A 69,811-nucleotide genomic window follows, 5' to 3' on the forward strand; every position below is an offset into this window, starting at 1 on the left:
CATTATAAATCTCAGGAAAGTCAAGATCATTACCATATAATTCCTTCACATATTTAAAACCTAACAATCTAGTATTCATGGTGTGTAAAAGAACATACCTGCGTAAAAGTGCATCAACTACGATGTTCTCCTTGCCTTGCTTATACTTGATTATGTAAGGAAAAGTTTCAATGAATTCAACCCATTTTGCATGCCTCCTATTCAACTTACCTTGTCCTTTCAGATGTTTCAAGGACTCATGATCCGAATGGATTATGAACTCTTTTGTCCATAAGTAATGCTGTCATGTCTCAAGTGCTCTTACCAATGCATAGAGTTATTTGTCATAAGTGGGATAGTTCAAGGTCGCTCCACTTAACTTCTCATTGAAATACACAATAGGTCTTCGATCCTGCATCAAAATAGCACCTATTCCAATTCCAAACGCATCACATTCTATTTCAAATGCTTTTGTAAAGTCAGGTAAAGCCAAAATAGGTACAGAACATAATTTCTCTTTCAAAATAACAAATGCCAATTCTTGTTCCTCCCCCCATTTAAACCTAACTGACTTTTTAACAACTTTATTCAAGGGCGCAGCTATTGTGCTGAAATCTTTCACAAAACGCCTGTAAAAACTAGCTAACCCATGAAAACTCCTTACCACACTTACCAATTTGGGTGTAGGCTAATCCCGGATGGCCTTAACTTTCTCCTCATCCATCTCGATACCCTGTGCAGTTACAACATAGCCAAGAAACACAATTTTCTCCATGTAAAAGGCACACTTTTTAATATTAGCATACAATTTCTCACTACGCAACACACTAAGTACATTATGCAAATGATAAAGATGCTCAGTTAAGTTCTTGCTATATATCAAAATGTCATCAAAATACACAACCACAAACTTACCTATGAATACATGCAACACATGATTCATTAAATGCATAAACGTACTAGGTGCATTTGTAAGTCCAAATGGCATTACTAATCATTCATACAAACCATGCTTAGTCTTAAATGTTGTTTTCCACTCATCACCTTCTTTCATCCTAATTTGATGGTAGCCACTTTTCAAGTCAATTTTAGAGAGAATACAGGATCCATGTAACTCATCTAACATGTCATCAAGCATAGGAATGAGATGTCTATACTTTACCAATTTTAGAGAAAATACAGGATCCATGTAACTTATCTAACATGTCATCAAACCTAGGAATGGGATGTCTATACTTTACCATTATGTTGTTGATGGCTCGACAATCAACACACATCCTCCATGTTCCATCCTTTTTTGGCACAAATAGCACGGGTACAGCACACGGGCTTATACTCTCACAGATGTAGCCCTTTTTCCATCAACTCATCAACTTGCCTATGAAGCTCCTTCGTCTCCTCGGGATTGCTTCTATAGGCTAGTCGGTTAGGAATTGAAGCTCTGGGTATGAAATCAATCTAATTATCTATCCCCCTCAATGGTGGTAATCCGCTAGGAGTATCGTTAGGGAACACATCATCAAACTCCTATAACAAAGAAATTGCAACACTAGGCACAATATGATCAAGATCATTAGTATTAAAGTAAGCCTCTTTGTACACAAGTAAAATAACTGGCTTGTTAGTAAAAAATACAGATCTGACCTCACCCTCTCTAGCATAAAAATTGGGTTGTTTCTTTAGTTTTTCTATACAATTCTCATCACCCTCGCTAACTTTTTTCACTCCTCTTGTCTTACCTCCACTCTCGGCCAGATTTGGGTGTTTTTGAGTTGTGGTCGAATGGTTTGATTTGTTTGGAGTGTTGGCCGAATATTTGCTTTTGTTTGGAGTGTTGGTCGAATATTTGCTTGTGTTTGGATGGGTGGCCAAATGGGTTGTAGTGATTTGAGTTCTAAACGAATATGATGGTCTTCTCTCCCCTTATTCCTCACCTTGATTTTCTCTCCCCATCATCTCATGCTCACTTTTTAGCTTTATTTGATCATCATACACCTGTTTAGGTGTAAGAGGTACAAAAGTGATGGTTTTACCATCTTTTACAATGGTATACCTATTTTTAACCCCATCATGAATTGCCTTCCTATCATATTGCTATGGTCTCCCCAACAAGATGTGACTTACTCGCATTGGTACCACGTTGCACAGAACTTCATTAACATATTTCTCAATCGAAAATGGAACCACAACCTGTTTAGTCACTTTCACTTCACCACTATCATTCAGCCATTGCAATCTATATGGTTTAGCATGCTTAGCAATACACAAATTTAGTTTGCTAACAAGGGTGGCACTACAAATATTAACACAGCTTCCACTATCTATAATAAAACCACACACCTTGCTTTGTAGATAACAACGCGTATGGAAGATGTTCTCCCTTTGTTCATTAGTTTCATCTTCCTTGACATGAACCTGAAGTGTTTGCTTTATAACCAAGGACTCCTCAACCGGTAATGCTAACTCATCCACATCACTATCCTCCAATGGTGGTATGCCTTCACAATCAGATTTGTCACTTTCAGATTCCACATCACCATTATCTCTAATCATCATGATTCTCTTGTTTGGACACTCTAAAGCATAATGTTCATGTCCCTAACACCTGAAACATTTAACATCACGAGTACGTTTAGGTTGAGTTTCAGATTTACCTTTTGCATCAGTAGGGACATCAACTTTAGCCTTTGGAGGTTCAGTTCTAGAAGGAATAAAGGATCTTGGCCAGGCAGTACCTTCTCTCTTTAGATTCGGCTTCCAAGATGATGATGAACCTGAATTAAATGCTGGCCAAGCATGCCCCTACCTAAGTTGTCTCTCCACCTTCGTCGCTATGTGAACTGTGTCCTCTAGCTCCACATAGTGCTATAGCTCAACCACATTAGCAATGTCCTGATTTAACCCATTAAGAAATCTAGCCATGGTGGCTTCTCTATCCTCAACAACATTAGCCCAAATCATTGAATTCGAAATGACCTCAAATTCAATATTTAGTATTACAATACTATGAAAACACCAAAAATCAATTTATAGGTCATTCTCTTATGTCTAGGTACCCAAACCCCTTGTATGATCAGTTTGCGGCAGAATTGAACCTACAATTAAATCCTCTAGAAGCCGATATCAAAATAAGCCCAAATTTAATATATGATGCAATCTCATCCCCAATACACAGAATATAAAGTTTCAATCAATTCAAAGCTGGTTTGCTTATGGTTCACTAATAGTAGTGTTTCTGCAGCAGAATTGAACCTCGAATTAAAACCTCAAGCAAATAATATCAGAATAAGTCCAAATTTGACATATGATGCGATCTCACCCCTAATATACTGAATATGAAGTTAAATTGATTCTGAGGTGGTTTGGTTATGGTTCACCAAGAGTTGTGTTTCTACGGAAAAAATTGAATGATCCTTCAAATTTCAATTAATCCCTCTTTAAATCTCTTTTTTATTTTTGTTTTTTTTATATACTGATATGATTAGAGACAGTAACAAGATGAAATATAAAATTTTTGCTTTTGCTTAGATGACGCGGACACGATGAATAAGAAGATGGATGCAAACACTAAAAAACTTAAGGGAACACAAAAAAAAAATGAAAATAACATAATGATATGACCTTGTTTTGGAGCCTAGCTCTGATACCAACTGATGTGAACCTCGCGATCACGTGGTCACGCAACCCACAATCAAGATTGAGATCTGATCTTAGAAAGTTGAAATAGGTCTGATAGGAGTGTGACACAATGAAAACCTGCCCCAAGGGACCAAACACTATTGGAATGAGTAGAATGACGCCACGAAGCCAATTAATCTTGGATAAGTTAGATTCAGTTCGTTCAAGAACTGAAGAATGCAAAAATCATTCTCACACGTTAAAACTGAAAAATTCAGAAGTAATAATCATCAAAGCTACCGAAATTTTGGCTTACATGAGTTTAAATAGTTCTTGAAAAAATAACCCTAATGGACCCCTTATGTAAACTTATATGAGATCCACTCAAAACTAACCCAAAACCCTAAACTGAAAAGCCCATAACTTAATCCAAACAAGCCTTGGATCCTAGCAGGAAACAAAGTATTAATTAAGCCCAAAAAAGCCTTAACTAAATCATGGCCTAAATAAGGTTGTATTGGTGATTAGTACTTAAAAGTGCATTTTTATCAAGGCTTTATATCATCATTTTGCACTTGAAGTATCAATAACTCCTTAACTAAAGCATGTTTTATAATAACATACCTAATAATATAAGATACCTTTAATTTATGGTAAATGTTCATCTTAAATGCAGGCCTATCACATAAATGAAAGGATTGATTGATGAGTTTATGTATTGAAATTGAAAGGACAAAGAGAGGGCCAAACTTAGAAAAGAGATGTTGGTGCAATCCAAACTAAAACACTGTTCGGTAATTTGGTCATATCTCGAGTTCTGGATGTCCAAACGATATCAATTTTTTACACAGATTCGATAAGACATAGGCCTACAACTTTCATGTGGAGTCCAAGATTTAAAAAGGCTATTTTCAAGTCCAAATTATAGCAACAACAAAGAAGTCCGAATATGTCCTGTAGCCCAAACATTGATCAGTGTTCAGCCTATATCTCGAGTTCTAGAAGTCCAAATGACCTTAATTTTTTTTTTCCTGGAAAGCTAAGACAATTTCCTATAACTTTCATAAGTACAAGTGGATCCAGTTCTGATGCTAGCAATGATATTTTATTCAGACAAAAAGATAAGGATTTTCACCAAGTCAAGAGTTAGCCACCCACTCAACAATTAGTCATCAAATCAATTGTTCCAAATTTTGGCCTATAAAAGGAGGAATTTGCCATGCATTTAGGGGCTTGGTTGTTCAGATCAAGAACTTGCTCTTCCTCTCTCTCTTTATATTTTTGTTGTAATTCTTAAGTTTTGCTTTCATTAATATCTTGTTTATGCTTTTCATTTCCTTTCCTCTACTTAGTTAACTTGTATCTTATTTATGTTCTTGTTTTGTTTATTTATGTTTCTCTTCTTCATTATGTTTAGTTAAGTTTATTATGTCAAGGTGAAAAGGTTACACTAATGGTGTAAGAATAAGTATGGTGTAAAACTCAACATGGACCTTAATGTTTAGTAAAAACATGTCTTATCTTTTTATCTTACTAATTCTTAATACCTTGCTTGTTAAATGGTTAATCTAGATTTGTGTTGTATAACACTTGGTACAACAAATGCTTGGCACTCTCATAGCCCAACCGTATGGTATTACCTACACCTGTGCTATGAAAGGAACTTGATTTGTTGTTAACATAAGTTAGCATCATGAATTCCTAACAATATTTAAAAGTTTGGTGTTACTTAAATAAGATAATTAATATGAACATGTTAATAATTTATAATGAGTTATTAATGATAAATCATCCGATTGGAATCTCCTTTGTGTGTGGTTTCCAATTGAATAATAAGAGTTTATACTATATTTGTTTGAAATACCATTAGTGGATCCTCTAACCTTGATATTTTTTTTTATCATTGTTTAATCCTTACATTAATCTTCCATCTCAAAGTTCTCATAAACTTCTTCTTCATCTTCTTTTTTATTATTATTGTTGTTGTTGTTGTTCTTGTATTATTGTTGTCTATAATTTATACAATTAACCTCCCTGTGGTTCGACCCTGGTCTTGCCGAGTTATTTATTACTTCGACACTCTTACACTTGGGAGAAGACATCAATCTTTTGGTGGTGTCAATTGGACCCCTCTTGCACATGGATAATATATACTAGGGTCTCCTCTTGATACTCCAATGGACCTTTCAATTCTGACTTAGTGGAAACCTTCAAAACCAATGCATTCAATGCCTCTTTCAATGTCTTTGTCTTGGACCGAGTTATTAGACCATTTGGAACATATAATCGGTCCTTACTGGTATTCTTGGGCAAGTCCACATCATCAGTTGCAATGTATGAATTCATAAGTAAATAGGTGACTATGGAGCTCAGAGTACGAAAGAGGGTCAGCTTTGGTTGACAGACTCGTAACCAAATCATGAAATTCACCGCAAAGTCCCCGAAACACATATAAGTTGAAATCGGTGAGAGAAATAGGTATGCTAGCTGCAACTAATTCATCAAACAAACCTTTAGCGCATTGTAAGTAGAGAGTGACAGTATCATCACCTTGTCGAAGATCTTGAAGAGAGCCATGCAATTGCATGATCCGAGAGTTGGATGGGGAGGCAAGAGCAAGTTCAAGGGTGCTCCAAATACTGGCAAAAGTCTGACAATCAACCACAAGATGAAGAACTTCAACCGAAAGAGAGGACAGCAGAGCACTCAGGATGAGCTAGTCTTGTTGTTTCCAAGTCAAAAATGTTTGGCAAGGTCCATAATTGGAGGTAGCAGCGATAGCAGAAGTTGTACTAGACAGATTGTGCGAAAAAGGGAATGGAGTGAAGCTGTCAAGGGAGAAAACTCCTTGACCAATTAGATTCGGCTTCATCTGTATACGCCAAAACAAATAATTGTTGGTGGTAAGTTTGAAAATTAATAACCTGCTGGGTGTTGGAGAGGGGAATAAGCACTGTTGTCGCAGCAGTGGGAAGCATGACATTGATGTTGGGAGAAGAAGAACTGCCAGTGGTGCCGGCTGTAGCAAAAACCGAAGGATCCATATTGGAGAAAATGAGTGGAAAATAGAAGCTGATAGTAGATAATTACAGGGAAGCCGAAACAGTAGCAAAGAAAACAGCAGAAAACGTTGACTTTGGAGCAGAAACAGTAATCAGAAATCAGCAATAACACGATGATGGTTGAAGCAGAGAAGCAGTAGCAATCAAAAATCAACAGAAGAAGCAGAATCAACGTTGCAGTTCGTGAGGCTAATTAATAGCAGCACAATGCAGTAATTAACAGCAGAAATATCAGCACAATGAAGCAAGCAATTAACACACTGATCGTGAGGCAGAAAGTCAGCGTTGTAGAGAACAGTATCGTTGCTGATGGATTTTGTTTGAAGCAGTAGTAATAGAAAATATTAAAGGGGCTTTCGTTTGAAGAATAATTAGCTGATAGAGGAGTAGCAACATACAGAGGAGACGATTTAGTTACAAAGTAGTAGAGAGGCTATTGTTTGAAGAATAAATTTGTTAAGATAAATCAGCTTTGATACCAAATTAAAGTAAAGATATGTAATAATTTGATTAGTATCTTAGGAATGGCAGCTCTTCTACTATTTATATAAATAGAGCATTGTACATATGTTATTGTGTAACTATTATACATGATAAAATTGTTAGAGTATGTTGTTTTAGATTGTGACACTTGTCATAATCATAATATAGTAGTCAGTCAGTTAGTTAGTTGAAGGTTGTTAGTTTGTTAAAACTACAACTATATAAACAATTATATTGTGTGACGGAGGTTAAGCTGAATAAAAGAAAAAAGGAATTCATTTAGTCTCTTTACTACTTTCTATTTTCTCTCTATTTGATTCTTATAGTCTCTATTTATAAAGATTAACATGGTATCAGAGTACATTGTTGCTCATGAATGAAATTCCTAATCCTCTATTGCTTCCGCATTCTCTGTTACCTTTATATCAAGTATGTTCTTGCTTTGCAATTCTGCTTACAATTGAAGTTTCTAGTTCTTCATGTTAATCTTCGTTTCTTGACTGGTAATTTTTTTGAATTGTGCACAACAATTGTTTGTTGTATTGTCTCACTCACAGATTGATCCAAGACTTATGATGGTGACTGCTTCACAACTTCAACTACTTCAATCTCCAATTACAGCCCTTATTCCCTCTATTTCTACATCAGTTAATGTCAAACTTGATGATTCGAACTACCTCAATTGGAACTTTCAACTGCAACTGTTGCTTGAAAGCAATGGAATTATGGGGTATGTTGATGGTTTGCTCCCTTGCCTACCTCAACATGATTCAAACTCTGATTAATTTGGTATTACTTCTTTTTTCCCTATTGATGAGTATATAATATGGAAAATGCATGACCGAGCTATTATGCAATTGATCACTGCCACATTATCACCTATTGTTATGTCATGTGCAATTGGTAGTATCAGTTTTAAGGATTTGTGGACTAGGTTGAAGGAACAATTCTCCACTGTATCTAGGACTAGCATTTTTCTGATGAAATCCAATCTACAAACAATTAAAAAGGAGTCAGATTCAATTTCACAGTACCTTCATCGAATTAAAGAGGCTAGGGACTACCTTTCTACGGCTGGGGTCTTTTTTGTAGATGAAGATATTGTTATTCTTGCTTTTAATGGTCTACTTGTTGAATATAACACCTTCAAATGTGTTATTAGAGGGCGTGAAAGTGTAATCTCATTGAAAGACTTTATATCACAGTTACTTGCAGAAGAAGTGATTGTTGACACTTTAGTTCATAATCCTCTCATGACAGCTATGGTTACCAATATAAGTTCCACACGAGGGGCTCCTTTTCAGTCACCAAGTTTCTCTTTAAATCATGGTCAATCTCAGGTGAATAATAGAGGCTTTCAGTCCTATAATGGGAATAAAAACAGGGGTAGAGGCCGCTTCACTCAAGGATCTATATTTTATTCTTCTATACCAGCATTTTCTCCCCTGCCACATGTGTTTCCCAACTCTAATCCTGGAGTTATTGGTTCATCTCCTGGTAGCCAATTTTGAACTCCTGCATCAATGCTTCTAATTTGTCAATTTGCAACTCTGAGGGACACACTACCCCATTTTGTGAAAATTCATCTCCTCAACATACCACATGTCACATTTGTAGAAGAAATAATCATACCACCTGGTATTGCTTTTATAATGATAAGGGTCCTAACTATATTGGGGTGCACACCAATGCTTTTTATTCTCCACAGCTTTCTTATCATCTGCCACCACAGAACTTGCAGTATAATTAGTCTTCAGCTCCTTCTCGGCATGTATCAGTCACATCTGCACAACACAAAGCCGCCCAACAGCCTCTTATGCAAGCCATGCACACATGGCTTAACTCTGCCTCTCCATCCTCATGTTCTTCAGGTCCTTCACAAGTATGGCTGACCAATTTTGGTGCCACCAACCATATGACAGTTGATTTAGGCAATTTGTCATTGGCCTCTCCATATCCAACAAATGAAACGATTCACACTGCCAATGATGAAGGTTTGATAGTGTCTCATATTGGTCATTCTACCATTACTTCATCACTTTCCCCAATTAAATTGAATTATGTGCTTTGTGTTCCTCAACTCACTCAAAATCTCTTGTCAGTCCATCAACTTTGTCTTGACAATAATTGCTGGCTTATATTTGATGCCTTCTATTTTTAGATACAGGATAAACCACAGGGAAGATCATTTACAGGGGATTGTGCAGTAATGGATTATATCCTATCCACTCCTTCTCACCTTTAAATTCCTAGCAACCATATCCAGCTCAGGTTTTTCTTGGTCAACTTGTTCAATCCAATCTATGGCATCATAGGTTAAGTCATCCTATAAATACCATTGTCTCTTTGATGTTACATAAAGCAAATGTGCATGTTCCCAAAACTACCTCACCTTTAATGTGTCATCCATGTCTTGAAGGAAAATTTAACAAACTATCTTTTCCACAGCATGTCAATAAGTCTGTAATTCCTTTCGAAACTATACATACTGATTTGTGGGGTCCTGCACCTTATATATTGGTCGATGGTTATCGATACTACACCATCTTTATTGATGAATGTACCAGATATTGCTGGATTTTTCCTTTAGTAAACAAGTCTGATTTGTTCTCTATATTTGTTCTTTTTTATTCCTTTGTTGTTAATCAATTTACATCCACCATTAAAACTCTTCAAACTGATGGAGGGGGAGAATATACCAGCACTAGATTGAAGAGTTTTCTCCTTGACAAGGGCATTTCTCATCACCTCTCATGTCCACATACTCCTGAACAAAATGGGGTAGCTAAGAGAAACATAGGCATATCATTGAAACCACTATCACCTTATTACAAACAACCAAATTGCCATCTCAATTTTGGTCCTATGCTTGTCAAACACCCACATATTTAATCAATCGTATGCCTATTATTGTTCTTCATCATAGATCCCCTTTTGAGATGTTATTCAGCTCATCTCCAAGTCTTACTCGTCTACAAATCTTTGGATGTGCTTGTTTTCCTCTCCTCAAACCTTATAATAGCACTAAATTGCAGGCTAAAACTACAAAATGTGTGTTTCTTGGATATGCATAAAATATAAAGGCTATTTGTGTTATCATGTACATACAATGAGATTGTTTATCTCTAGGCATGTTATCTTTGATGAACAACAGTTTCCATAACCAGATTTAGTGTCAACACATTCCAACACACTAACTTCACCATCACCTTGTCAGCCTTTCACTTGTCATGTGCCTATAGTAACTCCAGAAAATGTCATTGTCCCAGCCATCCCAGCTTCTCCATCTCTTCCTCCTCATACCCATACACATGTTCCTTCTGTCATCTCTGCTCATTCCTAGTCCATTGTTGCTCCACTCCAAGCCTCTTCTCTGTTTCCTGTGGCACCTGATATCAGCATTACTTCTGGTTCAGAATCTCATGGTTTTATTCCTGATAATTTGCAAGTGGTCTTGTCTATTCCTCCCCTCAATTTACATCCAATGTAGACTAAAAGCAAGAGTGGGATTATTAGAAAGAAGGCTTTCTTAGCTTGTATTCAGGACTTGGGAGGTGCTGATATGTCATTAGTTGAACCAGCTAGTTACAAGTTTGTTGTTAAAATTCCCGTGTGGTGACAAGCCATAAAAGAAGAAGTGAATGCTCTACGTGATCTAAGCACTTGGAGTCTAGTTTCATTGCCAGCAAACAAGAATCTGGTGGGCTGTAAATGGATTTTTAAGATCAAGAGACACTTCGATGGCTCTATTGCTAGACATAAAGCAAGGTTGGTTGCTAAAGGTTTCAGTCAAGAACCTGGATTGGACTATGGGGAGATATTTAGTCCTGTTGTGAAACCCACAACCGTCAGGTTATGAAACAACAACAATAATAGTAATAGTAATAGTAATCTTGAGAGTAATAATAATAATACTCAGTACGTGGTGTTGTTATACCTGAGAATGATCTAAAAGATCGGGTCACAAGTTTCCAGCCTATATACTAAGTTTATGAAAAGATCAAAGAAATATATTATATAATATAAACAGATTTCTGATGCGAATGAACAAGGCAAGACCAACAATGTCAGGATCCTTGATCAAACACAGAGCATACTTAACGTACATATAATATAACTAGAATGTAAATAATAATAGTAGTAGTAGTAGTAATAAAGAGAGCTTTGAGAGGTAAGGTTGATGTAAGGATTAAACAATAATAAAAACAAATGTCAAGGTTAGAGGATTCACTAATGGTATTTCAAATAAATATAATATAAACTCTTTTTATTACTCAACTGGAAACCACACACAAAGGAGGTTCCAATCGGATGATTTATCGTTATTAGCTCATTATAAATTGTTAACATGGTCAAAACATCATTGCTAACATCAGAATTAGAGCCCTTTGTTCCATGAAAGCTGTGGGCAATTGTCTTAGCTTTCCAACAAAAAAAACCAGAGCTCATTTGGACTTCTAGAACTCAAGATATGAGCTGAAAACCGAACAGTGTCTGAGCTGCAGGACAGGTTCCGACTTCTCCGTTGTTCCTAAGATTTGAACTTGAAAACGGCAGATTTGAGTCTTGGACTCTTCATGAAAGTTTTAGGTCTATGTCTTATCTTTTCCATTCATATAAAGTAGACCTAAATACGAGTTCTACAACTCCAATTATGATCCAATAAGCGAATGGTGTTCTAGTTTGGAATTAAACCAACATCTCTTCTCTTAGCTTAGTCCTCTTTTTGTCTCTTCACTTTCAATAGTTAATCACATCAATAAATCCTTTGAATTGTGAGATATACCTGCATTCAAAATAAGCATTTATCATAAATTAAAGATATATTATATTATCATACTTGTTATTATAAAACATGATGTAGTTAGGGAATTTAATGATACTTTAGTGCAATACGATGATATAAAACCTTAATGAGAATGCACTTTTAAGTACTAATCATACCCCCCAACCAGCTTATTACTAGTCCCTAGTAATCAAAGCGTTAAAATAGAAAAACAATTTGCAAGTTCCACAAAGCAAGGTATTCATCATTTAACTTCCATTAATCTATCCAAATAAACAAACTCTCATTAAATTTATATATCTGCTTTATACTTCTTAAACAAGATATTAATAAACCTTCTTTTATGTGCTCAATGTATGAAAACATAAATGATGGGGCTTTTATTGGAAGAAAACAATATTTTGTTCTAATGTTTTTCTAAGGTTAACTTCCTTGGGTTGGGATTATTATCTTTTTTTTTTTTTTGGTATATATACATATAACTTAAAACACAATGCATCATTAACCCATATAGCGAGCTTTAGGCTAATGACTCACAGACCAGTTGGTCATAGGGCATCAGGTGTTGAGACACCCCTACAAGCTTAGTAACTCGGGTTGCAGATACTGATATGTAGATAGTGCAATGTTTGATTCCCTTAAGCTTTCTCCTCAACCCATATAACAAGCACTGGGCCAATAGCTCCCAAGTCAGTTGACTTTAGGGTACTAGGTGTTAAAACACCCCTTCGGGCTTAATTGCTTAAATCAAGGAGGCTACGAAACCAAACTTATCTACTTTTTTTTTATTCAATTTATTTTTTTTTTTTTTTTTTTTTTTTTTTTGCAAATTATATATTATCCCTTTCCCTTAGTTGTTACCTTTAACAAAAGAACATGAATAATGTAACAATCCAATATGCAACCCACAATCATATGTTAAAGTGTGTGTGTGAAAATGAAGGTTTAAGAATACTTATTAAATGAGTATATAAGCAGAATTAAGTGATAACAATGTGAGAGTTTGTAAACCTGAATATTTCAAGAAGTATTATGATAGACCTTGGTAATGATACTTACTAAGATGCGTCTCTAGAGTCAATAAAATTTCCTCCTTACTCTGCCATCCTAATAAAGATACTTACTAAGATGCGTCTCAAAAGTTAATAAAACTGACTTCATACTCTGCTATCCTAATAAAAATGTTGTCAAATGGTTTTAATAATAGAAAACACAGTTAGTTAATAAATTATTTTTTTTTTAAATATCAATTACCCTCTCCCCCCAACCAAAACGAGACATTGTCCTCAATGTGCTAAGGCAGAAAGAAAGAGTATAGAAGACATCACCTGAAACAACAAGTACTGACAAACCTGAAATATACTTAAAACAAATATAAGAAAGAACAAAACACAATTATGATATTAATAAAACCAAAAGACACAAGTTGTCATAAACTAAGGCTCAAATCCAATCTAAGCTTTTCACGGCGTTCCGTGATTGACCAATTGAGTTGACTCATAGAGGAATCAACTATAGGGATGAAAGATTGTAGTTCATCAATCAATTGCTCAGTAGTAGCAGCAGAGATGAGGATTTGTTGCGCTTAAAATGTTAGAAATTCCTGTTCCACAGCTTGATCAAGGAAACACAGTAACTTATCATAAAAACCATTGACATTTAACAAACCTATAGGTTTATGGTGAATGTGCAGTTGGGCTCAAGAGGAAATATGAAAGATCTCTTTCAATGTGCCTAAACCACCTGGTAAGGCAATGAAAGCATCAACATGGCTAAACATGGCGTTTAGTCGATCAGACATTGTAGGGACTTGTATTTCCTCTCCAATTATTTTTCCAATGATGTCCCCAGTTGCTAAAGCTTTGGGGACAACCCCCAAAACTTGACTGCCTCCCAAAAATGCAGCCATTGACACACCTCCCATTAACCCAAGGCTACCTCCCCCATAAACTAAATGAATCTTTCTCTCAGCTAGTACCCGACCAAGATGATTTGCTGATTCTAAAAACTCTTTTTCTTTCCCAGGACTGGATCCACCGAAAACACAAATATTTCTGATGTGATGACTTGAGGAACCTGCCATTTCTACACACTTCTATATTTGATGAATGTATGGGTTGAGTAGAAATGAAGGGTAGGAAAAGAAGAATTTATAGATGAGAATTTGAAAATGCAATCATACCACCTATATGTAGGCCAACTGTTGTCTCACACACTCTCTCTCTCTTTATTTATTTATTTTGACAAATCATGTATGTACAGGTAGTTGTGATTGTGGCTCACATCTTCCCTTGGTTTTACGTTCAAGAACGGCTTAAACGCCCTCTATGGGTCGGGGATAGGCTTCCCATCCAGTTTTCTTAAAATCTGGCAAACAAGGTCTTTTTTAGTCAGATTCCCAAGACTAAGTCGATCATGTTCTTTATGGAATTGTGGCCATAAATCATGAATTACACGATGCACATCTCCACTAGGATGCGTCTCAAGGGTCAACAAAAGATTATATAAAGACCCCTTACTCAGGCCATCCTTAATGAATTGTATCTTATCTTCACGGTTTACAGATACCATTCCTAAAGAACAACATGTTGCATTGCAAGTCCATCTGGCACATCTGTGACAAACTTTCAGTCATTTTGCACGACGTTTCTTTGCAAAAGTGCTTGTACCTGTTCCAGGCATGTGTGAAATGAAAGAATTGGAGGACTCACCTGATGATCGGACCTTTGCTTCAATTAGCCAGCGAATATCTTCAGGAATTCCATGATTCATTAACAACCTCAATCTTGCACACCTAGCACGGTAAATTTTTGTAATTGCATTTAGAGGCAGAGCGGGAAAATACATTTTCAACTTTTCAAGAGTGGTGTCCATTTTCAAATGAGAATTGGGGAAAAGATTCAAAGAAGGGAGAAAGAGCAGAGAATTGTACAAATATATACAAATATCAGTTATTTAGGAAACTGAAAGAACCGACTTAAGTCACGGAGTACCGTTATCCGCCATTTGACTGGGGTGAAAGAGAGACTAGCAAAACAAAAGTTACACCAAAACACAAAACAATGTGAGAAAAAGAATCAATCTTTATATACAGGATCACTCAATTCAATGAGTCATTTTCAACTGAAAAATTATAAAAATAAACTTTCAAACGATGCCCATTTACCTTGAAAACATTGCCATTCTTTGGATTCTCAATATCACAGGCCCCATATGGATACACATGTTTCACAATGAAAGGACCGCTCCATCTTGATCTTAGTTTTCCAGGAAATAAATGGAGTCGAGAATTATAAAGCAAGACTTTTTGACCAACATTAAAAGTTTTTCTCAGTATTTTCTTGTCATGAAAGTCTTTGATTCTTGCTTTATGAATTTTTGAATTGTCATATGCATCATTTCTTATTTCCTCAAGCTCATTTATTTGCAATTTTCGCAGCTGACTAGCATCATCAAGGTTTGAATTGAAAGCTTTAATAGCCCAATAAGCTTTATGTTCAATTTCCACAGGCAAGTGACAAGGTTTCCCATAAACTAGTCTATAAGGTGACATACCTAATGATGTTTTATAAGCAGTTCGATAAGCCCAAAGTGCATCATTAAGTCTTAAAGACCAGTCTTTCCTATTAGGGTTAACTGTTTTCTCCAAGATTTGTTTGATCTCCCTATTAGCAAGTTCTACTTGTCCATTTGTCTATGGGTGATAAGGGGTGGTAACTTTGTGTGTAATTCCATATTTCTTCATTAAAGACTCAAATGGCTTGTTACAGAAATATGTTCCACCATCACTTATCATGGCCCGAGGGATTCCAAATCGACTCAAAATATTTTCTTTTAAAAACTTGATCACTGTTTTATGATCACTATTACGACTTGGAATTGCCTCTATCCATTTTGAAACATAGTCTATTGCGACTAATATGTAAAAAAAACCAAATGATGGAGGAAATGGACCCATAAAATCTATACCCCAACAGTCAAAGATTTCAATGACAAGAATAGTATTTAAAGGCATCATGTGACGTTTTGAAATAGATCCTAACTTTTGACAGTTTTCACAAGTTTTGCAGAATGCATGCATATCTTTAAACATGGTGGGCCAATAAAATCCACATTGTAAGATTTTTGCAATTGTCTTTCTTGATGAGAAATGACCCCCACGGGCCTTAGAATGACAAAATTTAATAACACTACTTACCTCATTGTCGGGAATGCATCTTCGAAATATTTGATCAGGACAATATTTGAATAAGTAAGGGTCATCCCAATAAAAGTTCTTCACTTCGTTCAAGAACTTTCTTTTGTCTTGAGTACTCCAATGAGCTGGCAAATGTCCTGAAACAAGAAAATTAACAATATTAGCAAACCAAGGCATTGTAGAGACAGAAAGTAAAGATTCATCAGGAAAGTAGTCATTAATTGGTGTGATGTCAGATCTTGAATCAGTTGTCAATCTTGACAAATGATCCACGACAACATTTTCGGTGCCTTTCTTATCCTTGATTGTGATATCGAATTCTTGAAGTAACAAAATCCACCGCACCAATCTAGCCTTAGAATCCTTCTTAGAAAGAAGATATTTCAACGCTGCATGATCGCTAAAAACAATAACAGGTGAGCCAACAAGATAAGATCTGAATTTTTCACATGCAAATACTACTGCAAGTAATTCCTTTTCAGTGGTAGTGTAATTCATTTGAGCGTTATTTAAAGTTTTACTTGCATAGTAAATCACATAGGGTTTCTTGTCTTTTCTTTGTCCTAAAACAACACCCACGACATAATCACTAGCATCACACATTATTTCAAAAGGTAATGACCAATCAGGAGGTTGAATGACAGGAGCAGAAGTAAGCAAGCTTTTAAGTTTAACAAATGCTTCTTCATAATGTTCAGTCCATTCAAAAACATTATCCTTTGTTAGAAGGTTACATAATGGCTTAGATATTACACTAAAATCTTTGATGAACCTTCTATAAAAACCAGCATGTCCTAAGAATGATCTAACATTTTTAATAGATTTTGGTGCTAGTAAGTTGGCAATTAACTCGATTTTAGATTTTCAACCTCAATTCCTATTGATGAAACAATGTGACCAAGAACAATACCATTTGTTACCATAAAATGACATTTTTCCCAATTCAGCACAAGATTCTTCTCTTCACACCTGTTCAAAACCTTTTCCAAGTTATTTAAACAATCATCAAATGAATCACCAAAAACAGAAAAGTCATCCATAAAAATTTCAAGAAAACGTTCAACCATATCACTGAATATGCTAAGCATGCATCTTTGAAACGTGGCTGGTGCATTACATAATCCAAAAGGCATCCTTCGATATGCAAACATACCAAATGGACATGTGAAAGTAGTTTTCTCTTGATCTTCAAATGCAATTTCAATTTGGTTGTAACCTGAATAACCATCCAGAAAACAATAAAATTCATGACCTGCAACTCTTTCTAGAATTTGATCTATGAAAGGTAAAGGAAAATGATCTTTTCTAGTCATTGAATTAAGTTTCCTATAGTCAATGCACATGCGCCAACTAGTAATAGTCCTAGTTGGAATTAACTCATTCTTCTCATTTGTTATCACAGTAACTCCAGACTTTTTGGGTACAACTTGGGTAGGACTTACCCATTTGCTGTCAGAAATAGGATAAATGATTCCATTATCTAGAAGCTTAATGACTTCATTTTTCACTACTTCTTTCATATTATGATTAAGCCTTCGTTCCATTTCTCTAGAAGGTTTAGCATTTTCCTCCAAATAAATCTTGTGTGTGCAAATCAAAGGGCTAATTCCTTTTATGTCAGCTATGGTCCATCCTAATGCATTTTTATGCATTTTCAGAGTTTGTAATAACTTACTTTCTTGATGAACATTAAGTTTGGAAGAAATTATTACTGGAAAAGTTTCATTTTCTCCCAAAAATGAGTATTTGAGATTAAATGGTAATGGCTTCAAATCGGGTTTTGGTGGTTGAACACTTGAAGGTATGGACTCAATTGATCGTGGTGGCAATTCCTTAATTTTTGGTCTCCAACTATTTGCCTTTGACTCTTCCTGAAAAAAAAAAACCATTTGCAAATCTTCAGATTCATTAAACTCAGTTTCACTGGAAGAATTTTCAAATTGATCATAAATTAGTTTTTCAATAAAATCTACTTCCTATAAATCATTATCATCTCCAGGTTGCGTGTAAATGTTAAAAACATTCATCTCCAATGTCATGTTTCCAAAAGATAACTTCATCACTCCATTCCTACAATTAATTAATGCATTAGAAGTTGCAAGAAATGGACGTCCTAAAATAACAGGAATTGAATTGCATGCTTCAACAGGTTGTGTATCCAACACAATAAAATCCACTGGAAAGATGAATTTATCAACTTGTATTAACACATCTTCAACTATTCATCTAGGCACTTTTACAGATCTATCAGCAAGTAAAAGAGTTACAAAAGTAGGTTCTAACTCACCTAGATTGAGACTTTGAAAAACTGATTATGGAAGTAAATTCACACTAGCTCCAAATCAAGTAAAGCTCTGTCAATTTTATGTTTTTCCAATAAAACAAGAAATTGTAGGACAACCAGGGTCTTTATATTTCAAAGCATTATCATTCTGAAGAATGGAACTTACTTGTTCGGCTAAAAAGGCTTTCTTTCTCACATTCAGTTTTCTTTTCACAGTACACAGATCTTTCAAAAATTTAGCATAAGACGGTACCTGTTTAATAGCATCTAACAAAGGTATATTGATCCTTACCTGTTTGAAAGTTTCAAAGATTTTAGAATTGTGATTGACTTTCCTTTGTTTGGTCATGGCATGAGGAAATGGAAGTGCTGGCGATGAATCAGCCTTTTCTTTGCAATGTTCAGGTTCAACCCCTTCCTTACCCTCAGAGATAGACTCTTCATCTTTCTCACAAGGTTCAAGAGTGGGTTTTTCAATAACCTTACCACTACGGAGAGTAGTGACTGATTTGACTTGATCCATATGTTGGTTTCCGGAACCACTTGCACTTGAATTGTATTGCCCTTTGGGATTTTGTTGTGGTTGAGATGGAAACTTACCTTTCTCTTGAAAACTAAGAGCATATGTGAACTTTGCAAGAGTATCTTTTAGATCTGCCATGGTTTGAGCATTTTGAGTGTTGATTGTCTCTTGCTTTTCAATGAATGTATGTAGTGTTTCCTCAAGATTTCTTCTAGGAAGGGGAACATAAGGACATGCATATCCATGAGAATTTTGAAAATTATGGTGTGCTTGAAATGGTGGCTGTGAAGTTTGTGCATTATTGTTACCACTCTTCCAACTGAAATTTGGGTGATTTCTCCAACCAGGGTTGTACGTTTGCGAGTATGGGTTATGAATTGGCCTTTGAAAACTATTTAAAGCATTGGCTTGTTCATGGAGACATTCCTTAAAAGAAGGCAAAGTTGGACAATCATTGGTTGAGTGTTCATTAGTTTCACAAATTTGACACACAATTTCTTGAATAGATTTTAACTGACCACTCTTTTTTAATTCTAGTGCCTCAATTTTTTTAGCTAAAGATGCAAATTTGGCTTAGAGGTCATGATCTTCCCTAAGGTTGTACATGCCTCCATTAGATGTATGAGGTTGATTTTTACCTGGTGCCTCACACGTACCTGTGGTGTCCTAATTTTGAGCATTTTCAGCTAGCAAGTCTAGGTACTCCATTGCTTCATCAGGGTCTTTATCTTCAAAAGTTCCATTGCACATCAATTCCACCATTTGCCTATCTTTAGGTGTTAACCCTTCATAAAATTATGAAACCAATCTCCATGTTTCAAAACCATGATGAGGACAGGTATTAAGCAAGTCTTCATATCTATCCCAACACTTGTAAAATGTTTCTCCTGGTTTTTTAGTGAAAGTGGTGATTTGTCTTTTGAAAGAGTTTGTTCTATGAGAAGGGAAAAACTTCTTTAAAAACTGTTGTTGCATTTCATCCCAAGCACGAATGGATCCTGACCTAATATTTTTTAGCGATGTTTTAGCTTTATCTTTTAATGAAAAAGGAAAAAGCTTTAATCTGATGGTGTTCATGCTACAATTTAAGTCATTATAGGTGTTACAAACTTCTTCAAATTCTCTTAAATGCAAGTATGGATTTTCTAATTCTAAGCCATCAAAAGTGAGTAAAAGTTGAATAATACCTGGCTTAAAATTAAAATGAGATGCATCATGAGGAAAAACAATACATGATGGTGCACTTGTTCTTATTGGATTCATGTGATCTTTAAGTGTTCTCACACGATTATTCTCATTATTCTCATTATGAATTGACTGGTTATCTTCTTCGGCCATGTTTTCTGAAGAAAATGAGGATTTCCTAGAAAGTCTACCACTTAATGTACGTGTCCAAACTCTCATGCAAGTGCAAAAGAAAAGAAAAGAAAAAGAAAACGAACAAAAATTAGAAAAAAAAATAAAAGTAAAAACAAAAGAAAATAAAAGAAATATATAATTTATAAAATACTTACCTTCCCCAGCAACGGCGCCAAAAACTTGACACGACCAAAAAATTGATGTCTTCTCCCAAGTGCAGGAGTGTCGAAGTAATAAATAACTCGGCAAGACCGGGGTCGAACCACATAGAGGTTAATTGTATAAATTATAAATAACAATACGATAACAACAATAATAATAGTAATAGTAATAGTAATCTTGAGAGTAATAATAATAATACTCAGTACGTGGCGTTGTTATACCTGAAAATGATCTAGAAGATCGGGTCACAGGTTTCCAGCCTATATACTAAGTTTATGAAAAGATCAAAGAAATATATTATATAATATAAACAGATTTCTGATGCGAATGAACAAGGCAAGACCAACAATGTCAGGATCCTTGATCAAACACAGAGCATACTTAACGTACATATAATATAACAAGAATGTAAATAATAATAGTAGTAGTAGTAATAATAAAGAGAGCTTTGAGAGGTAAGGTTGATGTAAGGATTAAACAATAATAAAAACAAATGTCAAGGTTAGAGGATTCACTAATGGTATTTCAAATAAATATAATATAAACTCTTTTTATTACTCAACTGGAAACCACACACAAAGGAGGTTCAAATCGGATGATTTATCGTTATTAGCTCATTATAAATTATTAACATGATCATATTAATTATTTTATCTAAGTAACACCATACTTATAAATATCATCAGGCATTCATGTTGCTAGCTTATGTTAACAACAAATCAAGTTCCTATCATAATAATGATGTCGGCCGAAAATTATGAAGGATCAAGCATTTGATGTACCAAGTGTTATACAACACAAATCTAGATTAACCATTAAGCAAGGTATTAAGAATTAGTAAGACAAAAAGATAAAACATGTTAATAACAATCTTTCTTGAATATAAACATTAAAGTCCATGTTGAGTTTATATTATATCTATTCTAACACCGCTAGTGAAACCTTTTCACCTTGACACAATTAACTTAGCTAAACATAATGAAGAAGGAAAACATAAATAAACAATATAAGAACATAAACATGATATAAGTTAACTAAGTATAGGAAAGGAAATGAAAAAAAGCATAAACAAGAGATTAATATAGCATGAAAGAAAACTTGAACATTACAAAGAGAGAAAGCAAGAAGATGATTTTGATCTGAAAAATAATATATGTAAATACATGGCAAATGCCTCCTTTTATATGCTAGAAATTAGAACTATTGATTGGTTGACAAACTATTTAGGGTGTTTGGGAGTGTGGTAGCGGTTGCTTTTCAAATAGCTTTTCGTGCCGAAAAGCATGTCAATAATGTTTTTTTTATTTTTTAAAAATCATTTTTGACATCAGCACATCAAAACGATCCAGAAAGTACAAACCGCACTCAATTTTAGCAAAAAAAAAAAAAATTTTGAATTTTGGTGAAAAGCCGGTTTGGCCACAATGCCAAACAGGCACTTAGTTGGTGGTCATCCATTGATTTGGTGGTTGGTTCTTGACATTGTTGGCTGCTGGTTCTTGACATTGTTTGCTGGTTATTGATATTGTTGGCTGGTCAAAACGTCATTGCTAACATCAGAATTAGAGCCCTTTGTTCCATGAAAGTTGTGGGCAATTGTCTTAGCTTTCCAACAATAAAAACCAGAGCTCATTTGGACTTCTAGAACTCAAGATATGAGCTGAAAACCGAACAGTGTCTGAGCTGCAGGACAGGTTCCGACTTCTCCGTTGTTCCTAAGATTTGAACTTGAAAACGGCAGATTTGAGTCTTGGACTCTTCATGAAAGTTTTAGGTCTATGTCTTAGCTTTTCCATTCATATAAAGTAGACCTAAATCCGAGTTCTACAACTCCAATTATGATCCAATAACCGAATGGTGTTCTAGTTTGGAATTAAACCAGCATCTCTTCTCTTAGCTTAGTTCTCTTTTTGTCTCTTCACTTTCAATAGTTAATCACATCAATAAATCCTTTGAATTGTGAGATATACCTGCATTCAAAATAAGCATTTACCATAAATTAAAGATATATTATATTATCAGACTTGTTATTATAAAACATGATGTAGTTAGGGAATTTAATGATACTTTAGTGCAATACGATAATATAAAACCTTAATGAGAATGCACTTTTAAGTACTAATTAGTTGTTAATTTGTTAAAACTACAACTATATAAACAATTATATCATGTGACAGAGGTTAAGCTGAATAAAAGAAAAGGGAATTCATTTAGTCTCTTTACTATTTTCTCTTTATCTGATTCTTGTAGTCTCTATTTTTATAAAGATTAAGAAAACTTATATATAAAAAAAAAAAAAAAAAAACATAATATTTTTTTATTTTACAACACATCCCATAATATGTATTAAAGATCTAACATAACATTTTTCTCGTGGTTGGGATTTCATTGGTAGCGTAGACTCTTGTCTTACTAGCTAATGATAATCTTGTCGGTTTATGTTGTTATTTATATATTTGCTTTTAAGATGCCACTATCATGTAATCTGCGTAGCTTCTTTGAATCAATAGCTAAAAATGTTACATTTTCATTATATTTTTCATGTATGTGAATGTGATTCTGGCCGATACTGAAAATAAGAAAGTGATTGAAAAAACCGGGTGCTTTAGTGGCCCATAAATTACCTATCTTTTTCTGTAGCCGAAGATGGTATAATCTCAAGGTTTACAGGCATAATAGAATACAACAGTAGTAACAGTGTCAAAAACAAGCACCGTGGAATACATAGATACCAGCATGGGCCCTTCCCAAAAACTGATGCCCTTGCTCATCTTAAACTCAAACAAACACTCAACTAGTCCAAGTCCCATATTACTCAACAAAGCCATAACTAGAGCTGTTTGTTGTCTCCCGGCCATCATATTACTGGCCTTAACTAACGATTTAAATCCACAGCACTCACTCTCCAAAACTGCCAAAACCTTTGCTAAATTTGCTACAACCACAAGATGCGCAAATGCCAGACAGAAGGGTGCTCCTAGAAACCCTAGAATTACCCGTAATCCTAGCATTCTAGAACATATTCCATAAGCAAACAGTGTACCAGGAACTGACACCAAAGTAGCAACAAAAATCACCCAAAGAGCAAGCAGGATAAGTAACTCCCAAAAACAAGTTCGGAGAAGCTTAATCCAAGCTGCCCCGCTTCTCACAAGTAACCGTCTTCCGTTGAGGTTTATTCCATTGTAGCTGTCTGAAACTAGTTGAACAGTAGCGGCTTGTCCAAGGAGCCCGAATGTTATGGAGGAGGGGAAGCAAATGATGATGTGTATTAAGGTTTTGGAGGCCAGTTGAGGGAGAACTCCATAGTGTTCAAGTAGATGATCTGTTATGCTGGTTGTTGAGAATGGTAACTGGGGAGAACTGCGCGTGAGAAAATGGGAGATGAAGAGTGAGATTGGGAGAGGAGAGAAGAGAAAAATAGAGATTGAATGGAAATGAGTTGGATGTAGAAGCATAACTCTAATGGATTCTTTGAAGATATGAAGCGTGTTTATCAGATAAAATGAGTTAGGCACTTGTGCTGTCCTTCTGGGCATTGTGTTCAGAGGTCCGAGAATGGCTGTAGGTATTTATGTATATATAATAATTAAGAGGCATGTGAAAGTTTGCTGGTTAATCAACTAAAGAATTTGGTTGCTTCTATGCTAATTTATCATCATTGAAGAGGTTATAATTGTTTCATTGCTTCTTTGCCTTTGATTTTATTTTTAAGGCATTCAATATTTGCCACGCTTGCAAGGCACTGATTTTTCTTCGTTTTTAAACTGTGTCATCACGGATGGTCCCCTTTATTATTATTATTATTTTAACCCATGATGATGATTGTCACCAAAAGGCAAAACATTAATTGAATTACTTGGGTTGTTTGTGCATCGAATTTATACTTTTCAGATATTTCCATGTTTCAGAACAGCAAGTGGCTATTATTTACCTAATTCATACCCCCCCCCCCCTAAAAAAAAAATGCAGAGATCAACTAAGAAATGATTGTTCCATGAGGGTATTTAAGGTTGAATACACATGTATAAATAATGATTGCCTTAATGGGATGACATGGTTTTGTGCAACCAAGAAATACGATTGTGCAACTAAGAGTTTTTTCCTGGGCTCATTACATTTATGCTATGGATATATGATGGTGTTGGGTCTATTGAAATGCATATAAGCAATGAAAATAATAAATTTAAAGTTTTTCAGGAGTTTTAAGAATCGTATTATATAAATGTAAAGTTTTTTAGAGTTTATTTAAAGATTGCATGAAAATTAAATTTTTTTTCAACTTTAAATATTTGCTTCAAAGATGAGTTATCGCAGATTACAAGTCATTCAAATGTTCAGCCTCTAACAATAATCTACACGAACCACCAGTAAAAAATCTTCTAAACTCTTTTAAAAGAGATCAAGAGATTGTTATAACTTAAAGTGTTATCTCTTTTATTTTATGTTTTAGTTGTTTTTGTATTGTACTCTTATCACCTTAAGAAATAAGAGACATAACATTTTATTTATAAGGAAACCTAAAAATTTTATAAATAGCAAAATATCAATTTGCCCCTTAAATAATATCACATATATTATTTTAAGATAATTTTAAAAATTTTATTTAATCAAGTCCCTACTTGATTATTTTTTCTATGTCTACAATTGTAATCTCATGTATTAATTATATTATAGTCCTTAATTTCTAAAATTTATTTACAATCAAGTCACAATTAATTAATCATTCCATTTTAATTTCTGACCAATTATTCTTATATATGTGACCCATTAGGTTCCCTAAAGAGAACCAGATTTGACACAAAAAGAAAATAAAACCAAATAATAAGGGATGAAATTGAAAAACAATTTCAATTAAAAAATGATAAAAACAACTAAAAATAACAATAAAAAAATTAAGAACCATATCTAATATAAAAATCAAATGTAAAATGATGAAATTAAAAGGGATGACCAAATCTAATTCAATAAATGATTCAAGACCAAAAACATCACAATTAAAAGGATGAGGATCAAATCTAATATAAAAATCAAGTGTAAAGAGATGAAATTGAAGAGAAAATTAACTCAATAAATGATTAAAGACTAAATACATTGCAATTAAAAGTATGAGGATCAAACTGACACACAAATCAAGTGTCAAATGATGAAATTAAAAAAAACAAAATTAACTTAATAAATGATTCGAGATCAAATATATTACAATCAAAATAATGAAGACCTAATTTAACATAACAAACAAATAGCCAAACTTTTTTTGTTTTTTTGCAATAGTCAACATGTTTTTCCAGGAGGGAAAAGCGGAAAGAGAGAGGGAGGGAAAAACTTATGGTCGGAGCTCTACTGCAAGCCAGATGCGAACATGCGCCTCACCACCGTGATGGAGGCGATAAGGCTCATCGAACAACCTACTAAAAAGTTGTGTTCATTGTTGTTTCAATGCCGCACGCGCCACCTGAATGGCATAGATGACATCTACTTGCTAACAAGCGCTTAGCAAGCACCAACCATGAATTAAAATAATAATTTATATATAATAAAAGACACAATTACCCCTGAACCCACATGAAAATTATAAAAAGTAATATTTTTTAGGAAGATTATTTTTTAAAGGCATTTAAGTGATTGAGTTGTACAAAAAAAGATGAAAAACCTGAAAAGCCCATGAAACCAAGGAAAAAAAATTTTCTAAAGGTCATTTAATAGTTACACTATGGAAAAAAATGTCAAAATACCGATTAACTCCCTTCTTTAATGTAATTACTAATAGGTCCCATTAAAAAGACCTTCATACCTCTAAACCTAAGATTACCCACTAAGGGTAAAATGAAACATTCATTAATTGTGCAAATCTATCTCTTTTAGTATAGAATATAATAGCATGGAGTATGTCTGTTTTGTTAAATCATGTTAGTTCTAAACATTATAGTCATTAATTATTTAAATAAGATTGAGAGAATCTTCTCAAAACTTTTTCCATCTTGGCCAAAGATTTCATAATCAACATTATTTGAAAACAAATTAAAAAATAATAATTCTAATTCACCTAAGATGATGAATCATCTCTTGATTACTTAATCAAAGTAACAAAAATGGCAGATATTGGGTATAACATGAACTATATGAAGATACTTGAGTGATCAAGAGATGATTCATTACCCTAAGTGAATTAGGAAAAATATTCTATTTTTTCTCAAATAGTATTGATTAAGAAATCCTTGACTAATATGGAATGAGATTCAAAAAGAGTTTTGAATCTCATTCAAACGATCAATGATTATTATGTAAAGAATAAAAAAGATTTAGCATAACAGACATACTCCATGCTTTAATGTTAAATCGGAATATTATTGATGAAAGAATATTAATTACACTGAGAAACTAGTCACTAAAAGATTAAGTCAAACCACTATTGACTTTTCTAATATTTGAAGGATCATGATTAGATGATACACCTGAACTTCAAATATAAATTAATCAATTGTTGAATTGAGAATGAATTAAATTTTTTTAATTTATTTAATTCTATTTAATTATAATTATAAGTTATATTTGAGCCACTATATTAGGAACCTTATGGGTCACATACATTAAGAACCATTAGTTAGAGAAATTAAACTGTGATGATTTAATTAAGTATGACTTGATTAAAAATATATTTTAAAAATTAAGGACTATAATATAATTAATACAAGGATTATATTTCTAAGCCTACAAAAATCAATTAAGGACTTAATTGAGTTAATTTTTAAAATTATCCTGAATAAATATACGTATATTATTCAAAGGGCAAATTGATATTTTATAAATTTATAAGGTTTTCAGATTTTTTTTATAAATAGTAAGCTATGCACTCTAAAAAAACTATATAAGTCACAGAATAGAGAGCTAGCACTCTAAGTATAGCAATATTTCTCTCCTAAACAAGGTTGTCAATTCTATTTCAGTAGGTGTTTTATTTTTTCAATTGAAATGGAATGTTTGAGTTTTGGATTATTTCATCATGCCATTTCAGGGTTATACTGTTCATATATATATATTCAACAAACATAATTCAATTTCAAGATAAATTAATTATAAATTATGCAATACAAATAAAATGTCAAACAAATATAATTTTAAAATTTAAAATATTTCTAAATAGTCAAGATTAAATAGATCTTTAACTTAAAGTAATTCAACTTGAACAAAATATCAAAATATTATGAAATTAAAATGTTTTAACACAAATATTTTAAATATAAAGGTAGGTCAATGTTATCAAGGCTAATGGGATCTAAAGCATCCATTGTTTTGCTCAAATTCCTACAAAGTATAAATTTGAAAAAAAACAACATGAAATATAAACCATATATATCAGTAATAAATCTAATTTTAAAAAATTAATATCATTGTTAATGAAAATAGTAATAATAGTTTTTAATATTATTATTAATATCATTGTTATTGAAAATAATAATTTAAAAGAGCTTTTTATACTTTGATGGGTTAATTAATTAAATTGAACCATGTTCAATTTAATTCAATAGCTTTTCAAAACCGGAACGGAACATGTGGAATGAAACCTGAACATTCCGGACGGAATTTAGCTGAAAAATCCGGAACGGACTAAGATTTGAAATGAGATGAAAATTGTTCTGTTTTTTGAGTTGATATGAAATGTTTCGGCCATTCCGGACGAAACGAAACGGAATTGACAACCTTGCCCCTAAATAGGTATTTAGGATATTTCTCATAAATGGTTCTTGTGGATTAACGTTGGTAGCTGTACAATTAGACGATTTTGTGATTTGCAACAAACTCAGCCTTTAAAATAATTATTCAGAATCGAATAATATCAGATCTTTAGGTAATAAATCATTAGTCAACTTTAGATTTGTCTAACGAAATTCTAGGGACTCCCGAATAATTTTGTTTTATTGTTTTTGCTGCGTGTATAACATTTGAAAACCTATCAAATAGGTGATCTTGCTAAATATAATTCTCTTGCAGGTTAGTTCAATGTACATATCATTTGATAATCACTACATATTAATTCTAATTATTTCTCATACCTCAATTTATGTTAGCAGTTGTTTCCTTTCATAAAAGAATGAACATAATATGTTTTTGTATCAACACCTTTAATTAATATCTAGTTCTAATAGAATATTGACCATCAACATTTAAAAATAATATTTTGATGCAATAAGAATCTCATAACTATAACAACTTTATAATTTTTTTTGCAAAGATTTTTGTTCATGAACTTTATCTTTACTCTAAATTCATTAATTAAATATTAAATTCATTAATCAAATATAAATAAATATTAAAAATAAAATAAGTATTTATCGACAATAAATATGTTTTACATAATTGCTGCGACATTGAATATTCACTTAAAGATGGAACACAAGGAGGCATGTAGCCTGTGTACTTACATATTTCTTCATTAGGAAACAGGTCCTCCTTGAGCGATAGAGGAATCCACTGTATTTGAATGCAGGTAATATCCCAAAGATCATGTCACCTTTTTTTTGCAATAAAATTTCTTTTTCTTTCATTTTCGTGATCATCTTCCTCGATAAGTCTGGTACCGCCTGTTGCAATTTTGTCTCTCCAAATACTCCCAAATCAGCCTTCATACATGTATCCATTCTTCTCATAACTCCCAGCCACAAAGTTCTGAACCCAGGACTGGCTGCTATCTGCTTATGTAAACATATGTAAGGAGCTCCATTGCAAGTCTTAAGAGTCCCTTCCATATTCTCACGCCTTGAATATTCCCCCATCTTTTCATGCAACTCATCTACCATTGCAAATATCACCAAGTTAAAACAATTGATACAGCTGATTGGTGGGAAATCAAGCTCCTCAGACAAAGTAAAACTTTTCTGAAGAGACAAAGTTATGTGGTTTCTCATCTCTTGTTTTCCTAAATGCTTCACCAAGTTTGACAAATAGATTCATCTCTAAAGAGGAATTGCTCTCATTGCTTACCATGCGCTATGATTAGTTCCTGGATCAGAGTAATCTATATACCATGGATAAGTAAAATCACAGAATCTGTTAGAAGGTCTAGAATCTTCAGGTTCTTCTCCAGCGGACTGCTCTAGAGTGCAACAAATCCAAATTCACAATCAATACAGTAGACATAATTTATACGTTAAACATGTTTAGGGTCAGACATCATGGTGATCAATGTCTCAACACCTTGCTCGTAAGCTTCGGAGTGTCGGCCAGAAACAGGTAACAAATGAAGTGCTGATGATATCCAGCCAAGATGGGTTTGTAAATTTTGTCGGTATCCAACAAGAAACTTGCTTATTGTATTTGTTATGGACTCACAAAATGTATCAAGAATTTCTCTATCGGGCTTCCACATCAAATTTATGCCTCTGAGATTTTATCAGCTCTGGATGAAGAAAGGAGCTTCAGACATACCTCGAAAAGACCTAAGATTGCCTTTTCAGCAAATGGGATAGGAGAAAAAAGAGGAGCAACTACTAGCAAATAATCGTGGAAGGAAGGCCAAAATGTCAGGAATTTGTGAATGTTGGCCGAATCAATGGCAATTACCAAACCCCAACAGAACCCCGCTGTCTCTACCCCTTCTACCGGGGTGTTGAAGATCTCAGTAGCGTATTAATGATTAATAATTAACAAAAAATAATAATTAAAAGATCTGGAGCGTATATATCGCTCATTATTCATTGCGTTGTTTATTGGGTGTGCTTTTTTACACTTTGATATCTTGTAGTTCTCAAATTTTAGGTTTCGGTCATGCAACTTCATTTGTATGTGTCATGATGTTATTGCGTTCGTCTTGAAAAATTGTGTTCAATTAAGATGTTTAATTCTCAAAATTATTCTAGGAAAAATATATATATTAGAATCCAAATAATGTATTTTGATTTTAAATTTTTAGACTAATTAGAATATATTTTGGGATTGAAAATGGATTTATAGAGTTTTCTTAGATGTGTTTTTGATATTTTTAAATGAAAAATAAATTAAAAATTAAATTTTTTTGCGATAAAAATATTAATCTCCGACACATTGATTACACAAATGAATGCCATGTCATCCATATATTTTTTTTTTAAAAAAAAAAAAAAAAAAAAAAAAAAAAAAAAAGCTAGCCGTGCGGTGTCTTCCAAGACAAGGCATGTCTTAAAAAAAAAAATTGGCTTCCAAGTCTCAACTTATATCTTTTGTTACACTTCTAATCCCTTATCAATAGGAATGTGACTAATATGTTTATTCAACAAATAAAATAATAGTTTTTATTTATCAATATAAATTGTCTTTAATTATCTACCATGATTATTTTTTTATTAGAGTTCAGGTACTTGATTAATATACTCACTTTTAGCTTGTTAATTATTAATTACTATGGTTGGAATTTTAATTCTTGTTTACAGTGACAGCTATATAGATGATGATTAATGCTATATGAGATTTTTTATTATATAAGTTTTTTCAATACTTCAATGATGGATTAGTTACCGGTTTGAATTTAATACAAATTGATATCTTTTGAGAATTGGCTGGAAAGTGCTCTTACCTACTAGTAGGTTTTTGGTTCCCATGATCTATGTCCAATGCTTGTCAAAAAGCATTCGTAATTGGCTCTTCTTGGCTCTTTCCTCAATTTTAATTTTTATTTCACTGGTTATATTGTTTATATTCTAAAATATATTTTTTAAAAATAAAATAATTAAAATGATATTTTAAAAAATCAAATGATTATTTAATACTTTTCATATAAAAATTATGGCTTTTTACAATAATGTTAGCAATTCTTTATGGATAATTATATAGAAATTTAATAAGGATATTTTTTAAACAAAGAAAATCTCATGAATAATATTCAATGAAAATAAAATATATTTTTTTAATTGTGAATTCTTTTATAGAAATTTGCTTAAATTAATTTATTCCTTTGTTTTTTCAAACAATCACATAAAAAACTATTCAGATGTAATTGTTTTAATTATCAAAACTTGCTTTTCAAATCATTGTGAGCTTTTATTAAAAAAAAATGTTATGAATGAAAAAGATATGTTTTTGTGAAGAAAAAGAAAAGGAAATGCACAAACAAGGAAAATGAGTTTTAGCCAAGGACAATTTTGACAAAAATTCATAAGAAATATATGTTGAGTCAGTATCCATCAAGTTTAAATTATTTCATGAGCCCACCCAAAAAAAATAACTCGGGCATTTAGAATAGCATCTCCTAGTTCTTTTGAGCTTAGTTTAGAGAAGATGCCTAAAGTAACCGAATCAGTGGGCTAGCACTCATGCTATCATCGTAGATTAGCTCTAATCATGTTGAAATTGTTGAAAGGATTTTAAATAGATATCCGAACATTCACCACGACAACAGGAACTATCCCAACCTTTGCTCAAGGAAGCCTGCATGCGTGCAACATCAATCAATGTGTTGAAGAGAACTGAGAACCTATTCAAGCATCAAGGTAACGGTTCATAGCTTGATAAGCTCGCCAGACTTCCTATAGACCAACTTTTGAAGGTCAAATTCAAGATAAAATCAATGGCGAGAATATATAACAGGAGGGAAACTGGAAACAAAAGCAACCGATGAACACCAAATACAAGGTATACTGCTCTTCCTTGTCATTTCAGAAAATGATAACTATTATGGGAAAAAAAAAAAATCATCTTCAGATTAGGATTTCTACAATACATTATGCAGATTCTATCTACTCTTCGAGCTACAAGATTCATACGAGCTCTTCAACTCATGCCACAAGCAAAACAATGTGTCATAAACATCATCATCATCAAAATTACAATCTCTGATTCGTGAGACATTTACCAGGGTCTTCAACCACTCTTCATGGAGAGTTGAGAACTCAGACCTCCGCTCGCTTGACTTGAAACTTTCTCCAGTTGAATTTTTCATCAGCTGACCAGCATGTGAAGCAGCTTCAACAACATGCTCTGGAATGCCAGCCATAGTTGCCACTTGCAATCCGTAGCTCCCTGGGCATGCTCCAGATGCAAGCCGGTACAAGAAGACAAGGTCCCGGTCACTTTTAGAATAGCTTTCAGGTTTTGACTTGAATGCACAAGCCATGTATTGTAATGAAACATGTGGATGAGAAGCAAATTCTTTTGTGAGCGGGTGATAGTGTGTTGCAAAAAGCAATCGACAGTTTATCTTCTCAACAAGATGGCGGAATACCTGCATGAATGATCAGAAGCAGTATAATTGCTAACGAAACCACTTCAATTATAATAGGCGAATAAAGTTTTGAAACACAACAGATATATGAAGCTTGATATTATTACAGGTAATAGTGTTGTAAAACAGAAGATTTTATATTCGGCTGTTTATAAATTAAAAAATAGATTTGTTACTAAACAACTCTAATGAATTAGGGGTCACTCCTAGATATATGATTTGATTTGTTCCTAAAATTTTATGCCTTATATTCACCTTTTAAATAGGACCCTTGCAGTCATAACTGATTTTCAGATAATGTTGCCTTTATGGTATCAGAGCAGTGATTTAATCACCAACTCTTTAAAAACTCTAGAACTTTTTCCATCCCTTCATCGTTTTTGTTCACCATGTCTGAAACAAAACCCATTGCTACCCAAGCCTCCAATAACAAGCCACACTTAGTCCAGATCACCACCATCTTTCTTAATGGTGACAACTTGCATTGGTCTCAATATGTGCGCATGTATATTTAGAGGCAAGGGGAAATAGGTTATTTGACCAGTGAAAAGAAGGAACCAACAAGGGAGGATCCAATATATGCTACCTATGCAAAAAACTCCATGTTATGAACTCCATGGATGAAGATATCAACTCCAACTATGTGTTATTCAACAACAAAGAAACTTCGGGATAATGTTTACCACATGTATTCTGATCTGTGTAATCAATCCTAAGTATATGACTTGACTTTGAAACTTGGTGATATCCGGCAAGGAGAAAACAATGTCACTAAATACTTCAACACACTAAAACAACTGTGGAAAGACCTTAATTTTTTCAATGATTATAAATGGAAATTTACATATGACTACAACCACTGCAAGAAAACGAAGGACTTTCAAATTTATGAATTCCTAGCTGGACTCGATATTGAGTTTGATACTTCAACACACTAAAACAATTGTGGAAAGACCATAACTTTTTCAATGATTATAAATGGAAATTTACATATGACTACAACCACTGCAAGAAAACGAAGGACTTTCAAATTTATGAATTCCTAGCTGGACTCGATATTGAGTTTGATAAAGTAAGAGGGAGAATAATAGGTAACAAACTCATAACTCCAATTAGCAATGTATTCTCAAAAGTTAAAAAAGAGAAGAGTCGTAATGGTTCATGCTTGGAAAACAAGCAACTGGAAGTCCTATTGAGAACTCTACATTGGCTATGCTAATGCAAATGCGAGTAGTATGTTGCAAATCACTGTTAGGTGGATGAAAAATCTCACATGTGTGACTATTGTTACAAGCGACGTCATACACAACAAAACTTGTTGGAAGCTCCATGGAAAGCCATCTATTTGGAAAAGTAGCAGACCTGGTGGTGAACCCAACGTGCGGTTCCTCCATAAATAAAGTTGAGAAAAGCCTTTTTAGTAGAGTAGATATACCAAATTCTACAATTGTTACATTCCAATCATCATCTAGTATTCCTAGTGTTTCCTGTGCTAAAATAAATAGCCATCTTGTGCCTAAAATCTTGTTCAGATTCTGCTTCTTGGATTATTGATTCAGCCAATCATATGACTAGTCATTCTCATCCATTTACAATTCATTATATCATGATAATGAGAAAATCAAAATTACAGATGATAATTTCTCACCTATTACAAAAAAAGGGTTAATAATAATTTTTTAGAGTATAATTCTTAAATTTGTCCTCCATGTTCCTAAACTAACCAAGGATTGTAATTTTCATGTTATTTTTTATGATTCTATCTGTATATTTCAAGACCAGAACTCGAGGAATGTGATTGGTAGTGCTAGGATGATAGAAGGTTTTTACTACCTTGATAACAACTTCAATAATAAAAAAAATAAATAAATAAAATAAATAAAAATCTTAAGGCTTTAATAGTATAGAATTCAATGTTTGTTCGTGAACAAATAATGCTTTGACATTATTTATTGCTAAGAGAAACTATGGGATCCTAGTTTTTTCTCTATCTTAAACATTTAGTTCTTGAGTAGTTTAAACATTTGGATTGTTTATCTTTTCAATGTGAAAGTTCTCATTTATCAAAAAATCATTGTGTTACTTATATTTCAAAACCCTACATGCTTCATAATCTTTTTATTTAATTTATAGTAATGTATGAGATCCTTCAAAAATCACTATTGTATCTGGAAAAAAAATAGTTTGTTACATTCATAGATTATCACACAAGATTATATTAGGTTTATTTGATGAGTGAAAAATTTGAGGTAGTAACATTGTTTAAAGATTTAATTCAAATGATAGAAAACCAATATCAAACAAGAATTATCATATTTTAATTATTTGAGAAATTTTTTTTGAAAGCAAAAAGGATTCACATCAGGTCTACATGTTGTGACACTCTTAAGCAAAATGAAATTGTTGAGAGAAAAAACAAACATTTACTTGAAGTAGCTTGTGAATATTCCAAAATACTTATAGGGTAAAGTTGGTTTGATGACATCTTATTTGATTAATAAAAGTTTCTAATTGCAGTCTTTGTCACATACTAAGCAAATTCCAATCTAAACTTGATCCTAAAGCTGAAAAATATGTTTTCATCTGATATGCCTCAAACAAAAATGAATGCCAATATTATAATCCTTAAACTAGGAAAATTCATGTAGGTGTGGATGTTTCTTTTATAGAAAATCAACCTTATTTTACCAAAAATCATCTTCGGGGGAGAAAAAAAGAAAAGGTGATTGTTTTTTAGACATATATGTTCAATTAACTATTATAATTATGAACAATACGATTTTCTCAACATCACAATCTCAGGAAAAGGATGTTCATGATATTGAAATAAATGGAAAAACTAGTCCATCATTGTTATGTGCAAGTGTATTGCAAACAGGGGAAGTATTACAAAAGGATCAAACTTATCCATATACCGAGCTTCAAGTTTATACTATAAGAACTCATTCGAAAGGTAAAGACTTGCATATCATCCCAACACAAGATCAACCAAATTCTCAAAGAGATGGTCCTGAGAATATTTCATGTATTCTTACTTCTATTGTTCCTTTTAATAATGAGCTCATGGACCTAGACATTCCTATAGCTATTAGAAAAGGGGTCTAATCATGTACCAGTTATCCTATTACTAAATATTTTTCTTACCAAAAACTTTCTAATAATCAAAAAGTTTTACCTCTAGGATATCTCAATTGTTTATTCTAAAAACTTCTTAGAGGTAGTTGACTTGCCAATGAATGCTCTAGACAATCCAAATTGAAAGTTAGTGGTTATGGAAGAAATGAATGCTCTGAACAAAAATAGCACTTGAGTAGTTAATGCCAAGGCAAATGAAGAAAGTAGGGTGCAATTTAGTGTTTACAATTAAATGCAAAACTGATGGGAGCATAGAAAGGTACAAGGTAAGGCTAGTGGAAAAACACTTCATACAAACATGTTAAAGAATAATATAAATCATATCCTGAGACCTAACCTAACAGCTTAAGCTACTGAGTTGAGATGGTTCTTTGACATGGTATCATAACCAAGTAGTCACAAGTTTGAATCTCATTATCCCTATTTATTTGATAAAAATTAAGTACAAGGTAATGTGGGCCTATGCAAGTTTCAAGCCCAAAAGACTTTCACTTGAGGGTGTGTTAGAGAATAATGTAAATCATATCCTGAGACCTAACCTAATAGTTTAACCTACTGGGTTGAGATGGTTTTTTTTTTTGACAAAACATACATTGACTATCAAGATACATTTGTTCCACTAGCCAAAATAAACTCAATTCAGGTGTTATCTTTACCGATGAATTTTTGCTGCCCCTTACATCAATTGAATGTTAAAATTATTTTTCTAAATAAAGACTTGGAAGAGAAAGTCTTTATAGGCATACCATTTAGGTATGGAGAGAGAATTGACTAACATAAAGCCTTCAGTCTAAAAAATTCTTTATATAGCCTCAAACAAACTCCTACAGCATGGTTTGAACACTTTGGAAAGGTTGTAAGACATCATAGTTAATGTCTACGTCAAGCAGATCGTACCACGTTCTATAAAAATTCAAAGGTAAAATTGCTATCTTGATTATTTATGTAGATGACATAATCTTGATAAGTGATAACAATTTTGAGATGGAAAGACTTAAGAAGAAACTTGTTGAAGATTTTAAGATCAAAGATTTGAAGCTCTAACCTGCTAAAACTAAAGTGGTGAATCGAGAGCAATTACACATGGGATTTGTGAAGTTGTGTGGATTAAAAGGCTTTTACAAGACTAGAAGATTCTTAACTCCTCACCCATAAAGGTATATAATGACAATAAAACAACTATCTCAATTGCTCATAATCCAGTTCTTCATGATAAAACAAACCATGTGAAAGTTGATAAACACTTTATCAAAGAAATGATTGATAGTGGAATGATCTGTATACTATATGTTCCAACCACCAAGCAAGTTGCTAATATACTTATAAAGGAACTTCACAAAAATTTAACTATTTGATCAACAAGCTAGTAATGGAAAATATCTTTAAGCTAGCTTCAGGAGGAATGTCGTAAAATATAAGATTCTATATTTGGTAGTTTATAAATTAGAAAATAAATTTGGTATTTAATCAACTCCTATAAATTAGAGATCACTTCTAATTAGAATATATGATTTGATTTGGTTCCTGATTTAATGTCTTGTATTCTCTTTTAAATAGAAACCTTGTGAATTAAATCAATAAATTGATGCCTTCTGTCGCACCCCCCAAAAAAAAAATCATATATTTCAATTTGCGGGTTCGACTGGCGAATTTTTATTTATTTTAGTTCTTTGGAGTCGCCACCTAGTATTTCGGTCACTAGGAACCCTAACTGGTCTCAGAGATTGGGTACGGAGACTGGTTGCGTAAAGGGAAGGTATTAGCACCCCAAATACGCCCTACCTAAGGTAAGCTGCATTGTTTTATTGTCTGATAAAAACTAAGGTGTTATTGTACTTCTAGTCGTTGGTCTGTCTATGGTTCAAGAAAAATCCTCCTCAGTAAGAAGGTATTTTATCTTATCGGGTAAAATCCTAACCGTTCTAACGTCTTTACCAAAAACTTTATTAATAATATGTAGGAATACGTTTTACGTATAAATTCGTAATCCCACAAACTAAAAGAAAAAAATAGATTTTTTTTAGAATTTTTGAAATATTGGCCTAGTTCTCATGGCTTGAATAAACTGGTTATTAAAGCTAAAATGCATGTTAATACATATATTGTTTTGAAAATTTCTTTGTTGTCTGAAAATATGATGTTATAATATTTTATATATATATATTGGAGAGACTAGGCCGTATTTTAAACAAAAACAATTTTTTTGGAAAATATTATTTTTTATGCTTTTTGACAAAAATCGGGTATTTTAATACTGAACTTGTATCCTTACGGTATAAAATACAACCCAATATTAATCCGCTTTGATAAAAATATGCAGAAAAATCAGCAACATTTTTTAGGGACTTTTTAGAAATTTTTTTTGAAAGCAAAAACATTTTTTTATTTTGAAAATCTTTGATGTTTTGACGAAAACCGTGGGTATTTATAACACTGGTTTTGTATCTTTACAGTATAAAATACAAAACCACTATTAAACCACTTTGATAAAATATGGCGGAACAATCAATTAGATTTTTTTTTGAAATATTTTTTTTTATATATAAATATTTTTTATATATATAACATATATACACATATATAATAATAATAATAATAATAATATATAATAATAATAATAAATATAATATAATTATAATATATTTATATATTAAAAGGGGCTGGGCCGGCCAAAACTAAACTGGGCCGGACCCAGCCCAACAGTCGTTGGGCCGATCTCGGCCCAACGGGTACTGGGCCGATCTCGGCCCAACAAACTAATTAAACTCTATCTGGCGGACCACTCTGGCCCGGCCCACATAGTTCTGGGCCAGACACCATCTGGCCCAGAAGAATTAAAAACAACACAGGGGGGGAATCTTACCTGGCACGGCGGAGACGACGGCTTGCTGGTGGTGCTGCTGCGGAGGCGGTGGCAGCTTGGCTTACGGACGGCGGGTCAGGCGGTTTTCTCTCTCTCTCCTCCTTCGGGTCTCTCTCTCTCTATTCCTCTCGGGGTCTCCTCTTTCTTTCTTTTCGGTTTTCTTCCTATTTATAGGGGCAGAACCGTGGGGGACCATCGTTAGTGCGGTGGCAACGGCTGGTCGGCCAATGCTAAAGGTGGTGGGGGCGAGGAGAGAGAGAGGCGCGGGAAGATTTTTCGAATTTTTTCGTCTTCTGTTCTGTTAAAACGGGGGGAAGGAGGAAGATGAATAGTGTTTCAAAACGGCGTCGTTTTCGATTTTTTTTTTTTTTTTTTTTTTATGAAACGGCGTCGTTTTGGGTAAAAACGCGCCGTTTCATTTAAATGGCTAAACTTCAAATCAGTCCCCCAAATTCGGTCCCCGCCCCTCTTGTTGGCCGCCTTTTTTCACTTTGGTCCTTGGCCTCTGATTTATGCATTGAGCCCCTAATTGATCAATAAACTTTCAATTTCTTCAATTAAGCCCCTGAACCGAAAAATTGCAGCCCCTAATTTACGCGCCTCTTCCAATTTGGTCCCTGGTTTCGGATTTTCTTAATTAAATCCCTAATTGGCCCTTAAACTTCAATATTTATGCAATTGAGCCCCTGATTTGACCCAATAAATTCCTAAAAAATATATTTTGGCCCAGAACTTAAATTTCTTCAAATTAAAGCCCAAATTGACTTAAAAATTAATTTTTCTTGGAATCAAATCTTCTATAAATTCAAATAAAAATCCAATTAAATCCATAAAAATCCAATTAAGTCCATAAAAATCCAAATTCGGGCTTTTTTCTCCTCAAAATTCAAAATTTTCCTTCTCAATAGGGCTTTCATCCTTCAAGAATATACTGTCAAAAATTTAATCCTTGTATTTTTGAATTCCTTGACCAATTTTCTGACTGTTTCCTGAGCGTTTCTGCCTTCTGTTATTTTTTTCTAAACTCTTTTGGCTATTTATTTTATTTTTCATGGGGACCCAAAATGGGTTACAACAGATGCCCTCTTTATAATACTTACGGAGCATGGATTTTGCGCAGTAAGTGTTATAAAGATAAACCCGAAACGGAACTCCCGAAACTGATCCGGTCAAAGCTTGATTGATCTGAAACTTTGTCCTTTATAACAATCCTCCTTAGCCCCAAAAAACCATGATCGAAACTTAGTCATCTCGAGATCCTTATCCGGCGATCCTCTGAATTCTTATTTTAGTTTGATCAACATGAAAATCCATCCGAGATCCTATCTAGTGATCTTCTTTAACCAGGAATCCCATCCGGCGATTCCTTTACTCATAACCAATACAAAAAATGTGTGTGTGGTCTCATTATGATGGGTGACCTGCCCGAGTGGAAAAGAGAAAGAGTGGTCTCATTCTTTGGGTGACCTACCCAGGGGAAAGGATGGCCTCATTATTATGGGTGACCTACCCAGATAAAAAAAAAATAGAGAATGGTCTCATTCTTATGGGTGACCTACCCAGAAAATATGGTCTCATTGTGATGGGTGACCTACCCAGAAAAAGGAAGAGTGGTCTCATTGTGATGGGTGACCTACCCAGAAAAAGGAAGAGTGGTCTCATTGTGATGGGTGACCTACCCAGAAAAAGGAAGAGTGGTCTCATTCTTTGGGTGACCTACCCAGGGGAAGGAATGGCCTCATTCTTATGGGTGACCTACCCAGATAAACAAAAAAAATGGAGAATGGTCTCATTCTTATGGGTGACCTACCCAGAAAAGTATGGTCTCATTGTGATGGGTGACCCTACCCAGAAAAATATGGTCTCATTGTGATGGGTGACCTACCCAGAAAATATGGTCTCATTGTGATGGGTGACCTACCCAGAAAAAGGAAGAGTGGTCTCATTGTACGGGTGACGAACCCAGGAAAAATGATGGTCTCATTGTATGGGTGACCTACCCAAGAAAAAAGATGGTCTCATTGTATGGGTGACGAACCCGAGAAAAGTGATGGTCTCATTGTATGGGTGACGAACCCGAGAAAAATGATGGTCTCATTGTATGGGTGACGAACCCGAGAAAAATGATGGTCTCATTGTATGGGTGACGAACCCCAGAAAAGTGATGGTCTCATTGTATGGGTGACGAACCCGAGAAAAATGATGGTCTCATTGTATGGGTGACGAACCCCAGAAAAATGATGGTCTCATTGTATGGGTGACGAACCCAAGAAAAGTGATGGTCTCATTGTATGGGTGACGAACCCGAGAAAAATGATGGTCTCATTGTATGGGTGACGAACCCAAGAAAAGTGATGGTCTCATTGTATGGGTGACGAACCCGAGAAAAAAGATGGTCTCATTGTATGGGTGACGAACCCAAGAAAAATGATGGTCTCATTGTATGGGTGACGAACCCAAGAAAAATGATGGTCTCATTGTATGGGTGACGAACCCAAGGGGAAGAATTCTGTAAACTCCATGCTTTTCTAAGAAATGGTTTCAATATGAGGTCCCTTCTAGCGACCTTCCTTGATGAATGTCGAAGTACGAGATCCCTTCTGGCGATCTCAAATAACTTGGAATCCCATCTGGCGATTCCTTTTATTCAAAGCTGAAATATTAGGTCCCTTCTGACGACCTCCATCGAAATATGAGATCCCTTCTGGCGATCTCCTTTAGCCAAACAACTTGGAATCCTATCTGGCGATTCCTTTTATACCAAAGCTGAAATTTGAGGTCCCTTCTGGCGACCTCCATTGATGAATATCGAAAACGAGACCCCTTCTGGCGATCTCAAACAACTTGGAATCCCATCTGACGATTCCTTTTATTCAAAGCTGAAATATGAGGTCCCTTCTGGCGACCTCCATCGAAATACGAGATCCCTTCTGTCGATCTCAACAACTTGGAATCCCATTTGGTGATTCCTTTTTACCGAATGCTATCGATGTCGTTCTTCCTACTGGCAGGGTTTGAAAACCACTATCTTCTCTTCTTGTTGTTCTAGAATCATCTCAATGATTCTTTCTTCGTCCATAATCTTGTTGGAATGCGCTAAGATCTCCTCCTGTAACGATCCAAAAAATATATATGCAATGATTTATGATTAGATGCAATGCATGCATTTATACCTGGTTTTGAAACATAGGTCCCAGCCTCTTCTTCTAGTTCATGAGACTCCCTCTTAACATGAAACTTGCTTTTGAAGTCGTATGCTGGATTTTATCTCTCGTGTTGCCTATCATATTCTTGGAGAAGAAGTCTTTGACTTTCTTCAAGTAGTCCTTTTCTCAAAATGTATGACTTGTATTTGCCTCTCTGTCATGCTTTTTGTCAAATGCTTTAGCTTGGTTTTTGTAAAACTTTTCATAAAACATCTCGTCTTGCCCCCAGTGTAGGGGTGCGATCCTAGTCTAGGTTTTTATATAGAGAAGAAATTCATTTCGACTCAAAACAAAACCACCAACAAAAAAACTCATTAGAGAGTGAAAGGACAATAAATTTGTGTTTTTTTTCAAAAATGCACATTGTTTAGGATTGATAAAACTCTATTTTTATCTGGAAAAAAAATTACAGGTGATGTATCAATTCATTATGTTATCCAGAGGTGAGGTTGTATTTCAAGGGTAGCTTTTCTTAAATTTCATATTAAACCATTTTATGATACTTTGTTTGTAACCACTCAACTTGTTCCAAAAGTGCAAAAATCTCATCATTTATTTTAAAGAAAAGGTTAGGCTCAAAGATAAACACAAAAAATCTGGTTGATAAAATGAGCTCTGAATGCTCACTAAAGAAAAATAAAAAGCAAAGACAAAAAGCATGCTAAGGCAAATAAAGTTGTTTTACATTTTGAAAACTACGAGAAGTTCTTGGGTCAACCCGTTCTGAAACTTCTTCTGGTGTGTGGAAAGTCAACCGAGATAATGCTTCATCTTCCTTCCCCACTTGCGTTTCCTTGTCTTCTCCTTTGATCTCGCCTTCTTCATTATTGACGATTCTTGACCAAGGTTTTCCAACCCTTTATCCCTTATCACTTTTGTCATGTGGCGATGGATTTGAACTGATATTGGGTGTATCTTCAAATGACACCCATCCTATCTTGATGAGCTTCAAACTTGTTCTTAAAACCATAGCACGTTTCAAGGCAATGCCCAGGAATACCAGCATGGTACTCGCAAGTCAACTCGGGCTTATACCAGATGGGGAATGGTGGCTGTAGTGGTAATGTAGGGATAGGAGCTATTTGTCCAATGCTCAGTAGTTTGGCATATATGTCCTTCAGAGGCATGGGTAATGGCGGTAGTTGTTCTGAAACGTATCTTGGGTTTGGTCTTTGGTGGTTGTTTTGGGTGTTTGACTGGCCATTTGCTCGATTAGGGGAAAAAGATTTGTTAAAGTTTATGTGGGCCACCTGGGAGGTAGGTATTTGTGGGTTATATGAATCCGTTATCTTGTCATTGGACCCACCTTCGAAGTTGTTAACGGGACCCTTCAATTTTCTTCCGAAAAAACCTTTTGTCTCCAATGGCTCAATTATGCGTCCAGCTTTAATCCCTTGCTCTATTCTTTCCATTATGCGTACAGCATCATAGAAATGTTGAGATGAGCTACCCATTAAATGCTCATAGTAGGGTGCCTTGAATGTGTTGGCGAACAAAGTCACCATCTCCGTTTCTATCAAAGGGGGTTGCACATGCATGGCCTCGTCCCTCCATCTTTGCGCATAAGCCCTTACTGATTCTTGGCTTCTCTTTTCCATTGACATAAGGCTCATTCGATCTGGAGCAATTTCCAAATTGAACTTGTATTGCTTAAGGAAAGCCTCAACTAAATCCTTCCATTTCTTGATCTTGGCATTATCCAACCTCATGTACCAACTTAGCGCCGACCCCGATAGACTATCTTGGAAAAAGTAGATCAGTAACTTATCGTCATGAATCACCTCAGCCATCTTATTGCAATAAGATCGAAGGTGAGTGTTTGGGCATTCCAACCCAGTGTACTTTATAAACTCCGGAATCCTAAATTTTTTTGGTACCGTGATGTTTGGTACCAAGCATATTTCAGACGCTCGCATGGGGTCAAACCAGTCATTTCCCTCGACTGCTCTTAACCTTTCTTCCAAGGCTGATATCTTGTCATCGTTCATAAATCTGGTGGACCTATTATCGGGAGGCCCTTCCACAGTGATGTGAGCTTGAGGGGGCTGAATGGGAATGGTAGGTGCAAAGTGCTGCCCCGTCACTGAATCTGCCCCCAAGTTCTGAGATGCCCCCGGAACATGAACTGATGGTGCTCCTATATGTGGTTGGGTAGATGTTCCCTCCCCATTCTTGGCTCTTAAAAATTGCTCAAGCAGACTGGTCAGTCGAGAAACTTCATTTTTCACAGATTCCAACTCGGTCTGGTAGTGCGACTCTAATTGAGCTCTTTCTTCATTTTCCATTCTTGATCTGGACCGGGTTTGGTGGACTCTGGATGTAGGACCTATGTTTCACGATCTGTAATGCATATGATAACAAAATGCGTGATGAAAATGTGATGCACAAGTGATGTACGATGAGTATAACATTATTAATCTTGATGCAAATAAGATACATAACCTAAGGACAAACTCTATTTATTAAGTGATAGTGGGTAAGTTTTCTATCTGGTCTCGAACGGTCTCATATCTGCCCAGTGACGTTCTTCATAAAGAAGTATGGGGGCGTTGCTAGGAACAGTTAAGACACGTATGTCCACCATTACCAAGCAGGCACTCAGATATGAGTTGGGTGTTTCACGCATTTAAACCCTGACCAATAGTCCTAGGGTAAATCGCTAATTCCCCACTTAACTTAAAGCTTGTGTGTGCTTTTCAAAATTAAGGCAAGTGATGCATGAGACAATTATATACAATGCATGAATAATATGCGTAAAAAAATAAATACGCAAATAAAAGGAAGGGCATATTAACAATAAACACACAAAAAACCAACAAATCAGACAAAAACAAAGCTTAGTCTACAAGGTCCCCAGCGGAGTCGCCATTCTGTCGCACCCCCCAAAAAAAAAATCATATATTTCAATTTGCGGGTTCGACTGGCGAATTTTTATTTATTTTAGTTCTTTGGAGTCGCCACCTAGTATTTCGGTCACTAGGAACCCTAACTGGTCTCAGAGATTGGGTACGGAGACTGGTTGCGTAAAGGGAAGGTATTAGCACCCCAAATACGCCCTACCTAAGGTAAGCTGCATTGTTTTATTGTCTGATAAAAACTAAGGTGTTATTGTACTTCTAGTCGTTGGTCTGTCTATGGTTCAAGAAAAATCCTCCTCAGTAAGAAGGTATTTTATCTTATCGGGTAAAATCCTAACCGTTCTAACGTCTTTACCAAAAACTTTATTAATAATATGTAGGAATACGTTTTACGTATAAATTCGTAATCCCACAAACTAAAAAGAAAAAAAATAGATTTTTTTTAGAATTTTTGAAATATTGGCCTAGTTCTCATGGCTTGAATAAAACTGGTTATTAAAGCTAAAAATGCATGTTAATACATATATTGTTTTGAAAATTTCTTTGTTGTCTGAAAATATGATGTTATAATATTATATATATATATATTGGAGAGACTAGGCCGTATTTTAAAACAAAAACAATTTTTTTGGAAAATATTATTTTTATGCTTTTGACAAAAATCGGGTATTTTAATACTGAACTTGTATCCTTACGGTATAAAAATACAACCCAATATTAATCCGCTTTGATAAAAATATGCAGAAAAATCAGCAACATTTTTAGGGACTTTTTAGAAATTTTTTTTGAAAGCAAAAACATTTTTTATTTTGAAAATCTTTGATGTTTTGACGAAAACCGGGTATTTATAACACTGGTTTTGTATCTTTACAGTATAAAAATACAAACCACTATTAAACCACTTTGATAAAAATATGCGGAACAATCAATAGATTTTTTTTTGAAATATTTTTTTTATATATAAATATTTTTTATATATATAACATATATACACATATATAATAATAATAATAATAATAATAATAATAATAATAATATAATAATAATATAATATAATTATAATATATTTATATATTAAAAGGGGCTGGGCCGGCCCAAACTAAACTGGGCCGGACCCAGCCCAACAGTCGTTGGGCCGATCTCGGCCCAACGGGTACTGGGCCGATCTCGGCCCAACAAACTAATTAAACTCTATCTGGGCCGGACCACTCTGGCCCGGCCCACATAGTTCTGGGCCAGACACCATCTGGCCCAGAAGAATTAAAAACAACACAGGGGGGGAATCTTACCTGGCACGGCGGAGACGACGGCTTGCTGGTGGTGCTGCTGCGGAGGCGGTGGCAGCTTGGCTTACGGACGGCGGGTCAGGCGGTTTTCTCTCTCTCTCCTCCCTTCGGGTCTCTCTCTCTCTATTCCTCTCGGGGTCTCCTCTTTCTTTCTTTTCGGTTTTCTTCCCTATTTATAGGGGCAGAACCGTGGGGGACCATCGTTAGTGCGGTGCAACGGCTGGTCGGCCAATGCTAAAGGTGGTGGGGGCGAGGAGAGAGAGAGGCGCGGGAAGATTTTCGAATTTTTTCGTCTTCTGTTCTGTTAAAACGGGGGGAAGGAGGAAGATGAATAGTGTCTTTCAAAACGGCGTCGTTTTCGATTTTTTTTTTTTTTTTTTTATGAAACGGCGTCGTTTTGGGTAAAACGCGCCGTTTCATTTAAATGGCTAAACTTCAAATCAGTCCCCCAAATTCGGTCCCCGCCCCTCTTGTTGGCCGCCTTTTTCACTTTGGTCCTTGGCCTCTGATTTATGCAATTGAGCCCCTAATTGATCAATAAACTTTCAATTTCTTCAATTAAGCCCCTGAACCGAAAAATTGCAGCCCCTAATTTACGCGCCTCTTCCAATTTGGTCCCTGGTTTCGGATTTTCTTAATTAAATCCCTAATTGGCCCTTAAACTTCAATATTTATGCAATTGAGCCCCTGATTTGACCCAATAAATTCCTAAAAAATATATTTTGGCCCCAGAACTTAAATTTCTTCAAATTAAAGCCCAAATTGACTTAAAAATTAATTTTTCTTGGAATCAAATCTTCTATAAATTCAAATAAAAATCCAATTAAATCCATAAAAATCCAATTAAGTCCATAAAAATCCAAATTCGGGCTTTTCTCCTCAAAATTCAAATTTTCCTTCTCAATAGGGCTTTCATCCTTCAAGAATATACTGTCAAAAATTTAATCCTTGTATTTTTGAATTCCTTGACCAATTTTCTGACTGTTTCCTGAGCGTTTCTGCCTTCTGTTATTTTTTCTAAACTCTTTTGGCTATTTATTTTATTTTTCATGGGGACCCAAAAATGGGTTACAACACCTTCAAATAGATCTCTCAATTCATAGAATGAGGAAGACTTTTTCGGTCACCCAAGAAGTAAGGTAGGTGTCCAAGTGGGTGGATGCAAAAGAGAGCATTTCCTAGCCACAACATTTCTAACGTTACAAATTATTTGTATCAACACATGTCGATGAGTATAGAAACTAGAGTTGTACATGGAACACAAGTTTGTCTAAGGCCAAAACACACAAATCTATGACCTTAATCACCAAAAAAGGCTCCAAAATGCAAGAAAGCATTATTATGTACCAGTTACCTACCTATCTCAAGCGGATAACCTAGAAAAGTATAACTTGACTAGAACCAAGGATGCGTATGGGGATGAGAAATAGTAATTTATATCCTTAAGGAGTTTGTTGGATATAGAATACGAGTTCTTAGTCATGGAATAAAAAGGACAGGTAAATCAAGGAATAATAGATCAATAAAAAAGAAATCTCACAGCATATGCAATGGCGTATCCATCATAAGTGCTTGTTCCTCGACCCAGTTCATCAAGAAGGACAAGAGAATCCTGAGTGGCATTTTGAAGCACCGAAGCTGTTTCTGTGCACTCAATGAAGAATGTACCTAGAAAATGACAAGCTTGTTTCTATTATCGAACACCAGAATTAAGAAGCACATAAGCAAACACTCATTAATGCATGTGGTTGGGTCACATCTATTTGCATAATCCTCACTTTCAACATTTAAATGACTCTGTGGTCCAGAAGTGAGAGTGAGACATCCAGGATTGTAGGCCAAGTTAGCATATTTGAAATCATATGATATATCCTATTTTAAATTGCCTTTAAGAGATTTTGAAGATTTAGATGGACAAGATCCATTAGACCACAACCATTTACATCAGATCTCTAGTAGAATTACAACCAGAGTAAAACAACCACTGCACAAAACTCTATCAGACTTAGATTCACCACTGCTGTATTTATAGGCATATAATAACTTAAATCGAGGAAAATTTAGAGCAAGCCAACTATGACATAGATTTAAACAATTTAAAGTTTTAAAAAAAAAAAAACACTAAACGAATCCATAGCACTGTATTTTTACCATCAAGAAGCCATTTATGACCTTTAGACTAAAAGCAGGATTTCAAATAAAAGAGTCAACACTTACTAGAATTTATTCTTGCAACATGATAATCATAATTTGGACCTCAAAAGTTCATAAACTAAAAAATATAAATTTGCATAAAGAAAGTGAATTTAGATCACATAAAGAGAGCAAACTTCCAAGTGAAACCAGTAAACTGTTATCTTGCTACAACTTACTCTCGCCTGTCATTATTCGATCAGTGGCACCAAGCCGCGTAAAAATTATGTCAGCAAGTGAGAGAACACACTTCTCACCAGGAATGAAACAACCAAGCTGCAAAATTGCCATAGAATTAAAAACCATATGGTTAAAATATGCCCAAGATAAGAATTTTCTAGGGATGTAGGAGCACAGAAGTAATTTTTTCAAGCTAGGTCTGAAGTCAAACCTGTGCTAGTATAACAGCTAGACATGTGGCACGCAGAAGTGTTGATTTTCCACCCATATTTGGTCCAGTCAGCAACACAGTGCGGGGATGTTGGCTATCTGAATCCTCACCAAGGAACACATCATTTGGGACAGGCAATCCATTCTCTCCGAGGGCAAATGGGTGCCATAACCCTTTAATCTTAAGTACAGGCCCTCCTTCCCCCTCACAGAAAGAAATGGCTTTTGAATCAGGCAAAATAACAGGTCTACACATAGCTCCACATGACATGCTTGCTGTGACTGCAAAAGATCTAAGCACATCAATACAATTGATTGCATGAATGACTTCAACCCACTGTGCAGCTTTCTCAATAAATAACTCAATCAGCACAGAAAGCATTCCAGCCTCTGAATCTGTCACATCACGATTCTGATACCAAATATAGTATTAGTAATGTGCAAAAGTAGGCATAAACAGAATGCAACATCATCACCCACATAAAGAAAAAAAAAACTTACAAGAAAGTACAGATGTTCCAAATAGGAATGGCCATATTGTTAAACAGTCAATATAAGCCAATGTGTGGTGTGTGTGGTGTGAGAGAGAGACAAAGAGAGACATTTTCTAACAGAGAAATACAGAATTCCACAGAGATGCATGCTCAGTTATCAAGGATGCCAAAAGTCCTTTATTACTGCAGAACATAATAATCTGAGGGGGAAGAAATCGAGACCGAATGTTGAAATGTGAAAAAGAAAGCAGCAGCAGCTACACACCACATTGCATGTACACATGCATAACTAAATTTTTAATAGTAGCCTCAAACAAATAAATTAGTATATAACAATTAATATAATTTCATACAAAAGAATACATCTGCATCATCTCAATTGGAAACACAAGGATCCAAATGGGGAGAAAGGGAAAAACATTGGTTGATATATCCAAAACATAAACCAGAAAGAAGCAGACCTGGTAGTTTGGGAATTCACTATCTACAGCTGCTTCAAATTGCACAAGGAATTTTTCAAGCCCATTACTACCAAGAAGCTCTGGAAGTTTAAAATTTTTTGATAATGATGAAATTAGTTGCTCTTCCTTCAGTAATAGCAATAACAAATCCATTCCATTCCGAAGCCCTTTCACCAGAGACCCGAACACTTTCACCTACACAACACTTACTGCCACTTTAGTAGAAGGTTCAGGACTAACTACAGACTTGCCGAATTGTGACACCCTATGAAAATCATCGTACATGTGCATTCAAAGAGATTTTTACAAGTAAAGATTTGAAATCAAATAAGACAACTTACTCGTTGTTTCAACAATTTTTTGCTAATCAAGGGCAGTGCAAGAGACCCTGATGCCTGAAAGCTAACCTTAACTCGTCCAAGCATTCTTTCTAAATCTGGAAGCTTGCGAAGATATTGAGCAATAATTAACATAATTTCTGAACGAGCCATTAGATTTTCAATAACATCAAGCCTATTATTAATGCCTTCAACATGTTTCAGTGGATGGCAGATCCAATTCCTCAAAAGCCGCTTTCCAGATGATGTCACGCAGTTATCAAGATAGTTAAACAAAGTACCTGAAATCACGAAGAGAAAAGGCTTTCAATATTTAATTTAAAAATCTTAAAAATCAAAACCAAAGATTTGAGGATGATGATAATTTCATGGGAGATCAAGGAATGAACACACTGGCCTGATGAACCACCATCAGCACTGTTACTAAAAATCTCCAGATTAACAAGAGTCTGCCCATCCATTCTAAGGCAACCCTTGTAAACTTGGTAGGGTAGAATATCTGCATTCCTTAAAACATCATCAAACTGCACAAAAGAAAAGGCACAGAAATCTTTATAAGGAACAAATAATCGGGGATCTTAACAGTTAAAAGGCCAACCAGAGAAGGGAACAGAGGAGGTTGACAGGCAAGCATACCATCAATCTGGATAGATGACCAATAAGCCCGCCAAGAGCACATAGAGATATGTCCTGGTGCATTATACTGTCAAGTGCATGGTTCCATGGATTTGAAGACCATTTAAAGTAATCCTTCGATTGAATCAAATTTTTAACTTCAGAAGCATCCACAAAATCAGTGCCTGGCAGCACTGGTGACAATTGCAGTGTTGTAGAACCTGCATGGAAGGGGTGAGGGAAATGAAAAGGTGAGGTCATGCTCCTCATGATAGCTTGGATCCTAACTTACATATCCTTTTAATGACAGATTCTTCAGCAATAAACCAAATGTAGAAAGACTTATTTAAGAGATCAATAATGAAGGTGGCAAATTATTAAACAGGAATCACTTCAGAAAGGAGACAAGTAAATTTAAAATAAGTCATGAGATGCATAATTAGAGTATGGTTAGACTACGTTCACCAACCAGGAGTATGTTAGCTGGCTACCACAGTTGGACCTCACATTGATCAACTAACTTGTGCATCAAAGCAAACAAAGGAGACTGTCAAAGATTTATTCATAACCTTGCTGGAGAAGTTGCAGCAAAGGAATTCACACTGATTTGAGCAAAACACCCAAGATAATAATATATATGCAGGAACAGCATCCCATCAAAATACATAAATGCAACTTGTTATCTAGTAAGACTGCCTAAAGGCCTTCATGCATAGAGAAAGTGCAGAGAGTATAGCATAGCTAAACCTGAAATTACTAAAAAAATAGGACACGAGTTACTATCTTTACACAAGGCTACAAAGACTAAGCAAATCACATACTAATCATCGAGCATATTTTATACATCAAACAAATATCCAGCAAGTTTCAAGTTGGTCCAGACAACTGTCTTTCATTTTCTAGAAGAGTTTTACAAACAAATTCTAGTGAAAAGACAATAATGACACAGGAAATAAGGAAAGTTAAGAAGGAAGATCAAGCTAATCAGGAAAAAAATGTGCAAAAAAACAAAATACATTCAGGCAAATGGAAAGTTCAGAAGGCATGTACTCATCCAAGGAAGGTGTACAAAGTCTTCCCTTCCTATCAAGAAATACCAGTTAATATATTTGCAAGTGCAATCCTTAATCTTAAATGTATATGATATATCTTGTCATATGAAAAAGGTCGGTATAAACTTACCAATTAATGAGTACTTCCTAAGTTCTTTCTGAGCGCCTCTGGAAAGCTCTGCAACATAGAAATCCTCAAGCTTTAAGCTAGGCCAAAAAAAAAAAAACAATCCAAGAGCAAGAGAACAAAAACAAGAAAAGGCATGTACCTCTATTTTCATATATGACTTCCTTAGGTGAAATCTATAATCAAATCACAGTAAGATATTCAAAGGTTAAGTACATGAGAGCACACAGAATCATTAAACAAACAAGAAAGATAAAGGAGCATACTTGCATCAATAATGCCCCCAAAGCAGCATGTGACGCATCATCATTGATTGATCCAACCCAAACTCGTAGAGCAGCACAATCAACAAAAGCAAACCCATAAGCAGTTGCACCATCATCCACCCCATAGTTTCCCTAAAGTTATCACCCAAAGGAATAACCAGATAGGATAGCACAATAAACTTTCAAGAAATGCATAAATAACAAGGACCATTTAAATGAATAGAATAACAAATGAAACCAAATTTCTAATTCTCCAAGCTGGGTAAGTTTATAAGAACAAGTAATGGTAGCAAATAATAAATTCAACTGCATATCTAACAGACTACGTGGACAAAATGTATTCAAAACATTTTAAACAGACTTTTCATTTTAAGTTGTGATAAAGAAGAAAATTTGCATCATAACAATTCAGCAATTTGCTCTTCTAACTCATGATTTATCAATAATAGCCTGATATCAGGAAAATGTGAGTTTTTAACAAAAAATTGTCCTCCAGTTAAATGATGCGATCACAGAATAAGCTCGCGCAAGATTATTTTAGCAATATTTTGAAATTGAAGATGGGCAAGATGCAACAATTTGAGAGAGTTTAACACGAAAAATGTTGCTGCAGCAGAAAATTGTAGGCAATCATTACAAACCTCTTTTATGGCAAGAAGATGAACAGCATCAGGCCCCATATTATGGTCAGTTGTGGTTGATGGGGTGACAACTTGTACCAATTTTCTTTGGATTACCTGAAATTCAACATCAATGATAAAACAAGGAACTCGGATAGTTACCCACATCATGGCATTGATTTACTATTTCAGTTTCATTGAATTAATGAAAACCATAAATGATGCATAGTGTTGAGAACATAATCTATAAGAGATGCCATATCTGTCTGAATGGTTGAATAAACAAGAATAATTGAAAAACAAAAATCTATCAGAAACATGTCTCCTTTAAAGCTGCAAGGAAAACTCACAGAATTTGCACCCCTAGATTTTGCTTGATCAGATGTTTCCAATTGCTCCACTCTTCCAACTTTATATCTTGACAAAGAGCACAAAAGCAATAAGTGAACTGCAAATGTTCCGGACAAAAAATGTGGAAAGAGAACATGGGATTGGCTAAATCTCAGCTAACTACTAAGATTTGAGCGAAAAGATCTTGTTTCATATCTTCAGCCAATATATGATTAGCATAAACGATGAATAATGCAAGTTGAAAAATGCTTTTCTTTTCATTGTGCTTCTTAGATACAGGAAGAAATGAAAGAAAGAAAAAAATTTCCATGACAGATGGCCAGTCTGGTCGACATCCTGGCTTCTTACAATTTTTGCATAACATTTTGCTGTATTTAAGAATAATATTAACTACATAAAATAGAGATATAAAACTAGTAACAATGAAATCTTTCATTCATCTTGAAGGCATGACATAAAAATGAGAAAAAAGGAAATTATGGTTCAGAGAAAAGGTCTGCTGCTCCCCTACCCACGAGCTACCAGCTTTTCAACAGCATCGTCAATTCCACTTTCAGATATACCAACCTGATCACAAGGCAGATGGTATTAAATAAAACACAGATGCATATAACTGTAATTGTAGCAATTAAAATTGGCTTTTAAATTAGAAAAATATATCTTTGAAGTCACCTGCCGACATTTCCCCACACCGCTGAATGTCATTTTCCAATCAAGCTCTTTGTGACCAATTTCAGCATCCAGTTCATAGAGTTCATAGAATTTTCCCTGTGTTTCATCAGTCACATAAACATATTGGTCTGATTTCAGAACCCAAAACTTCAGAAGACACTAAAAGAAAGTTCTAATTTTCAACCATGACACACATTAATAAATTTGTAAATATAATCTCAGTCAACAGCAATGTGTGTGTGAGTGAGTGAGTGAGCAAGAGGGAGACAGAGAGTTAAAATACAAGTTACAGTTCAAGCACCGCATGCCAACATTGGCTGCATGATGTTAGTTTTGCAGTGGCAATACCTCTTTTTCCCTATTGGATCATACAGCCAAGATACACGTGGTATCTGCTCCACTATTAATGAGAAAGCAGAAATTTAAGAAGAAAACGATGCATGATTAGCATTACATCATTCTTTTGAATTGAATTGGTTGCTTATGATGTTTATTGCAAGTCCAACCATTTAGCAAGGAAACAGAAATTTTTCAGAAAAATAAGAATGAACTGGTTGCTTGCTGATGATGCTTATTGCATGTCCAGCCGTTTATCAAAGAAAACAGAAACTTTTCAGAAAAATTAGAATGAATAGCTGGGTCATGCTTTAATGTAACCTTATGATGTCAAAAAGTTTCAGCAACTTCAAAAGTATCAGAAACTGCAGCAATACTACTAACCACTTTAAAGAAAAGTAGAACATCCATGTACTGAGATTTGACAGTCCAGTATTGCTTTTGAGAAGCTGACATTTTCTTCAATGCATCAGGTGGTAAGTAAAGCGTCTTTTTGTCATAGAGAGGATCATTGGGCCTTCTCCCATTAGCATCCCTGATTTGGGCAGGGTCAAGCCATTCAAACTTGCTTGTTGAATTAGATATTTCCTCATGATTTTTTATCAAGGAAGCTGAGTCCTTTAGTGGTTTCACTCTTTTGCTAGAGTTCAGGAAGGAACAACCATTCTTATCCTCAAACTTAGGAACGTCCTCTAGAATTCTCTTCAGACGAGGAACTAGCGGTCGCATGCCTGGTGTATGCGGCCCAGGAACATCGTTTACACTTTCAATATTCAAGACACTCGTTTGATCAACCATGCCACTGGAACTAAAACCATTGTCTTTCTCAGAGTACAGCGTATCCATTCCTTGCTGAGGCAATTCTTTTGGGATAGTAAATGTAACAGATGTAGAGCAAACATTAGCAGAATGAACCTGGTTCCTGCATCAATTTGCATCAGTTACACCCACTATGAGAGAATTTGAGTCAGCAAGGTACAAGGACACATATTTATCACTTATATACTATTAGCGATCATCAAAACAAACAGAAATTGGTCAAAAAAGGAAGCCTATCACATTAGAGTTCGAACACAAAATCCTGAAACTATTTCATAAATGTTCACAACACAAAATCAATCACAGGATAGAAACTCATTGTATTTAAGAAATAACCTTAAAACATATTTGTCCTCATAGACTCCACAAACTCGCTTCACTTAATAATTTGCAACTCCAAAATTTACTTCAAATTTCAACAATCATTTCTAAAATCTACTCTCATGATCCGCACTCTTTTAGGATTTCCATTTGCTGGGAGCATTCTTGAAAAATTAAAATTAACAAATGAACGGCTTCAGTTAAGCTTCAACAAGAAGACTAATTATAAAATATTGAATTATTTTAAAATAATAATAATAATATTCCCTTCATAATTACATAGATAAACAACAATTCAAAGATTTTAATTAATATTCGAAAAAAAAAATGTTACCTCCCATTAGGTTTTTCTCTGTCATCGACCTTAACGAACTTATGCATTATGCTCGAAAAAAGCGAAGCAACTTTGGCCTCCTCGTTCTCCTTGATGTTCACCGGTAATATCTGACGTGGCACCTTTTCTGGTGGCGTGTCAGTTCCTCTAATTTCAATAGACGAGTCCACCAGTCCATGAATCGCAGGTTGAGACACGTTTTGATTATGTTGCTTCGCCGAGAACAGAGGAGCTTGCGGACCATCGGTCCTTTCTCCGGCGTCGGAGCTCTGACTGGGCAGCGAGGGTTTTTGGAAGAACGAGAGTATCGATTTTTGGCGCGGCATTTTCGTACTCCTAGAGAGAATCAACTTTTAGAGATGTGAAATTTTTATTAAAATATATGGAGTCTATACGGTAAAAAACAATTGGCGCCAAAATCTGCCCCTTTCGGCTCTCCAAATTTTCAATGGAGAAAATGACGCCCTGATTTTAGATTTCACTGGGTGGTTATTGTTGATCTGGATGTACGATTTTCATCGCTTCTTCTAATACGGTCTTATTTTTTACCTTTTAAAGGATTAATATGGTATTGTGCTAACTTTGTTTCATTAATTAAATAGACAGGTAAACATATATCTGCATGTTAAATTTTATTTTTAAATATTTTATTTTTATTCAGATCTATTTTTATTTTTTTTTGCGTATAAAAATTAATATATATTTTTACAATTATAATTAAAACTATTTTAAAAAATATATATAACCACGTAAACACATGCTTAAAAGCTCAATCTTACTATAAAAAAAAAAGTATTTAAAATTAACACTCTCAAATTATTTTATTTTAGGACTTCAACCACTAAATTATGGTGTATTTTAAATGAAATTACTCATGTCAAATTCTCTCCTCTTAGCGGTGATGAGTATATCACGATGAGCCAAATAATCACAATCGGAGAAAATTTCCAACCCTTTTGAAATAAAGAGAAATATATTAGAATATCATAAATTGAGTGGTAATATAATCAATAAGAAAGTTTATCGCTTCTTAAAAACGAGGCAAGACTTTATTTATTGTTTAACTAGACTATACAACAAAAAAGCAATCAAGCATAATTGATTACATAAGTAAAATTTAAGTGAGCTGAAGACTTAAGTTGAGCACTCAAAAGACTAGATCGACAGCAACAAACTTTTCCACTAATTAAAAGATGATTTGCGAGAAGGAAGAGCTGTATATCAAAACCATGTAAAGATGCATGTATAATATTTAAAAACATTTTGCAAGTTTTTACATAAAAATTGCTCAAGAAATAATCCTTAGTGAAGTCTAGCAAGACTTCAACAAACAGGAACTCAACAAGGTTCTTAACCTAATAGGACTCAATTTGATTTTCAAAGTCTAACAAGATTTCAAAAAATAAAATCCAACAAAGTTCTAAAACCCAACAAGGCTTAAGACAATCTTAAACTCAACAAGGTTTAGCAAGAAAGAGTTTTCAACAAAAAGGACCTAGTGGTTCCGAGTCTAGCAAGGCTCTATTGATTAAAAACCCGGCAAGGTTTTGACAAAGGGAAAACTGGAATGCACCTCTAGCCCCATTTCTTTTCACTTCTGTCATCGTTGCCTTTCTTGGCAAATCCTGCAAGAATCAAACACACAAATCCTTTTTTTTTTTTCGTATCATTCTCCAAACTCAAAAGGGTGGTGGACAGGTGGTCATTTTAGTACCAGTTTTTTAGGTGGATCTAGGTATTGATTCCATGACTGGACATATCTAAGCCAATTAGATTTCTTCTTATAATTGTTATTATTAATGTTGTTGTTACTCTTGTTTATCTTATTATTTGTTTTATGATTATTGTTCTTGATCATCGTCGTTGTCATCGTCGTCGTCGTCGTCGTCGTCGTCGTCGTCGTCATTATTATCATTTTCTTCATGGATATGAAACTCTGATTGTTATTGTTCAACAGATGTTGATTAGAGGTGCTTGTTTTACTTGAATTTGACTGCAAATTCATCATATACAATAATCGTGTATAGGTTTTTTATTTTTATTTTTGATATAAAAAACCAAACCAAACCAAAATCGGTCGGTTGGAATTGGTTTTGGTTTATTTATCTATTTTTTACAAAATTTTAGTTTTGTTGTTTTTATAGATAAAAACTGAATCGAACCAAAAATGATAACTCCTAGTCACAAGCTAACGTCAATAATAGCATCTGTTAATTTAAATGAGATTTTATAACAAATTAGTAATAATCTCTCACTTCAAGAGAAAGTAAACAGTTTACAAATCCCTGCTTTCAAAGAAACATTTGAAGAGTAGCCCATATGAAATGATGTCATACTTCTAGAAATATTATTTTCCCATAACAAGGACATAACAGTTGCATGATATGTCCTGCAGCACCAAAATAGTACTCACAGCTAAGGTCTGACTCGTACCAGTTAGAGTAAAGTTGGAAATCAATTTGGTTAAAACTTGAAAGAATTGATGAGTTTAATGACTTAATAAACTTTGAAATCAATTTAATTAATGAAATCAGGGGCTTAATTAAAAAATTATCAAAGTTTAGGGTCAATTTGGGTCAAAATTGCAAGAAATTAAATTCCAAAGACCGAAGTGAATAGGCATTGATATTATATGGGGATTAATTGATTTTCTAGGGGTAATTTTGAAATAATTAAAAGTTCTCAATTAAGGTCTAAATTGACTAAACTAGAAACTAATGATTATTTTGTAAATAACGCTAAAATCCAGGGGCAAAATTAAAAAAAAAAAAGATTTCCATGAATAAAAGCCCAATTGCAAAATTTCAGAACTTCATGGGGCAAATTGAATCAAGAGAACAACGTCATTTTGGAATCCATTATTCATCCTCTTCCTTTTTGGAACAGAGGAACCTACCTGCAAAAAAACACAACACCAATGGCCTCTGCCAAACCCCATCATCTCACTAAATGCAAGCTAGATTGCAGACCAAATGGTCCACTATAAATCCCTTATTGGCTTAACTCATTGTGCCCTAACAATGCGCCTTTAGTGTTAAGAAAACCCATCACCAACTAGCCAACATTGGCAAGACTGTTGGTGTCCCAATCCCATCAAACTCTGGGCCAATTTTTATCTTCACATAATATCACCATCCCAAGAAGATAAGGATTGGGTTTCTCTCAAGGGTGGCCTCTAAAAGCAAAGGATGCAGAGAGACTAGAGGATGAAAAAAAAAAGATAGAAGAAAAAACACAAGAAAGGAAAACAGAGAAGCTAAAGAGAACTTTAACCTTCCTTCATAGCAGATTGCTGACCCAGCCACAGGAAAAAAAAAAACCCCAAAGTAACAAAAAGAGAGTTAGAGAAGATCTAAAGAACAGAAGCAACCCCAAAAGCAGAAAGAAGGATGACTAGAGAGAAACAAACAAAACAAAAATGGAGGAAGGAGCATTACCCGATCCACCACCACCTCAAGTCTTCGTCTTTAAACAATGTCTGAAGTAGATAAGTAATTCTTCTTCCCTCACTCATGGTTTGTGTGGATTACTATTAGAAATCAGAAACTTGGACAACTTATAATTTGCAACAACCTAACTTTGAAGAAATTATTTAAAGCCAAAAAGAACATTTGATCTTCAAGAAATCTTTCTAAAGATCCTAAACAACTTTATATATGTCTAATAGGATCATTGGGACTCTCGAAAAATATTTAAATTTACATTTTTCTCTACGTGTATGTGTTTCAAGAAGCTTAACAATATATACATTAATAATCTCTTCATCGAGAATCTTTTGATTTGATATTTGAGCATTGAGTGTGTTTGTTCTGTTAAATCATATTTGTTATTAACATTATAGTAATTGAATATTTGAATGAGATTTGAAACACCTTTTCAATTTTTATTCCAACTTGCGCAAGTATCTCACAACCACTACTATTTGAGAACGTGTATATATATATATATATATATATATATATATATATCACTTAGGGTAATGAATCCTCTATTAATTACTCGAATATCTTTATATAGTTCATATTATATATAATATTTATTCATTTGTTATCCTTGATTCAGGTAATGTGTAATAAGACAAAAAAAATATATCATTTTCTATATAAAATAACTTAGTGATCTCAAGCTTAAAGATCATTTACGCAACTTCACATGAGATTTTCAAAGACACAGGTGATCTCGAATCTTCATGTAGATTAGTTTAATATACTTGTTACTTATAAGAACTTACATTTTAGTTCTACATATTTTCATAACTCTTACGCAACTTCACATGAGATTTTCAAAGACACAGGTGATCTCGAATCTTCATGTAGATTAGTTCAATATACTTGTTACTTATAAGAACTTACATTTTAGTTCTACATATTTTCATAACTCAACTAATAAGAACAATTTTTTTATATATATAATATATATATATATATATAAAATACATATTATGTACCAATTTCAATTGCTTTAATTAATTTTCAATATTAATAGAATATCGAATAAGAATACTTAAGAATAATGTTTTGTTACAATAAGAATCCTCATAATTATAAACATTTTATTATTTTCTTTGCAAATTATTTTTGTTCTAAAAACTTTATTTTTACTCTAAACTCATTAATCAAGTATAAATTAATATTAAAGATAAATAATGTCTTTATAAACAAAAAAATATGTGTTTTTTATATGAATAAAGTCAATATCAAGTCAGATTTCATATAGAGCTTATATACTAAAATATCAATCATGTAATTTTTCCAATAATGAAAATGAATTTCAATGAAAAGAAAAACACAGAAAATGCCCACTTCCATATTTTATCTGATAAAGGTCAAGAGGTGGTCCTAGAAAGGGCAGAGCCAGAGCAAGATGTTTGCTTCCTCGAATTTGATCAGGCCGTTTTTGGTTCAACTCCTTCTGTTCTCAAATATGGAATCGTGGATAATGGGACCGTCTCACAGTTTTTCAATGGTCAAAGACCAAGTGAAAATGGTTAAGGAATCTGACAACTATGCAAGCATCCGCAATGTCCAATTTCACACAAAAACCTCAGCCTAATCCCGAACTCCAGCCACAAAGCTAACCATACCATATTATCGAAACAAACAATTTTCTTTGCCAATCAAAACCAAGCAAATTTCTAAAGAAAAAAGAAAGTACAAAGCATTGGCTCGAATTGGACCCTTCCACTTGAGACGCAACAAGCGGCATGCATGAATCGGGCTCATCATACACAGCCACATGGCATCTTTATGCCACGTTTCAGCTAGAAGCTCCTGATTTTTCTGGTGAATAGTTTTTGGCCGCTTCCCTTTTGCATTTGCGGCTACATTATCTTGTCAGGCCGTTTGTTTTTTGATCAGTGCTGTAGGTGGTGTGGTTTCACGAGCCAAAGCATATATCTTACTCAGGTTAGTGATAACCCACGAATCACAGAAATGAAAGAGCAAACCCTCTCCGGGAAGGAATTATCAACCTACAACTCCTTTACACCTTTTATTTAGCCTTCCTTTCTTTACTTCTTATAAAATCTCACACACCACGGGTTCTTTCCTTTCTTTTGATCAAGCTCTCTCTTCACAATAAAAATACCTTCTACAATCTTAACCGGAAGAAAGGTTAGAAGGAAAAATGTGTCACCCTGGTGTGCTTTCGGTTACCCAAAGGAACTTGGTGGTGTATCAAAGAAGGCTCGTTTTTCAAGCAGGTGAGACAGAAACTGCAAGTGCACGAACAGAGGTGGCTGCTGGTGGCGGAAGTGCTATTTCTAGATCGATAAACAAGTGTTTGTGCTCACCCACAAGGCACCCGGGATCCTTCAGGTGCAGGCACCACCGTTCTGATTATGTGTGGAGTGGGAGAATAGCAAGAAAGAAGCAACTCCTTGAAAAGGTATGATGTAAGCGTATAAACTGTGAAAGAGAATTTAAAGTGTTTACCGCTTGTTTCCAATGAATTTCGTTTTCATCAACCGCTCCAGTTTCGAACTGGGTTTCGTTGTCGTAAGAGAACCAACAGAGAAATATGAAAATAGAATCCGTTTGAGGGTTCATTTCTTATAACTAGTCTCTAAATCTCTCCTATTTTTCTTCGTTTGTCTCCATTTGACATTATGTAACACCAGAACTTTCTTTCTTTCTTTTTATTCAAGAAGAAAAGTTAGGAACCTGGTAAAGGAAACTAATTGCAAAAGAACGGCTTTCTTGCAAAGAATAATTAACCGAATCTTGTGATTTTTTTTTTAATGTGGCATCGTATAGAAGACACGATAAGTTTAATTCAGCAGGTTTACACTCTCTGCTTTGCTTTGGTAAATTCCATTTTATAATAAACCTTAATTAGCACCCAGAAATTGGGTTATCAGTTCCATTTCGTCCCTATACTACCACAACATGTTTAATTAAGTCCTCTTATTAGTTAAGAGTTAAGATATAAGAAGTGTTTGGAGGCTTAACAATTGTATTAGTCATCCTCTCTATATATTTATATAATTAGAGTTGTGTACAATATTAAGAGTGTAACACTCTACACATGATTTGTTCTATAAGCTATACAAGGTAAACATAATTTTCTATATTTGTATCTTATAATTCAATAGTGAATTTTCTATAATACACTCCTTCTAACTGAAGGTGGAGCTTCCGCACGAAGCTTGGATAAAAAATGATCAAAGATCGCAGAAGAAAGCAGTTTGGTAAGAAGAAGAACAAACTAATTCTTAGAAGAAATGAAGTGAACTTGAATCTTCTTCTTGGCAACTCTATCATGAACAGAATAATAGTCTTCCTTGACATGTCGACATTTTATGGGTCAATTATTGAACCACTAATTTGAGAAGGAAAATTGACTACCATGCTCTACCCATTCTGACTTAAACTAAAATTATTATTGCCATATAAAATATCACCATTGCCACGGGAATTATTGTTGTAGGTGTTGTTCCTCCATCCACCATGAAATTTGCCCCTAGAACCACGGTTAGAATTATTGTCAGAAGATCCTACAAAATGACACCATGAGATTGGGGTGGCTGACGTTGAACAGAAAAGGTCGATGGAGTGCCAAGGGGCAGGCAGCAATGGTGTTATTGCGTGGGAACCAACAATAGGCTAGAGAGAACTCTTATGAAGGTATTCATGAGTGAGCAAATGATTGTGCAAGTCAGTGTAACTAAATGGTTGGGCTTTGGTTGAGAAGTTGGTGGCCGGCCAAGTCTTTAAATTCTCCCCACAAACCCCTGAACACATAAAGATCGAAGTTCTCTAACCTAATTGGTATGCCAGCGACATCAAGCTCATCATACAAGGACTTTGCTTTCTATAAGTAGGCTCTAACTGTATCATCTCCTTGTTTTAGTTCTTGATGGAACCATGGAGATGCATAATTCGTGAGTTCAATGGAGATGTAAGAGCTTGATCAAGAGTCTACCATATAGTGTATGATGTTTGGCAGTCAATAACCAAGTGTAAAACTTTAGTAGATAAAAAGGACAAAAAAGCACTCATAATCAGATGGCCTTGTTGTTTCCATGACAGAAATGTTGGATTAGTTACTGGAGCAGCCATGAATGATGATATAGCATGAGAAGGAGAGCATGGGAGAGAACCATCAACAAAAGAATAAACCCACCAGCCTAGTAGACAAGACTTCATCTACAATATCCTCCAATACAAGTAGTTCGTATAAGACAATTTCAAAGAAATCACCTGTGGTGTGTGAGGTAAGAGAATCATGGTATTGCTGTAATAAACATTAGCATATATGGAGGCATTGAAATCAGCAACAACAATAGGAGCTTGATCAACAGAATTGGGAGAGGAATAAAACGCTTGCGCAGCAGAGGTATGCAATATTAACGTTGTCTGCACCGAACACAATCGTTGTGCAAGTGAAGAGGATGAAGAACCAAGCAGCAGAACAATGGAGATAACTGACAAAACATGGATGGTATGCCCGACAGCAACAGAGGGGTTAAAAATAAGATTAGCAACTGTTATATTTTGATTAAGATCCATAATCCAGAATAATTAAATATAAAATTAACAAATACATGTTTGCTGAACTTTCCTCTCCTCATTTGCGTCTAAAATATACTTTTTCCAAAATCATAATTCTCACGCCACCAACAAACCTTCGACGCCTTTTCACCCTCACAATCTTCTTTGCTGAATCATCACGCCTTTTGTTCTCAATACTCACAACTTTTCACTTTCGGCACAGCGAAAATGCGGCAATAGTTTTCAATAAAATAGAACCTATGATTTCAATAAAAACCAGCAGCAATTCCACTTAAATTTACACAAATCCCAAACCCTATCCTTTTCCAGACAAAGTCATTAAACCTAATTTGAGAAGAGTCCTGAATCAAACCTAAAGCTGGAATTCTGAAAGAAGCCAGCATGTTACCAGATCTTGGCTTTGATGTAAAATAGGCCTCCTTTTGTCGTAACTCTGTGATTAATTTCTTACAATTTATTTAGGAAAGAAAGAAGTTCAATATAAGAGGACCAAAATGTAAAATAAAGAGAAATCTCAAGCTCATTCTTAAATTCACCAAAAAAGTACTTTTTAGTCCTATTTTTCTTTTTCTTCTTTTATGGTCCCTATTATTTTTTAAATTTTAGTTTTGATCCAAAAATTCATTATTTTCATTTTTCAAGCTCTAGATGTGAGAAAGAATCATCAGATAAGAAAAAGAGAGAGAGAGAGTTATCATTTATCACAGTTTCAGCAAAAACAAAAGCTCAGTCTGAAGGTGAACAGGTTTCATTTGATAAGACAAGTTTTATTAAAGTATTTTTATACATATACCTTGTCAGGAAAAATAGTTTAAGGCTGGCAGAATGTTTTTCTAATTTGATTTTGTATTTTATATTGATTTAAAGATGTTTTGAGTTGGGAAATTGAATTATTAAGATGGTAGGAGCTTTTTTCTTTTAGTTGTTTTCTAATGAAAATAGGTTTTAAAAAATGGTATTTTCCACACAAAAAACCAGTCCAAATTTTTCAGTCACCGCTTCGGTGGTTGGAATTTGAAACATCAGGCGACGTATCATCTACAATTCTTTTTCAATCAACACGTTATATGCCCCGAAGAAAAAAAAAAGAAAAAAGAGAAAAGGAAGATTAGGTACTTAGGGCTAGCCTTGCAGACCTAGGTGCAGCTAACCTTCTTCCAGTTAGATGCATGGGCTTGGTCCTTTTTGGTTTTTGGTTTTTTTCTAATTTTTTGGACATTTTTTTAATGCACTAAAATGTTTTTAGCATTATAATTCAATTTTCATTTGATTTACCCTTGGTTTTATAGATTTTTATGTGAAAGTTGATATTTGTTTTTTCAATTAAAATAAAATATATGTTTAAAAAATTTTAAACAATTTATTATATTATTAAATATAAAATTCTAATGTATTATTCTTATAATTTTTTAATATATATGCATCATAATAATAAAAACATTTTTAAAAATTTGCTTTTGAAATTCTTATCATTTTTCTTCAACAAATAAATAGTTGGATAAATGATTTGCCGAAAACAAGTCATTAATAGGATAAAGAAGCTTTAATTAAAAAGATATCTTTCTCATTCTTATTTTGAATCATTTGAGTGTTTTGAATAGTTACTCCAATCGCCTTCGATTTTTATTAATGAACTATTATTTTTTGGCCAGTAATAATAATAATATTAATAAGAGAAAAAAAGATTATACTAGCAAATTATTTTATTTTCAATAAAATTTAAACTATTACTTTTCTTATAAAAAACATTATTGATATACAATTAAATAAAAAAAAAATAAATACCTTTTCACAATATGAAATCAGATATATGAGCTTTCATCTATTTTAACTTTCTAATTTAGTCTTTGATTTACCACAACATTTCTTTCAAAATTTTATTTATACATATAATTCTTAATTTATTTTTATTAAAAAAAAAGGTCAATTATTTTGTGTTGAAAAATAATTTTTTTATCTGGCAAGATAGCATGAACAAGGAGGCCAGTAATACCTAAATTCTAAACAGAGCCCCGTGAGTTTTGCAACTCAAAAGCAACAATTTCTGCAATGACGATAGAGAATAAGTTGAGAATTGAGGGATATTGTTAATTGTAGAATATCCCAAGCAAATCCATTGCAAATATAAAATTCATATTACACAAATCTTAAGTCAACCATAACCATAACTATAATATTGACTCAAGTCAACTTAAAAAATAATACATATGAATATCTAAATTTTCCGTTTTAAGTAAATTTTGTAATTTTTTAATATAATGTGTTTCATTTTACAACTATATTTTTTATTTTTTAATATGCATAGTCCTTTCATTTCTCTTTATTCCTCAATCGGGCTTCTTTTTCTTCACTTTTTTCCTTCAAAATAATATATTACTCTCAGTACACACAAAAAATATAAAAAAAACAAATGACTGTTTTCTTAACTTTTTTTCTATTTTTTATCTTATTTTCTAACTTAAAAAAAATGTAAAACAACATTAAGAACGCAAACTAACTCGAAAACAGATGGGTCAACAAAGCTAAGACACATGTTGCATTATTAACATAGAGTTGACGTTAAGCAATTGTGGATGTGAAGGGGCTCAATCAACTCTTATAATAAGAGAAGAACCTGAATTAACATGTTTTTTTAGTATCAGTGCCCATTAGATTACAATGTTCGATTTCATTTTAAATGCTATTCTTTATCTAACCAAAAACACAAACCAATAATAAGCACAGATTTTTATCTTGTCTACCTTACCAGACACCGATCATTCTCGTCCTCAGCGTTCTCATTTACATGGTTCTGTCTCTTACATGTCATCTCTCTACGAAATACAACTATAATAATAATAATAATAAATTGTTATTGTTATTCAACACGCCCACCTTATAGGTTCGAGCCTTTCCTATCTCTATTATTTTTTTATAAAAATATATGATTTGTTATTCAATATTTTAGCAGGTGACATGATCATTTAATTTTTATGACATAATATTCTACTCTATCACAAATATTCATATCTATTCATTTTTATCATGTATTTCGTTTCTTTACAAATATATCAACACAAATATTATTTTGTAATGGAAAAACATGGGGATTCAGCATTAAGAGGAAGGATTTGAAAGTTAAAAGGAGAGATTAGGTGAGTTTCTATAGGGATTTGGATTTAAATAGTCCATTACAAATTGATTTTTTTTGGTAGATTTGATATGGCTGTTGTGTGGTGGTTTTGGGTGGCTAATATGGTGTGGTTTATGTTGGGTATGGTTGCGGGTAACTGGAAGAGGGGCTGTTGTGGTTGATGAGGGTTGGCAGCAATGATTTTGGGGCTGTTGAGTGGTGGTTCGTCGCTGGTATTGACAAGACTTGGGGATCTGATGCTGCTGTCCAGTGGATGTGGTGTGTAGGATGAGTTTAGACAGTGGCGGTTTTGTGGGACAGCAGGGTTGTGGTTTTGCACTGGATCGATTGGTTGTAGAAACAACCAAAAAATACCTGTGCTCTAATACCAAAGCTGGTGAGACATATAAAATTGAACAAACGTAAGAGGAGAAAAAAGAAAGCTAAGATGCAGAAGAAGAGATGCTGAAGAAGAGAAAGAAAAAGAGGAGTTGGAGAAGAGAAAATATTAGAAGAAAGAAAAGGGAAGAAAGAGAGAAGAAGAAAAGGAGCTGTAAAAAGAAAAAAAGGAGCTAGAGAAGAAAAGGAAGATAAGGAGGAGGAGGAGGAGAGATGGGAGAAGAGAAGCATGTCACTTTTCTTATTTCATCATCAATAATCTCACAATAATGTAGAAAATTACATCTAAATCATCATAACAAAGAAACCCTAGTAAAAAAAAAAAAGCTTATGGCACTAACTAAAAATGTACTAATAAAATCAATATAAATTAAAAAGCCCAATAAAATAATGGGTTGGACTATATCTCCGTTACCAAGTCTTCAAATGCAATTATGCATCTCTGATATAAAACCATACACAATAGCCTCCTAAGGTTTTAATGATGCAATAAACTATTAATTCTTTTGTACTCCAATTTTTGGCAACGAAGTGTCTGTCAAGTGTGTGTGTGTATGAGCCAAGGCATAGAGAGTTCTTTTTTGCAGATAAAGAATAAATTTCCTCTACCATTAGTCTAGGTTTTTGGGAGCAACGGGCAATCTGTTCCTGCACTAGTTTTGAATGGAAGCTTTCAAAACCCTTTCATCTCTGTTCCATGTTATATGGCTTTGTTTCCTATGTTGTGGCATGCCAATGGTTTCTAATAGCTTGTTCTTAAATTTCATCTCTGTTCCAGCATTGATTTCTTAAGAACATATGGAGGGATAAAGGGAAGAGGAAAGTTGGGATTTTGTCATTGCTTTTTATGTTCTAGACATTCATTAAGTTATTCATGATGGGTTGATCAGTTTCTTTCAGCAGAGATGAGATTGATTTGTTGCAATGCGTGGTAACATGATGAAACAACTGCTTCACCTTGATATCAATTCACAAATTGAAAGTTGCATGTCTCTTGGTGTTATGCGTATTAGAACAACAATACATAACATTTAGATGAACCCTGGTCAAAGTGGGAAGTTGGTTCGAGCTGTAAGTACAGTGTAAAGATTTTGAAAAAAAATTTACTTACGATTTTACGATCCGATTTTACGATCCGATTTTATTTTGTATTTTCCGTGTCGGAACCTTGGGGCAAACTATGGAGGTCTTGGTGGACATTTCATGCACAGTAGACCATCTTAATTCTGAGAACAAAATACTCATTCTCCCCAATAGAATAGCTGCTGTGATAGTCAGCATATTCTGAAAGCACGTTATAAGAACCCTAAAATCTAATGCGGATTTGCCACCAAATGTGTTTGGATTACTTCATAACTATTATTTTTAAAATAGTCAGGGTTATTGATAATGAAAATAATTATTCATGAAGCATAACATTATTAGTGATATCATACTTCATAACTATTTATTTTTAAAATAGTCAGGGTTATTGATAATGAAAATAATTATTCATGGTGCATAACATTATTAGTGATATCATTTCACACATGCACCTCGTCAGTATATACCACAGAAACAATTTAATCTTTTTCCCTAATTGTATGGAAAAAAAAAAAAAAAAAACAAGAATTATTAGCTTTCATACTAAGGTGAAATACGGGGATACAGTTGTTGCTCATAAATTAACCTTTTGTCCTAATTGTACTTGTAAGTAGATCACACCACGCTATTGATCACAATGAATGAATACACTGAGCACGTATCATTACCTATGAGGTGGTGGCAAGACCATACTATTTACCTCCAGCACCCAACTTTTAATTTGTCCAATTCAAGACAGTCAGCTTGATATGCTGATATTCCCAAGTCACTGAAAAGATCAGATAGCAGCTCAAAGTTAGCAAATCCACTTGGATGGTACAGAATCTACTATCTAATATGACCAATGTAATAGCAAAATCAACCCCTAGCATAATAAAAGCATTAGGATACGGTTCAGATCCCTCTTGCATTCCAGCATAAAAACAGCTGAACACCAATTCACATTGAACAAGAAACCACAACATGACACGCTAGAGCTTCCAAAACTGAGGGGGATTGGGGAAAGGATCTTGCTTGGCAAAAACTAGATGAATAACCCATCCTTCAATTTTTTTTTCCCATTCATCATCCCTCCCTCCCCTGACATACACAGCCTTATGGAATTGGCAAATTACATAGATGGGCATGCCCTTAGATATAAGTTGCAATGGAAAGCAATAAGTGATCCATCCCCCTCTAAACTCAGAGCAACTTGATCTCTCTAATCTTAGGTGGCGTTTATAAAATTAATACAGAAAACAGTTTATAATCTGACCTGAGGGTAACAATCTTGATGCTCAACTGTCTGATTATTTGTATTCACAAACACTTGACATGATACTCTTCCCTGAAACATTTCAAAAACTCAGATTACTTACTAAAGCAGCACGAAGAAGAAATTAAAATTAAAAAAAAAATGACTTACATTGATGGGGATTTTGAAAAGCAAGAGGCCAAGGTCTCCTTTAACCTGTGTATCAGTATCGAAAATAATAACACCTCTAGCCAAATCCTGAATCAAATAAAAAACATCCTTTATAACCTCAAGACCATTTAAATCAAGCCTTGCATCCACATACGAACTCCTTCTCGCTCTGATTTTCCCTCCCTTTGAATTCACAAACCCTAGCTCTCTCCCTCGGTACCCAACCGAAACTACAAGAGAATCGTAATCCAGGGAGAAGAAATCCCTGTTTTCAACTTTAATTGTGAGGGAGAATGAGACGTCCAGAGTAAGTTCAGGGGACGAGTTCACTCGGATGTGGTTGAGTTTGATTCGGGATATTTGGATCGCCGGGTCGGAAGGGTAGAGGAGGTAGACGGCGGCCGAGAGGAGGAGGA

General features: G+C 34.3%; 3 protein-coding genes across 3 annotated transcripts in view; all 3 read right to left on the reverse strand.

Annotated features, from left to right (window-relative positions):
- Nucleotides 1-23,041: 23,041 nt before the first annotated feature.
- On the reverse strand, nucleotides 23,042-24,019 carry LOC118048049 (uncharacterized). The gene has a single exon (XM_035057566.2). The coding sequence runs from the start codon at nucleotides 23,991-23,993 to the stop codon at nucleotides 23,112-23,114; it is 882 nt and encodes a 293-aa protein (XP_034913457.1). The 5' UTR covers nucleotides 23,994-24,019; the 3' UTR covers nucleotides 23,042-23,111.
- An 8,024-nt stretch (nucleotides 24,020-32,043) lies between these two features.
- LOC118048048 (DNA mismatch repair protein MSH7) lies at nucleotides 32,044-55,910 on the reverse strand. Its single transcript, XM_035057565.2, has 17 exons — nucleotides 55,385-55,910; nucleotides 54,295-54,832; nucleotides 53,575-53,670; nucleotides 53,414-53,469; nucleotides 52,902-52,968; nucleotides 52,573-52,668; nucleotides 51,932-52,063; nucleotides 51,808-51,841; nucleotides 51,669-51,716; nucleotides 50,508-50,707; nucleotides 50,269-50,395; nucleotides 49,875-50,152; nucleotides 49,534-49,728; nucleotides 48,580-48,990; nucleotides 48,368-48,464; nucleotides 47,536-47,663; nucleotides 32,044-32,647 (listed from the first exon to the last, which is right to left on the reverse strand). Exons 1-17 carry the CDS (start codon nucleotides 55,708-55,710, stop codon nucleotides 32,159-32,161), a joined length of 3,318 nt encoding a protein of 1,105 aa, XP_034913456.1. The 5' UTR covers nucleotides 55,711-55,910; the 3' UTR covers nucleotides 32,044-32,158.
- Nucleotides 55,911-68,503: 12,593 nt separating this feature from the next.
- Nucleotides 68,504-69,811, reverse strand: part of LOC118048047 (uncharacterized) — a 1,563-nt gene continuing 255 nt past the window's right edge. Inside the window, exons 1-3 of the mRNA XM_035057564.2 lie at nucleotides 69,396-69,811; nucleotides 69,246-69,317; nucleotides 68,504-68,759 (exon numbers count right to left, since the gene is read on the reverse strand). The exon at nucleotides 69,396-69,811 is cut by the window's right edge and continues 255 nt beyond it. Of these exons, the coding sequence (XP_034913455.1) occupies nucleotides 68,757-68,759; nucleotides 69,246-69,317; nucleotides 69,396-69,811 (491 nt within the window). The 3' untranslated portion in view covers nucleotides 68,504-68,756. The remainder of the gene's footprint in view (nucleotides 68,760-69,245; nucleotides 69,318-69,395) is intronic.

The sequence above is a fragment of the Populus alba genome, chromosome 6 (genome assembly GCF_005239225.2).
Source record: "Populus alba chromosome 6, ASM523922v2, whole genome shotgun sequence".
Lineage (NCBI taxonomy): Eukaryota > Viridiplantae > Streptophyta > Magnoliopsida > Malpighiales > Salicaceae > Populus > Populus alba.

Bases quoted from the DNA above. Each gene is read 5' to 3' on its own strand.
- LOC118048048 (XM_035057565.2), bottom strand. From the start codon at position 55,710: ATGCCGCGCCAAAAATCGATACTCTCGTTCTTCCAAAAACCCTCGCTG. The intron at 51,717-51,807 runs GTACATGCCTTT...TCTATGTTGCAG, and splicing joins AGTCATATATGAAAATAGAG to AGCTTTCCAGAGGCGCTCAG. The intron at 49,729-49,874 runs GTAAGTTGTCTT...AGTGTTGTGTAG, and splicing joins AAAAATTGTTGAAACAACGA to GTGAAAGTGTTCGGGTCTCT.
- LOC118048049 (XM_035057566.2), bottom strand. From the start codon at position 23,993: ATGCCCAGAAGGACAGCACAAGTGCCTAACTCATTTTATCTGATAAAC.